This window comes from Somniosus microcephalus, chromosome 13 (assembly GCF_052327205.1).
Source record: "Somniosus microcephalus isolate GS21.2 chromosome 13, FLI_Smic_1.0, whole genome shotgun sequence".
In the NCBI taxonomy this organism is placed as follows: Eukaryota; Metazoa; Chordata; class Chondrichthyes; order Squaliformes; family Somniosidae; genus Somniosus; species Somniosus microcephalus.
Window position 1 is genome coordinate 104,478,677 of NC_140999.1, and position 72,089 is coordinate 104,550,765.

The following is a 72,089-nucleotide window of genomic DNA, read 5'->3' on the forward strand; positions in this document are numbered from 1 at the left end:
CCTCTTTAATGGTTGACCTGCAGTTGATAGTCCGCAATCCAATAGTGCTCCCGCCAGGTTTCACATTCGTGTTTCCCACCAGGCGTGTTTCATGTGGGAAAAGGGTTAAATTCGCAAGGGCCTTTCAAAATAGGATTATAGAGGCCATTTAGTGGTGGTTAAGGGCCTTAAAGACCAGTCCTGCCTGCTGGATGTGGGACGGAGTTGGGACCATCAGACACGCCTGAGTTAAAGTTGTTCGGAGTCGGGAACCAGGCCGGGGGGGGGGTTCTGCCCGCCAGTTTTTGCGATTTTAACCCCCCGCACGCCTCCAAGCCCGACTCCACGGCTCAATGAAAATCGAGCCCGTTAACTCTGTTTCTCGCTCCACATATGCTGCTTGATCTGCTGAGTATTTCCAGCACTTTCTCTCTTTATTTCAGATTTCCAGTATTTTGCTTTTTTTCTAACGTGAATTATAACCTGTCCGGTATATATACCAGCCCTTAAACAGTGAAGGTGAAGAACTCTTCTGGGTGGCCACTGTGGGTGAAGGCACTCGACCAGTGGTGAGCTCGAGTACACGGACCCAAGTTCCATCCCCAGTCTGTGTCGCATTAGCTAGTCTTAGCCAGGGCAGCAAGTGGGGAGCGACAGATGGCCTCGGGACTGGAGAAAAGAATCAATGAGCCCCAGCAGAAAGGGCGTGGGAAATCCGTAAACTTCAGCATATCCAAAACGCTGCTGCCCTTATCCCATCTCGTGCCAAGTCCCGTTCACCCACCACCCACGTGCGCGCTGATTGACATTGGTCCCCGGTTTGGCATCGCCTCGATTTTAAAAATTCTCATCCTTGTTTTCAAATCCCTCCATGGCCTCGCCCCTCATTATCATTGTAACCTCCTCCGGCCCCACTACCCCCCCCCCCCCCCCCCCCCCCCCCGAGATAGATATCTGCGCTCCTCTAATTCTGGCCCCTGTCCATTCCCATTTCTTTCACACCACCGTTGGCGGCCGTGCCTTCAACCATCTCGGCCCTAAGCTCTGGAATTCCCTCCCTAAACCCCTCCGCCTCTCTACCTCTGCTCCTTTAAGACGCTCCTTAAAACCGACCTCTTTGATCAAGCTTTGGCGCAGTGTCAGTTTTTGTTTGATAACACCTCCAGTAAAGAGCCATGGAATGTTTTACTACGTTAAAGCGCTGTATAAATGCAAGACCCCCCTCTGCTAGCTAAGACCTCGTGTGCAGAATGGTCACTTGAGAGCAGCAAGGCTTGGTGTGATTGTACCCCAGCACAAGTTGGGCCCTACAGCAGCGAAGGAGCATGTTTAGAAGAGAAAAAAAGTTGGTGCTGATAATTAGGCATCACATTTACAATGGTTATTCCATTTAATCACACAAATCTTTGATTCTCAGGGAGCGGGTCACATGGTGCCAACAGACAAACCAAAAGCTGCGTTTACGTTCTTCAGCCGTTTCCTACGCAAGGAGCCATATTGAGACCGACTGGCAAGAGTGGCACCAAGAAGTCTGAAGATTGAGCTCACATTGCTGGACCAGTGTGCATCTAAGTAGAGGATAAGAGTTTGAAGTGTGTTCTGAGGCAGTATGTGGAAGGATTGAGTTGATGTGGGCTGTGAACAATTCATGAAACATCACCTCCAATCTGAAGAAGGTTATTGCCTCTTAATGCACTCTAGAGCAGGGCCTTTCTGTGTAAGGGGCCCGTCTGCAAATATTAAACATTCCCAGGGAGCACCTTGCAATTATTGGCACATTCCTGGGACCTCCCTCCCTGCAATTATTGGCACTCTCCTGTGGTCAGGTACCCAAAGGGGAACAATGCTTCTTGTCCTGTACAGCAACAGAAATAAGTAGGGAGTAAATCAAGAAATAGTCAAATTCTTAAACCTGATGAACTCCTGGGTCCTGGTACCCAGTTTGGAAACCTAAATGACTTGTAATTTTAATCTAGAGAAATATAATGATTCCTAACTTGTTTAAGGCTGTTAGTATGAGTGATGCTAGAAATTCAAATGAACTGCAGACTCCCCCATGTTGGAGTGATTAGACAAATTTCTAGCAACAAGTGTTACCACGATGTATGAAACTGAAAACTAAAACTTTCAAGATGGCGAGCTTAATCGGATTTGTGCGACTTTAAATGTTGTGCTTTGCCGCTTCTGACTTTTGCTGCTGTACCACGCAATACATTTGCTGTGGTTCAATTTCTCTTGCAAATCTGGGGCAATAAAGCCCATGGGAAAACTTCAAGTGCTGTATCTGAGCTCCACCATTAGTGTGCTGTTGTAACATTATTTTTATACCTGCTATCTTTTACTGTGAAGGAGGTGCCGATGGATATCGGCTTCTGCTAGCCATTTCTTTTAACCCGAACACACAGCGCGTTATGATGATTTGGAATGCATTGCCTGAAAGGGGTGGTGGAAGCAGATTCAAAAGAGAATTGGAGAAATACTTGCAAAGCAAAAAATGTGCAGGGCTATGGAGAAGGAGTGGAACTAATTGGATAGCTCTTTCAAAGGTACAATGGGTCTGGAATGGCCTCCTGTGCTGTAATATGTAGGACCTTCATCCTGTCTAGTGATTTTGTTTTATTATTTTCTTGGTGTGATTGCCTCTTTTTAAACTGATCCACAAGAAATATGAGGGTGGAAAGGCCTGGAGCTCAGGTACATGAGTAATCTACTCTTCCGTTCACAAGAGAAGAGGAAGACTGTTGCTATTCATCAGCTCCTCCATGGGTAGGATAGGCCACACGCACACCTGCCAGTTCAGCCGATTGAAGGTGCTGATGAAAAGGCAAAGCAGGCACAGCCTTTACCCAAGACTTTCCTTGAAAATTGCACTTCTCAGACTTAAATACCTCTGCTGTAAATACTGCCATCCTGGCTCTGTCTCTTTATATTTTGGCCAGTTATGTACCATAGTGAAGAATCAAATACCAGGGATGCGCAGAGTAAATATTTGGAAGTTAGGAGTATAGGAGTTAGGCAGTCAATCTCTCACCCAAAGGGTAGTTGAGTTGTGGAATAGGTGAGCAGGAAAGGCCATCGGTGCAGACAGTGTAAGTGGGTTAAAGAGCGAGTTGAATACATTTCTGGATTGAGGGATGGTGGATGGACAGGTTGATCTATGTGGTGAAAAAAGGACAGACTTGTTCAATATATTCGTCTTTTCCAGTTTGTAAGTGTTCTTATGAATTAGGCACTGAGAGTGGGGCTTGGGCTATTGGAATGCTTCCTGGGGGCAATCTGCTGTTCCCAGACATTCCCTGCAGGGTAACATGATGTGGCTTTGTACCTTTTCTATAGGAAAACTCAGTGCCTACAGTATCTGTGATCTGGTAGTTCTTGGAATATGCTAGTGTTCTCAAAAAGGATAATCACGATTTCTTCAAACTTGCGGTAATTTTAATAAAATGTTCTTTTGAGCACTTCAGTTGGTTTCTTATTAGAGATGAACGGGACCATCCAGCCTGAGTAACTTGTTGAGATATTTCTCTAAAGATGTTTTCCGCTGATTTATTACATTCCTTTTTCTCTGTTACTCTTGTATTATTGTACAACCTGCTGGTTCATTCTTGTACGGGTGCATATTTTTGATCAGTTCTTTTTATTTGCTCTCCTTTCCTTTTCTTGCTGTCTTCCAATGTAGCCTCTCTTCCCCCCCCCCCCGTCCCCAATTTGCTCCCGGACACCAATTATGTACGCAGCTGCAGGAGGTGGACAAGGGTGGCTTAGGATGACTTTCCTTTGCGTCACTTCCCTATCTCTAGTGCTGGTGGCAGGAACAGCATAGAAGTAACATTAATTGAGTGGCATGTACAGTAAATGGGGGGGGGTTGGAAAATGAATGTAATGACTGGAAATGAGCAGAAAACATCCAATTATTGAAAACCCACACACTCCACCTCAGTGTGCTGATCCAATGCCACGTCTTAACAATGCCCCACTCAGTTCAATGAACTGTAGTTGGTTTATTTTTTGTGAACAACTTTGAATTTCTATAGCGACTTTCATATTCCACCTCTCCTCGCCCCCAATACATCCCAAAGTACTTGCAACCAATGAAGTACTTTTGCAATGTATTCACTGTTGTAATTAAGGTATGCAAATGTATGCACAGAACGGTAGCATAGTGGTTATATTACAGCACTAGTAATCCAGAGGCCTGGACTAATCCTGAGACGCGAGTTCAAATCCCACCATGGCAGCTGGGGAATTTAAATTCAGTTAATTAAATAAATCTGGAATAAAAAAGCTAGCATCAGTAATGGTGAAACTATTGGATTGTCATAAAAACCCATCTGGTTTTAGTAATGCCCTTCAGGGAAGGAAATCTGCCGTCCTTACCTGGTCTGGCCTATATGTGACTCCAGACCCACAGCAATGTGGTTGACTCTTAACTGCCCTCTCAAATGGCCTAGCAAGCCACTCAGTTGTAACAAACCACTATGAAAAACAATAACACCAGACGTGACAATGGCACACCCAGCCCAGTCGACCCTGAAAAGTCATACTCACAGAATCATACCTTTCAGCCAATGTCCCAGTCTCCTCCATCACCATCCCTGGGCATGTTCTGTCCCACTCCCCACTTCAATGTCCATCACCATCCCTGGGCATGTTCTGTCCCACTCCCCACTTCAATGTCCATCACCATCCCTGGGCATGTTCTGTCCCACTCCCCACTTCAATGTCCATCACCAAGAGTGGCTCGGTAGCATCACTACTGACCGAGCTGGCCGAGTCCTGAAGGACACAGTTGCCAGTCTGGGCCTGCAACAGGTGGTGAGTGAACCAACACGAGGGGAAAAACCTACTTGACCTCGTCCTCACCAATCTACCTGTCGCAGATGCAGCTGTCCATGACAGCATTGGTAGCAGTGACCACCGCACAGTCCTTGTGGAGACAAAATCTCGTCTTCACACTGAGGCACTACCACCGTGCTCAATGGGATAGATTCAGAACAGATCTAGCAGCTCAAAACTGGGCATCCATGAGGCGCTGTGGGCCATCAGCACAGCAGAATTGTATTCCTACCACAATCTGTAAACTCATGACCCAGCATATCCCTCACTCTACCATTACCATCAAGCCAGGGGACCAACACTGGTTCAATAAGGAATGTAGAAGAGCATGCCAGGAGCAGCACCAGGCGTACCTAAAAATGCAGTGCCAACCTGGGGAAGCTGCAACACAGGACTACATGCATGCTATAGACAGAGCTAAGCGATCCCACAATCAACAGATCAGACCAAAGTTCTGCAGTCCTGCCACATCCAGTCGTGAATGGTGGTGGACCATTAAACAACTAACTGGAGGAGGAGGCGGCTCCATGAATATCCCCATCCTCAATGATGGTGGAGCCCAGCATAAGTGCAAAAGACAAAGCTGAAGCAACCATCTTCAGCCAGAAGTGCTGAGTGGATGATCCATATCGGCCTCCTTCTGAGGTCCCCACCACCACAGAAGCCAGTCTTCAGCCAATTCGATTCACTCCACGTGACATCAAGAAACGGCTGAGCGCACTGGATACAGCAAAGGCTATGGGCCCCGACAACATCCCGGCTGTCGTGCTGAAAATTTGAGCTCCAGAACTAGTCGCGCCTCTAGCCAAGCTGTTCCAATGCAGCTACAACACTGGCATCTATCTGACAATGTGGAAAACTGCCCAGGTATGTCCTGTCCACAAAAAGCAGGACAAATCCAATCCAGCCAATTACTGCCCCATCAGTCTTCTCTTAATCATCAGCAAAGTGATGGAAAGTGTCAGCGGCAGTGCTATCAAGCGGCAGTTACTCACCAATAACCTGCTCACTGATGCCTAGTTTGGGTTTTGCCAGGACCACTCGGCTCCAGACCTCATTACTGCCTTGGTCCAAACATGGACTAAAGAGCTGAATTCCAGAGGTGAGGTGAGAGTGACTGCCCTTGACATCAAGGCAGCATTTGACCGAGTGTGGCATCAAGGAGCCCAAGTAAAATTTAAGTCAATGGGAATTAGGGGGAAAACTCTGGAGTCATACCTAGCACAAATGAAGATGGCTGTGGTGGTTGTATGTCAATAATCACAGCCCCAGGACATCGCTGCAGAGGTTATTCAGGGCAGTGTCCTAGGCCCAACCATCTTCAGTTGCTTCATCAATGACCTCATCCATCATAAGGTCAGAAGTGGGGATGTTCGCTGATGACTGCACAGTGTTCAGTGCCATTTGCAACTCTTCAGATAATGAAGCAGTCCATGCCCGCATGCTGCAAGACCTGGATGACGTTCAGGCTTGGGCTGATAAGTGGCAGGCAATGACAATCTCCAAAAAGTGAGCATCTAACCACCGCCCCTTAACATTCAATGGCATTACCATCGCCGAATCCCCCATCATTAATATCCTGGGGGTCACCATTGACCAGAAACTTAACTGGACTAGCCACATAAATACTGTGGCAACAAGAGCAGGTCAGAGGCTGGGTATTCTGCGGCGAGTGTCTCACCTCCTGAATCCCCAAAGCCTTTCCAGCATCTACAAGGCACAAGTAAGGAGTGTGATGGAATACTCACTACTTGCCTGGATGAGTGCAGCTCCAACAACACTCAAGAAGCTCGACACCATCCAAGACAAAGCAACCTGCTTGATTGGCACCCCATCCACCACCTTAAACATTCATTCCCTCCACCACCGGCGTACCGTGGTTGCAGTGTGTACCCTCTACAAGATGCACAGCAGCAACTCGCCAAGGCTTCTTCGGCAGCACCTCCCAAACCCGCGCCCTCTTCCACCTAGAAGGATGAGGACAGCAAACGCATGGGAACACCACCACTTCCAAGTTCCCCTCCAAGTCACACACCATCCTGACTCAGAAGTATATCGCTGATCCTTCATCGTCGCTAGGTCAAAGTCCTGGAACACTCTCCCTAACAGCACTGTGGGAGTACCTTCACCACACGGACTGCAGTGGTTCAAGAAGGCGGCTCACCACTACCTTCTCAAGGGCAATTAGGGATGGGCAATAAATGCTGGCCTTGCCAGCGACACCCACATCCCATGAATGAATAAAAAAAAGCTCCTGCAAACAGCAAATGAGATAAATGACCAATTAATCTGTTTGGTGGTGTTGGTTAAGGGAGGAATGTTGGCCTGGACGCCGGGAGAACTCTCCTTCAATAAATGCCATGGAATTCTTTTACATGCAGCTGATGGAACCTTGGTTTAATGCCTTGTGCAAATGACAAAATACTTAGTATAAGTTACCTTGTATACCTTCCTTTCTTTATATATTTGTGATCCCACTCACACACGAGCAACCAAGGTACAGAAGGGTCATTTAGCTCATTGAAGTTGATGCCTCTAATATCCTAACTCACCCAGCACACCAATCAACTGAATTTTAAAAAAAATAATTCTCAGGATATAGGTGTCTCTGGCAAGGCCAGTATTTATTGCTCTTCCTTGGTTGCCCTTGAGAAGTTGGTGGTGAGCCGCCTTCTTGAACCGCTGCAGTCCATGTGGTGAAAGTACTCCCACAGTGCTGTTGGGGAGCTCCAGAATTTTGACCCAATGACGATAAAGGAACAGCGATATACTTCCAAGTCAGGATGGTGTGTGACTTGGTGGTGAACTTTGAGGTGATGATATTCCCATCAACCTGCTGCCCTTGACCTTCAGGAGGCCGTGGATTTGGAAGGAGCTGCCAAAGAAGCCTTTGCGAGTTGCTGCAATGCACCTTTTACATAGTACACACGGCAGCCATGGTGTGCCGATGGTAGTGAATCTCCCACCTCCACAATACTGCCTGTCTCCACCCCTGTCTTAGCTTCACCCCATTTGCTGCTGAAACCCTCATCCATACCTTTGACCATTCTAATGCTCTAGAAACAGGAGTAGGACATTCAGCCCCTCGAGCCTGTTCCACCATTCATTTAGATCATTGCTGATCCATATCTTAATTCTATCTACTCGCCTTGGTTGTGTAACCCTTAGTGCCCTTACCTATCAAAAATCTATCAATCTCATTTTTGAAATTTTACATTGACCTAGCCTCAACTGCATTTTGGGGGAGAGAGTTCAAGAATTCCACCGCCCTTTGTGTGAAGTAGTGTTTCCTGACATCACCCCTGAACGGCCTAGCTCTAATTTTAAGGTTATGCCCCCTTGTTCTGGACTCACTCACCAGAGGAAATAGTTTCTCTCTATCTACCCTAGCAAATCCTTTAATCATCTTAAACACCTCGATTAGATCACCCCTTAATCTTCTATACTCGAGGAAATACATGCCTAGTCTAGGCAACCTGTCATAATTTATCCCTTTTAGCTTTGGTATCATTCTGGTGAATCTGCGGTGCACCCCCTCCAAGGCCAATATATCCTTCCTGAAGTGCGGTGCCCAGAACTGAACACAGTGCTCCAGATGGGGTCGAACTTCCATCCATTTGTATTCCATCCCCCTTGAGATAAAGGCAAACATTCCATTAGCCTTTTCAATTATTTATTGTACCTGTCCACTAGTTTTTAGTGATTTCTGCACTCGGCCCCCTAAATCTCTGCTAAAGTCCATCTGCCATATTTTTACCTTCTTGCCGAATCTATCAACTTTCTGCTCCCATCTACACTACTTACTGTGCCACCTAACTTTGTGACAACAGATACGGCTCTCTATTTCTTCGTCTAAGTCATTTATATAAATATATAGTGAAAAGCTGTGGCCCCAGTACAGATCCCTGGGGGACACCACTAGTCACATCCTGCCAATTTGATTACAAATCCATTATCCCTACTCTCTGTCTCCTACCTCCTAACCAATTTTCTCTCCAAGCCAATCAGTTGCCTCCAATTCCATGCGCTCTAATTTTATTTAACAGTTTCTTACGTGGAACCTTGTTGAATGCCTTCTGGAACATCCATAGACACTCCCTTATCGCCTTCAGCTGCCTAGGCCCAAAGCTCTAGAATTCCCTCCTTAAACTTCTCCGCCTCTCTACCTCTTGCATCTCTTTAAGACATTCCTTAAATCCTACCTATCCTAATATCTCCTTATGTGGCTTAATGCCATATTTTGGAACATTTTACTACGTCTAAATCTTTCTAGAAGCCTTTTAAATTTATGTTTTGCCCACGGGTACCACTTGAGCAGCCATACTGGCTTGTCCTTGGGGCAGACATTCAGTATTGAAAAGTTATTTGCCAAGGCAATGAACTCGGGAGCCTCCTCTCCTACCCTGATGGATGATCACCTGCTTCGAAGTCACATCCTCTCTCTGGCTGTAGGATGACCACCTCTCAGAACATATGTTCCAGAAACCCCCTCTGATTCCTGTATGGGATGGGTTGATTCCAGCTGTTTCTCCAGCTCAAAAACTTTGAGTGAATGTTGGAGATACTTCCTGCAAGTGTGTCTGCATTGAATGCTCAAATTATTCAGGACCTCCTGCTTCCAGCAAGATTGCGTTGCAGCTGTCCTGCTGTTGTAACCCTTTTATACTTTAATGCTATATAAAAAATTAAACTTAAAAGTGCTGTGTTATTACAATCACAGCACACTTTACGCACCAACTGGTCTACCACACACACAAGTACTAATTGTAGAAAAATTAAGTCATTTGGTCTAGGAACAAGAGTAGGCTATTCAGCCCCTTCAGCCCGTTCTGCCATCCAATTAGATCATGGCTGATCTGTACACCATTTACCTGCCTTTGCTCCATCTCCTTACTTGCTCCTGTAACATACCAAATGACTCATCGACACAAAATTCTGAATTCGGCCAAAAAAACACTCCCTTAAAAGTGTCTCATTTTTAGTGGTGAGGCTTGCTCAAGGACAATTCGGTAGGACAGTTGAAAGAGAAATGGTATCTTTAAAAGCCTGAAGCGTACCACTGGACAGCATGGACCGCACACATAGGAGGAGCACAACTGAGAAAGCAGCCACTATTTGTGCCTGCTCCTAATTTGACTCCAAAACCCTTTAGCCTCTTCAGTCCTGGGCCACTGTCCCTCACACTCCTGGTTTCTGGCAGCTTACCATCTGCTCGCACCCCCAGCTGGTCCATTTCCGGACCCTGGCTTCCACTTCCTCTTCTAGCTTCAACAGAAGGTCTCTACTATCTCAGATTAACCAAAAGTGCTGTATTCCCTGGGCTAGCCTCTGTGGTTCTCCCTGGGCTAGCCTCTGTTGTTCTCCCTGAGTTAGCCTCTGTTGTTCTCCCTGAGTTAGCCTCTGTTGTTCTCCCTGGGCTAGCCTCTGTTGTTCTCCCTGGGCTAGCCTCTGTTGTTCTCCCTAGGTTAGCCTCTGTTCTCCCTGGGTTAGCCTCTGTTGTTCTCCCTGAGTTAGCCTCTGTTGTTCTCCCTGGGCTAGCCTCTGTTGTTTTCCCTGGGCTAGCCTCTGTTGTTCTCCCTGGGCTAGCCTCTGTTGTTCTCCCTGGGCTAGCCTCTGTTGTTCTCCCTAGGTTAGCCTCTGTTCTCCCTGGGTTAGCCTCTGTTGTTCTCCCTGGGCTAGCCTCTGTTGTTCTCCCTGAATAACACCACAGGAGATTAACTTTTAGGGTTGAAAGCTGAAAGCCCTAAAAGTTTTCCATGTTTCCTTAGCTGAGATGGTCTTTCAGCAATACACCACACTTAATTCCAGTTTTTACACTTCAGCTAGGCTATTTCCAGTTTATAGAGGGTCGATTGGAATCAGCAATTATTATTCATCGTCGCTGGGTCAAAATCCTGGAACTCCCTACCTAACAGCACTGTGGGGGTACCTTCACCACAGGGACTGCAGCGGTTCAAGAAGGTGGCTCACCACCACCTTCTCAAGGGCAATTAGGGATGGGCAATAAATGCTGGCCTTGCCAGCGACGCCCAGAACCCATAAGCGAATAAAACAAAATTGTCTGTACACAGCTTTTTTACTCATCATATAAAATGTGGCCCTCTTTAAATGCCCTGTGGGTCTGTAGCAAATGCCCACCCTCCACTTGCTTGGCTAGTTCTTTTGTCTTTTGAGACCATTTGTTCAGTCACGACACTCCTGCCCTATGAAATTCTCTCCCTCGTTCCTACAGCACCCAGCCCCCTTTCATAATCCTCATTATAACCCTTCTATTCAACTGTGCCTTCAGTTGGACATCCTCCTCCAGCATCTCTCCTCCATTGTCCAGCTCAGTAAGACTAGCCTTGATTGATTCCACTCTTACCTATTCCATCATGGGAAGAGCATCTCTACAAATGGTTTCTCTTCCCACCCCTGCATTATCACCTCCAGGGATCTCAAAGGTTGATGCTTGGCCTCCTCCTCTACCTCGTCTTCATGCTGCCCCTTGGTGGCGATATCCACGGACATGTGGTCAGCTTCCACATGGTCACCGATAGCATCTGGTTCTGTTTCTCCACCACCTCTCTCACCCCCTCCAGTGCCTCTGTGTTGTCAGACTGACATCCTGCCTTGGATTTGCCACAATTTCCTCCAACTAAATCATTGTCTTCAGCCCCTACCAGAAACTCTGTATCCTGGCCACCAACTCCATCCCACTCCCTGGTCACTGTCTCACATTTGAAATCTTAGCACCCCGTTTGACCCAGAAGCTGAGCTTCCGACTCCATATCCTCTCTATCACAAAGACCACCTAACTCCGCCTCTGTAACATTGCCCGTCTCCGCCCCTGCCTCAGCCCATCTGCTGCTGAAACCCTCATCCACGTCTTTGTCACCGCCAGACCCAACTGTTCCAATGCTCTCCTGGCCAGACTCCCACCCTCCACCATCTGTAAGCTTCAGCTCATCCAAAGCTCTGCTGCCCCAATCCTGACTCGCACCAAGTCCCGTTCACCCATAACTCTGATATTGGGGATCAGCCTTGTTGTCTCATATTAAGAATCAGTTTGGCACAATTTGTAGCACACTCACTTCTGGATCAAAGGGTTGCAAGTTGACTCCAGTGCATAATTGAGGTTGAACTACATTGTCAAAGATGATATCCTTTGGAGACACAGTAAGCTGTGCAGATGGGAGCAGAGTGTTACATAGGGACATAGATTAAGTGATTGGGCTAAACTGTAGCAAATTAAGTGAAATATGGGGAAGTGTGAGGTCATCCACTTTGGATCCAAGAAAGTGGTGAGAAACTAGGAACTGTGGAGGAGCAAAGGGGTTTGGGAGTCCATGTACACAAATCACTAAAAGCTAGTGCACAGGTACAAAAAGTTATCACAAAGGAGTAATGGAATGTTGGCCTTTATCTTAAGGGAATGGAATACAAAGGGATGGAAGTTAGACTTTAGTTATACAGAGCCTTGGTCAGAACCCATCTGGAGTAACTGCGTTCAGTTCTGGACAACACTCCTCAGGAAGGATTTATTGGCCTTGGAGGGAGTGCAGTGCAGAATAACCAGAATGATACTGAGGCTAAAAGGGTTAAGTCATGAGGACAGGTTGCATAAACTTGGCTTGTAATCGCTTATGATCAGACGAATGAGGCTCTGGCTTCTCTTCTTGCCTGGGCACAATTACCTCTGGAGTCCCCTAAGGATCTATCCTTGACTCTCTTCTATTTCTCATCTACATGCTACCCTGTGTCGACATCATCAGAAAACACGTCAGATTCCACATGTACGCTGATGACATCCAGCTTTAATTCTCCACCACCTCTCCACTGCCTCTGTGTTGTCACAGTGCTTGTTCGACATCTAGTCTTGGATGAACTGAAATTTCCTCCAATTAAACACTGGGAAGACTGAAGCCATTGTCTTTGGTCCCTGCCACAAACTCCATTCCCTGACCACTGATTCCATCCCTCTCCCTGTCAACTCACTGAGGGTGAACCCGGCTGTTCACAGTCTCGGCATCCTATTTGACTCTGAGCTGAGCTTCCCATCCATATCCGCTCCATCACCAAGACCACCTGCTTCCAACTCCGTAACATCACCCGTCTCCGCCGCTGCCTCAGCTCATCTTTTTTTATTATTCGTTCATGGGATGTGGGCGTCGCTGGCCAGGCCAGCATTTATCTGCTGCTGAAACCTTCATCCATGCTTTGGTTACCTCCAGACTGGACTGTTCCAATGCTCTCCTGGCCAACCACCCACCTTCCACCCTCCATAAACTTTAGCTAATCCAAAACTGCCCATTTCCTATCTCGTTCCTCCAACATCAACGCTCCTGTTAAGCTGTGCGGACGCGTGGTCCCGCTAAGCTGCGTGGCCGCGTGGTCCCATGCAGGCTGCTCACAGGCCTTTAAATGGACTAAACCGCGCATGGAAAAAAAAATGAGAGGGCACATTGTCCAACACGCTTGTGCTCGCTGACCTACATTGGCTCCCAGTCCACCAACGCACTGATTTTAAAATTCTCATCCTAATGTTCAAATCCATCCATGATCTTGTCCCTCCCTATCTCTGTCACCTCCTCCAGTCCTACAAACCTATGAAATATCTGTGCTCCTCCAACGTCTAGGCCCTAAGCTCTGCAATTGCCTCCCTAAACCTCTCTGCATCTCTCTCCTCCTTCAGAACCTCCTTAAAATCTATTCTTTAACCAAGTTTTTGGTCACCTATCCTAATGTTTCCTTCTTTGGCTCATGATTTCAACCTCCAGCTCAACTCATCATGCTCTCTCCCTCCTCTGAGTTCACTGCCCTCCTATCCTCCCTTAATCTCCCCCTCCATATAAACTCACCTACTCATATTCACAGCCACCCCTCGATCTTGCCATCTCATATGGCCTCTCTACTCCCATCGTGTCAATCACAGATAAGGCCATCTCTGATCACTTCCTTGTATACCCCTCCACTCACATCCCCCTTCCCCCTCCCAACCCCACTTCCTTCTGTGTCCACCCTTGGAAAAAACTTTCCCCCAAGACACTTACAACACTTTCAAAATTCCAACTGTCGATACACAACTTCTCTGCAGCTACCGATCTGCTCAATCACACCCTCACCTCCATGTTTGATGCCCTCATCCCCATTACTCTATCTCACGCTAGTCGTTCCCCCAGTACGGCCCTCATCTCTACTCCCTTAAGTCCAAAGGACGCAGACTTGAACATCTATGACGGACAACTGGTTTAACCATTTACTGCCAGATCTGGCTGGACCATATAAAGCAATATTGGGTCCTGCTCTCCTCGGCCAAAACTGCTCACTGTTCCAGGATCATCCTGGAATGCAAAGATAATCCCCGAATTCTCTTCTCCACTACAAGCTATCCCCTCTCCCCTGCCCCCAACTGTAATGATCAATAACATGTCATTCTATAGTGGACACTAGGTGGAGCCGTAGAGCTGTGTAGAGCTGTATATAGCTGTATGTATAAGACTACACTACCCAGCTGTATATATATTAAGACTACATTACCCATGAGGCACTAGGCTACCCACAAGGCAGCAGTCAAGATGGAAGCCTCTACAGATACTGTACCTAGTCCACATGTGCTCAATAAAAGGTCTAGCAAAAGCTAGCTGTGTTCATAATAAGAATGTCTATTTATTAATGAACATAACATGGTGAAGATCTGCTGAAAATTGTGAAAAGCGAAATGGAGAATTTGAAGCCACCAGAGCGTTTGAAACTCACAGGAAACATCGACTACAATTGGCAGACTCTTAAACAACAATTCGAACTCTACATTGCAGCCATCGGATTCGGTACGAAGCCAGACGCAAGGAAGATAGCGTTGCTGCTTACGGTTGTAGGCCCACAGGCGATAGGGGTATTTAATACATTTGTATTTAATCCAGCGGAGAACAGAGACAAATTAGACGATGTGCTACAGAAATTTGATGCACATTGTTCTCCCAAAAAGAATGAGACGTATGAAAGATACATCTTCCGTTCTCGGACACAGCAACAAAATTAGACTTTTGATAGCTTTATAACTGATCTGAAACTGAAAGCACAGACATGTAATTTCTCTGAGCTCAAAGCATCCATGATTCGTGACCAGATTGTGTTTGGTATTCATGATAAAAAAGTCAGGGAATGTCTGTTGAGAGAAACCGAACTAAATTTGGAAAATGCGGTGAAAAAATGCCAAGCCAGCGAGCTAGCTCGAAAGCACGCGAAGACTTTCAGTGAAATCAATAATGATGCGATTGTAATGAGTGATAATGCTGCTGTCGGTGCTGTGTCCTACAAGGGGAAGAAACGTGGGCAGAACAGAAATGAAAAGTAATCGGAGGATGAAATTTTAAATTGTAAACGCTGTGGTTACAAACACCAGTTAAAACAATGCCCAGCGTTTGGAAAAATGTGCACAAAGTGTAATGGAAAGAATCACTTTGCCAAACAATGCTTTTCAAAAGTAAAAACTAAGAATGGGCAACGAGTTAATGTAATTGAGGACACTGATTTAAGTGAGACATTTTTTGTACGAATGGTGTCATGTGACAATATCAAAAAGGATACAGAAAATGTGCAGCCCTCAGAAATGGACAATGCTGAACATAAAGTTAATGCAGTAAAAGAGGACAAATGGATGATCCCACTGCAGGTAAATGTTGCATTAGTTACCTTGAAACTAGACACTGGGGCAAAAGCAAACTTAATCAGTATGAGTGACATTAACAATATGAAAGAAAAGCCCAAAATACAGAAAAAGTCAGTACTACTGAAAGACTATAATGGACAGAAAATAGATAGCTTAGGTGTATGCAGACTTAAAGTGACAGTCAAAGACAAAGTGCATCATCTCATGTTTTCTGTTGTGGCTGAAAGACTTGATTCTCTACTAGGTGACAAAGCTTGTGAGGACTTAGAACTGGTCAAGAGAGTCTACCGTATAAACAGTGCCATAAGCAGACCAGATGACTCGATGGATTCTGTAGTGAATAATTTCCAGGATGTGTTCAAAGGATTTGGAGTTCTACCATTCACTTACAAGATCCAGCTAAAGCAGGATGCTCAGCCAGTGGTACATGCTCCACAAAGAGTTCCAGCACCCCTGCGTGACCGGCTCAAGAATGAACTGGACAGAATGACCACACTAGGAGTCATCAGGAAAGTCGAAGAGCCAACAGACTGGGTTAACTCCATGGTATGTGTAAAGAAAAAGAACAATGATCTAAGAATATGCATGGATCCAAAGGACTTAAATGCAAACATAAAACGTGAACACTACCAGATTCCCAAGCGAGAAGAAATCACCAGTGAAATGTCAGGTGCCAGATACTTTACAAAGCTCGATGCCTCACAAGGATTTTGGCAACTAAAACTGGATGAAGAGAGCACCAAATACTGTACCTTCAACACACCATTTGGCAGGTATTGTTTCCTCAGAATGCCTTTCGGGATAACATCTGCATCTGAAATCTTTCATAGAGTGATGGAACACATAATTGAAGGTCTGGAAGGAGTTCGGGTCTATGTTGATGACATCATCATCTGGGGCTCCACACTGAAAGAACACAATGAGAGACTGACTAAAGTGCTACAGAGCATACGCTGGAATGGATTGAAGCTCAACAAAGCCAAGTGTCAGTTTGGCGTCCAGGAAGTCACTTTCCTAGGAGACAATCTATCTGGTAAAGGAATAGAGCCAGATATGGAAAAAGTAAACGTCATACTCAAAATGCCCCGACCCACTGACAAAAAAGGAGTGCTACGCATCATGGGGATGATAAACTTCATTGGAAAGTTCATTCCTAACTTGTCAGCCAATACAGCCTGTCTGCGAGACCTGCTACATAAAACAAATGAGTTCGCATGGACAGAAAGACATGAGCAAGAGTGGATAAACCTCAAAACAGTGCTGACAAACACACCTGTACTCACCTTCTTTGACCCAACAAAAAGAATCAAAGTGTCAACGGATGCATCAAAAGATGGCCTAGGTGCGGTCTTGCTACAAGCAGAGGGTGAAGATTGGAAGCCTGTTGCCTATGCCTCCAGGTCTATGACTGATACTGAGTGTCGATACGCCCAGATTGAAAAGGAATGTCTAGGCTTGGTAGTTGGACTAGAAAAGTTTCATGGCTACATATATGGGCTTCCCACCTTCACAGTTGAGACAGACCACAGCCCTCTGGTTGCCATCATAAAAAAAAACCTGAATGAGATGTCTCCAAGGATTCAACGACTCATGATGAAGCTGCAAAGATATGACTTTGAACTGATCTACACACCAGGCAAATACATAGTGTTAGCAGATGCACTATCCCGAGCACCCACAATGAGTCATGTAAGCTCTACTGAAGAAGACGTGGATGTTCATGTGAGTATGGTCACTGCTGCGCTGCCCGTGTCAGACACAAAATCAAAGCAAATAGCAGAAGAAACAGTAAAAGATACAGTATTACAAACAGTAATAGAGAACATTCATCATTGTTGGCCAAAAGGTTCCTGTCCAAAATATTTTCACATAAGGTCAGAATTGAGTGTCGCAAGTGGACTATTACTACGTCAAGACATGCTCAAAAGGATTCATGAGGGACACCTCAGAATTGAAAAATGCAAAAGGAGGGCAAGAGACACTGTTTATTGGCCTGGCATAAATAAGGACATTGAGAACATGATAGGCAAATGTGAGACATGTCAGAAACACCAAAACAAACAAGCAAAGGAACCAATGATAGTAGCTGACATACCAACAGCACCATGGCAAAAGGTTGGTATGGACCTTTTTCATTTAAATGGTAAAGACTATCTAATAGTGATTGACTACTATTCTAACTATCCTGAGGTGGCACTGCTCTCAAGCACCACAGCAAGCAGTGTCATAATGCATGTGAAATCCATCTTCACCAGGCATGGAATTCCCAGGATTGCCATTAGCGACAATGGTCCGTGCTTCAACTGTAAGGAGTGGCAACAGTTTGCAGCACAGTATGACTTTCAGCACATCACATCCAGTCCTTTGTATGCTCAGTCAAATGGTAAGGCAGAGAAAGGTGTTCAAGTTCTCAAGCAGCTACTGAAGAAAGCAACAGAAAGCAAGTCTGATCCTTATCTCGTCCTGCTGAGCTACCGAGCCTCATCTTTAGACTGTGGTTCTTCACCTGCTGAACTACTAATGGGTCGCAAGTTGCGCACCACGCTACCCTGCTGTGCAAAAGAACAGCAAAGTGAGGAACTGAGACAGAGACTTCAACTGTTAAAGCTGAAACAGAAATCATACTATGACAAGTCATCCAAAACTCTAAAACCATTGACAAGGGATGATGTTGTCAGGATTGAGGATCCAGATGCATGGAACAGGAAAGCTACAGTTCTTGAGGAAGTAGGACCAAGGTCATACACTGTTAGAACTGAGGAAGGACAGATTCTCAGGAGGAACCGCCGTTCCCTCCTAAAAACACAAGAGACTATTCAAGAGCAGATTGATGACAATGCCGCAACTGCATCTTGTCATTCACTGCCAGAACAATCTCATGAAGACACATCAGACTTACCCGTGTTGAGAAGATCCACATGTGAAGTAAAAGAACCTGATAGACTTAATCTTTGAGTACAATGTAAAGCTTTGAAAATGTGTTGACTGTTTTGAAAATGTTTATGTTTATAGAGCACTAACAAAATTGTTACTGATACTATCTTTATTGTTTTCTTGAAAGTTGATTGCTATTGATTTTGTTAAACCTCAAAGGAAGGGGGATGTAATGATCAATAACATGTCATTCTATAGTGGACACTAGGTGGAGCCGTAGAGCTGTATATAGCTGTATGTATAAGACTACACTACCCAGCTGTATATATATTAAGACTACATTACCCATGAGGCACTAGGCTACCCACAAGGCAGCAGTCAAGATGGAAGCCTCTACAGATACTGTACCTAGTCCACATGTGCTCAATAAAAGTAGCTAGCAAAAGCTAGCTGTGTTCATAATAAGAATGTCTATTTATTAATGAACATAACACCAACCCCACTCCCTCCCCAACAACAAGTGTGAGGAGCTCATGGACTTCTTTGTTCAGCTGCCTCTGCCAATTCCCTCCCTTGCCCTAGCCCACTAAGCCAAACCTCCCCTAAGGTTCACTCCTGCCCTAGCCCTGAACTCGCATCTTTCTCTAGTTTCTCTCCTATCTCCCCTCATGCCCTTTTGAGCTCATCACTTCCTGTTCCCTCGACCCTATTTCCACCAAACTGCTGACCACCCAACTGCCCTTCCTGGCCCCCATGTTAGCTGATATTGTTAATGGTTCCCTCACCTCAGGTACTGTCCTCCTTCCCTTCAAATCTGCTGTCATCACCCTCCTCTTCAAAAAATCCACCCTTAACCCTTCCATCCTTGCAAACTACTGCCCCATCTCCAACCTCCCTTTCCTCTCCAAAGTCCTTGAACGTGTTGTTGCCGCCTAATTCCATGCCCATCTTTCCAGCAGCTCCATGTTTGAACCCCTTCCATCAGGTTTCTGCCCCACCACAGTACTAAACTATCTCTCATCCTTAACCTGTCTGCAGCCTTTGTCACAGTTAACCACACATTCCTCCTCCAACGCCTCTCCTCTGTTGTCCAGCTGGGTGGGACTGCCCTCACCTGGTTCCATTCCTATCTATCCAGTCGTAGCCAGAGAATCACGGCAATGGCTTCTCCTCCCGCTCCTGCACCGTTACCTCTGGAGTCCCCCAAGGATATATCCTTGTCCCCCTCTTTCTCATCTACATGCTGCCCCTCAGCGACATCATCCGAAAACACAATGTCAGGTTCTGAATGTACGCTGACGATACCCAGCTCTACCTCACCACCATCTCTCTCGACCCCTCTACTGCCTTTGATTTGTCACGCTGCTTGCCCAACATCCAGCGCTGAATGATCAGAAATTTCCTCCAATTTAATATTGGGATGAACGAAGCCATTGTCTTCAGTCCCCACCACAAACTCCGTTTCCTGGCCACTGACTCCATTCCTTTCCCTGGCCACTATCTGAGGCTGTACCAGACCATTTGCAACCTTGGCATCCTATTTGAACCTGAGATGTGCTTCCAATGCCATATCCTCTCCATCACCAAGACTGCCTGCTTCCAACTCCATAACATCGCCTGTATCTGCCCCTGTATCCGGTGCTGAAACTCTCAGCCATGCCTTTGTTACCTCCAGACTCAACTATTCCAAAGCTCTCCTGGCCGGCCTGCCACCTTGCACCCTCCGTAAACTTGAGCTCATCCAAAACTCGGCTGCCCATGTCCTAACTCGCACCAAGTCCCGTTCACCCATCACTCCCCTGCTCACTCACCTATATGGGCTCCCGGTCCAGCAACGCCTTGATTTTAAATTCTCATCCTGCTTTTCAAATTACTTTATGGCCACGCCCCTCCCTATCCATTGTAACCTCCTCCTGCCCTACAACCCTCTGAGATATCTGCGCTCCTCCAATTCTAGTTTCATCTGCATACCCTATTTTGATCGTTCCGCCATTGGCGGCCGTGCCTTCAGCTGCCTAGGCCCTAAGCTCTGGAATTCCCTCCATAAACCTCTCCATCTCTCTACCTCTCTCTCCTCCTTTAAGATGTTCCATATAGAATCATAGAATCATAGAATGATTACAGCATGGAAGGCCATTCAGCCCATCGAGCCCCTGCCAGCTCCTTGCAAGAGCACTTCAGCTAGTCCCACTCCCCCGCCCTTTCCCCGTAGCCCTGCAAATTGTTTTCTTTCAGGTACTTATCCAATTCCCTTTTGAAAGCCGTGATTGAGTCTGCCTCCACCACCCTTTCAGGCAGTGCATTCCAGATCCTAACCACTCGCTGCATTAAAAAGTTTTTTCTTATGTTGCCTTTGGTTCTTTTGCCAATCACCTTTAATATGTGTCCTCTGGTTCTCGACCCATTTGCCAATGGGAACAGTTTCCCTCTATCTACTCTGTACAGACCCCTCATGATATTTAACACCTCTATCAAATCTCCGCGCAATCTTCTCTGCTCCAAAGAGAACAACCCCAGCTTCTCCAGTCTATCCATATAACTGAAGTCGCTCATCCCTGCAATCATTCTTGTAAATCTTTTCTGCACCCTCTCTAAGGCCTTCACATCCTTCCTAAAGTGCGGTGCCCAGAATTGGACACAATACTCCAGTTGAGGCCAAACCAGTGTTTTATACAGGTTCATCATAATTTCCATGCTTTTGTACTCGATACCTCTATTCATGAAGCCCAGGATCCCATAAGCTTTTTTAACTGCTTTCTCAACCTGCCCTGCCACCTTCAATGATTTGTGCACATGTAGCCCCAGGTCTCTCTGTTCATGCATCCCCTTTAGGATTGTACCCTTTAGTTTATATTTCCTCTTCTCATTCTTCCTACCAAAATGTACCACATCACACTTTATTGCGTTAAACTTCATCTGCCACGTGTCCGCCCATTCCACCAGCCTGTTTATGTCTTCTTGAAGTCTATCACTCTCCTCCTCAATGTTCACTATACTTCCAAGTTTTGTGTCATCTGCAAATTTTGAAATTGTGCCCTGTGCACCCACATCCAAGTCATTAATATATATCAAGAAAAGCTGTGGTCCTAGAACCGACCCCTTGGGAACACCACTGTATACCTTCCTCCAGTCCAAAAAACAACCATTCACCACTATAACAACAGAAAATGCTGGAAAAACTCAGCAGACCAGGCAACATCCATGGAGAGACAATAGAGTCAACGTTTTGGGTGAAAACCCTTTGTCAAGACTAAAGAAGCACAGGAAATTAAATAGATTAAGGGGCCAGGCTGGGAGAGAACAAAAGAGAAGAGACATTAAGAGGTATTCAAAACAAGACGAGATGGTGATAGGACTAGTGGAGACAAAAGACGGTGCTAGATTAGGTGTGAAATGCGCTGGCAGAATGGGAGACAGCTGCCACGTGGGAGAGAGAAAAAAAAGAAGGGGGGGGGGGAAAGGCCAAAACAAAGGTGTGGATAAAAAATATAAGTAAAAATGTAATAGGGGCCGAGGTTATGATCTGAAATTGTTGAACTCGATATTGAGTCTGGAAGCCTGTAAAGTGCCTAATCGGAAGATGAGGTGCTGTTCCTCGAGTTTACAGTGAGCTTCCGTGGAACAATGCAAGAGGCCAAGGATGGTTGTTATGTTCATTAATAATTAGACATTCTTATTATGAACACAGCTAGCTTTTGCTAGTTACTTTTATTGAGCACATGTGGACTTGTACAGCATCTTGTAGAGGCTTCCATCTTGACTGCTGCCTTGTGGGTAGCCTAGCCTCATGGGTAATGTAGTCTTAATATAATATATAGCTGGGTAGTGTAGTCTTATACATACAGCTATATACAGCTCTCCGGCTCCACCTAGTGTCCACTATAGAATGACATGTTATTGATTACTACATCCCCCTTTCTTTGAGGTTTAACAAAATCAATGTCAATCAACTTTCAAGAAAACAATAAAGATGATATCAGTAACACTTTTGTTAGTGCTCTATAAACATAAACATTTTCAAAACAGTCAACACATTTTCAAAGCTTTACATTGTACTCAAAGATTAAGTCTATCAGGCTTTTTTACTTCACGTGTGGATCTTCTCAACACGGGTAAGTCTGATGTGTCTTCATGAGATTGTTCTGGCAGTGAATGACAAGATGCAGTTGCGGCATTGTCATCAATCTGCTCTTGTATAGATCGAGGTCTCCTTGTGATCTTTGCTTGGAGAGGGTTTCAGTGTTTCCTTCACTCTTCATGCCATAACTCTCAATGTAGTCAATGCACTCTCGAAAAACTGCTGGCAGCTGGATCCCATCATACAGCGTAGTCCTCTCAGCAGCCTCGGCTAATGGAACACCAAAGATTGGCCTGAGGGAAGAAGGAGTATCCACCGGAACTGCTTAACAACATCTGCTGCGGTTATATCTTTGGACTTTTTCTCCTTGTGTTTTTCTTCTTTGTGCTTTTCTTCCTTTGGCTTCTCTTTGACCTTAAAGTCTTTTTCTTTCTTCTTGGAGAAACTAGGCTTTTTGAAGACATGGATACCCTTTGGCCCTTTCATCCTTGATGGGCTCTCTGCTTCATCACCTGAGTCATCTGGTCTGCTTATGGCACAGTTTATACGGTAAACTCTTTTGACCAGTTCTAAGTCTTCACAAGCTTTGTCACCCAGTAGTGAATCAAGCCTTTCAGCCACAACAGAAAACATGAGATGATGCACTTTGTCTTTGACTGTCACTTTAAGTCTGCATACACCTAAGCTATCTATTTTCTGTCCATTATAGTCCTTCAGTAGTACTGACTTTTTCTGTATTTTGGGCTTTTCTTTCAGATTGTTAATGTCACTCATACTGATTAAGTTTGCTTTTGCCCCAGTGTCCAGTTTCAATGTAACTAATGCTCCATTTATCTGCAGTGGGATCATCCATTTGTCCTCTTTTACTGCATTAACTTTATGTTCAGCATTTTCTTTTTCTGAGGGCTGCACATTTTCTGTATCTTTTCTGATATCGTCACATGACACCATTCCTACAAAAAATGTCTCACTTAAATCAGTGTCCTCAATCACATTAACTCGTTGCCATTTCGTCGTTTTTACTTTTGAAAAGCATTGTTTGGCAAAGTGATTCTTTCCATTACACTTTGTGCACATTTTTCCAAACGCTGGGCATTGTCTTAACTGGTGTTTGTAACCACAGCGTTTACAATTAAAAATTTCATCCTCCAATTGCTTTTCATTTCTGTTCTGCCCACGTTTCTTCCCCTTGTAGGACACAGCACCGACAGCAGCATTATCACTCATTACATGCGCATCATTATTGATTTCACTGAAAGTCTTCGCGTGATTTCGAGCTAGCTCGCTGGCTTTGCATATTTTCACTGCATTTTCCAAATTTAGTTTGGTTTCTCTCAACAGACGTTCCCTGACTTTTTTATCATGAATACCAAACACAATCTGGTCATGAATCATGGATGCTTTGAGCTCAGAGAAATTACATGTCTGTGCTTTCAGTTTCAGATCAGTTATAAAGCTAACAAAAGTCTCATTTTGTTGCTGTGTCCGGGAACGGAAGATGTATCTTTCATACGTCTCATTCTTTTTGGGAGAGCAATGTGCATCAATTTTTTTTAGCACATCTTCTAATTTTTCTCTGTTCTACGCTGGATTAAATACAAATGTATTAAATACCTCTATCGCCTGTGGGCCTGCAACTGTAAGCAGCAACGCTATTTTCCTTGCATCTGGCTTCGTACCGAATCCGATGGCTGCAATGTAGAGTTCGAATTGTTGTTTAAAAGTCTACCAATTGTAGTCGATTTTTTCTGTGAGATTCAAACGCTCTGGTGGCTTCAAATTCTCCATGTTGCTTTTCACAATTTTCAGCAGATCTTCACCACCCTGGTACCATGTTATGTTCATTAATAACTAGACATTCTTATTATGAACACAGCTAGCTTTTGCTAGTTACTTTTATTGAGCACATGTGAACTTGTACAGCATCTTGTAGAGGCTTCCATCTTGACTGCTGCCTTGTGGGTAGCCTAGCCTCATGGGTAATGTAGTCTTAATATAATATATAGCTGGGTAGTGTAGTCTTATACATACAGCTATATACAGCTCTCCGGCTCCACCTAGTGTCCACTATAGAATGACATGTTATTGATCACTACAACGGTGAGGTCCGAGTGGGAATGGGGTGGTGAATTAAAATGACAGGCGACTGGAAGCTCGGGGTTACCCTTACGGACTGAACGGAGGTGTTTCGCAAAGCGGTCACCCAATCTGCGTTTGGTCTCCCCAATGTAGAGGAGACCACATCGTGAGCAGCGAATACAGTATACTAGATTGCAAGAAGTACAAGTAAATCGCTGTTTCACCTGGAAGGGGTGTTTGGGGCCCTGGACAGTGGGCAGGGGGGAGGTATAAGGGCAGGTGTTACATCTCCTGCGCTTGCACGGGAAGGTGCCAGGTGAAGGGGAAGGGGTGCTGGGGGTGATAGAGGAGTGGACTAGGGTGTCTCGGAGGGAGCGGTCCCTACGGAATGCTGAAAGGGGAGGGGAAGATGCGTTTGGTGGTGGGATCACTTTGGAGGTGGCGGAAATGGCAGAGGATGATCCGTTGAATGTGGAGGCTGGTGGGGTGAAAGGTGAGGACAAGGGGAACCCTATTGTGGTTCCAGGAGGGAGGGGCAGGGATGAGGGCAGAAGTGCGGGAGATAGAACGGACATGGTCGAGGGCCGTGTCAACCACGGTAGAGGGGAATCCTCAGTTGAGGAAATAGGAAGACATGTCGGAAGCACTGGTGTGGAAGGTGGCACCGTCGGAGCAGATGCGGCAGAGACAGAGAAACTGGGAGAATGGAATAGAGTCCTTACAGGAGGCAGGGTGGGAGGAAGTGTAGTCCAGGTAGCTGTGGGAGTCAGTGGACTTGTAGTGAATGTTGGTCAATAACCTATCCCTAGGGATGGAGATGGAGAAGTCGAGGAAGGGAAGGGAAGAGTCAGATATGGACCATGTGAAGGTGAGGGAAGGGTGGAAATTGGAGGCAAAGTGAATGAAATTGTCTAGTTCAGGGCGAGAGCAGGAAACGGCACCGATACAGTCATCAATGTATTGGAAATAGAGGTGAGGGAGGGGACCCGAGTAGGACTGGAACAAAGAGTGTTCTACATATCCCACAAAAAGGCAGGCATAGCTAGGACCCATGCGGGTACCCATAGCAACACCTTTGATTTGGAGGAAATGAGTGGAGTCAAAGGAGAAGTTGTTCAATGTGAGAACAAATTCAGTCAGGCAGAGGAGGGTAGTGGTGGATGGGGACTGGTCGGGCCTCTGTTCAAGGAAGAAGCGGAGCGCCCTCAGGCCATCCTGGTGGGGGATGGAGGTGTAGAGGGATTGTACATCCATGGTGAAAATGAAGCGGTTGGGGCCAGGAAACTGGAACTGTTACTTTTTCTGGCAAATTTATATGACTCCTCTTTGGATCTAATACTATCCTTAATTTCTTTTGTTAGCTATGGTTGGGCCGCTTTTCCTTTTGTGTTTTTGCACCAGAAAGTAATGTGTAACTGTTGCAATTCATGCATTAGTTCCTTAAATGTTAACCATTGCCTATCCACGTCATGCCTTTTAATGAAGCTCCCCAATCTATCATAGCCAACTCCCTCGTCATACCTTTGTAGTTTCCTTTGTTTAGATTTAGGACCCTAGTTTTGGATTGGACTACTTCACTTTCCATCTTAATGAAGAATTCTATCATGTTATGGTCACTCTTCCCTAAAGGACCCCGCACAACAAGATTATTAATTAACCCCTTCTCATTGCACAATACCCAATCTAGGATAGCCTGTTCCCTAGTTGGCTCCTCAACGTACTGGTCTAAAAAACCATCTCGTACACACTCCAGGAATTCATCCTCCACAGTATTATTGCTAATTTGGTTTGGTCAGTCTATATGTAGATTAAAGTCACCCATGATTACTGTAGTACCCTTGGTGCTTCTTAGCTCCACCCAGACTGATTCTACATCTTGATTTTCTGAGCCAATATCCTTTCTCACTATTGCTCTGATTTCATCGTTTACTAACAACGCCACCCCACCTCCTTTTCCTTTTTGCCTGTCCTTCCTAAATATTGAATATCCTTGGATATTCAGCTCCCAGCCTTGGTCACCCTGCAGCCATGTCTCTGTAATCGCAATCATATCGTATCCGTTTTCATCTATTTGCGCTGTTAATTCGTCTACCTTATTACGAATGCTTCGTGCATTCAGATACAGTGCCTTTAGATTTGTCTTTTTAACATTTTTAGACATCTTAACATTTTTTTGTACTATGGCCCTATTTGTCTTACCATTTTTTTTTACCCGGACCCTATTTGTTAGTGCACTCTTTTGTTTGTACGCTCTGTCCCTTCCTGACACAATCTGGTTATCCTTACCCCAATCACTTTCCTGCACTGCTTCCTTGTCTTTTCTCTTTAGCATTCTAGATTTCTCTCCACCAGGACCCCCTCCCTCCCCTTATTTAGTTTAAAGCCCTATCTACCTCCCTAGTTATTCGATTCACTAGGACCCTGGTCCAGGTGTAGTCTGTCCCAACGGAACAGCTCTCTCGTTCCCCAGTACTGGTGCCAGTGCCCCACGAATCAAAACCCACTTCTCCCACACCAATCTTTGAGCCACTCGTTCATCTCCCTGATCCTATTGACCCTATGCCAATTTGCTCATGGCCCCGGTAATAATCCAGAGATTATGACCTTTGTGGTTCTGCTTTTTAATTTAGTCCCTAGCTTCTCAAACACTCTCAGCAGAACCTCTTTCTTAGTCCTACCTATGCCGTTGGTACCTACGTAGACCACGACAACTGGATCCTCCCCCTCCCATTCCAAGCTCTTCTCCAGCTCGGAGGAGATGTTCTTTACCCTGGCATCAGGTAGGCAACATAGCCTTCGGGACTCACGCTCCTGGCTGTAGAGAACAGTATCTATCCCCCTAACTATACTGTCGCCTACTACAACCACCTTCCTTTTTATTCCCCCCACTTGAACGGCTTCCTGTACCACGGTGCCGTGGTCAGTTTGCACATCCTCCCCGCAGTCCCCGCACTTGTCCACAAGGGTTGCAAGAACCTCGAATCTATCGGACAAGTGCAGAGACTGAGGCTCCTGCAATACTACCTCCTGGATCCCTGTATCTGCCTCACTCGCAATCACACCCTCTTGTCCCTGACCATGTGTCAATTCTAAAGTATTTAATCTAAGGGATGTGGCTGCCTCCCGGAGCAAAAAGTCCAGGTAACTTTCTCCCTCCCTGATGTCTCGCAATGTCTGCAGTTCAGACTCCAGCTCCTCAACTCGGAGCCGAAGTTCCTCAAGCCGCAGACACTTACCGCAGGTGTAGTCACCCTGGACAAAAATGTTCACAAGCTCCCACATATTGCAGCATCTCCTGTTCTCCCATTAATTAATTAATTAATTCAATTAATTCGTTTAGTGTTAATCAAATTATTTACCTTGTTTAATTTATTAAATTAATTAAAGTTTAGTTTTATATGTTAACTTAAAACTTAGCCCACAGTCACTACCAATCACTTACCTGCCTTACCTGTGACATCACACTGTAGTTTTCTCTTGTAGTTGCAGGTCTGCTGCTGCCTTTATCCCCGCTCTCAGGCCTCGGTCTGCTCCCAATCAGGTCCACCGCCGCTCTGCGGGAGAAGTTAGGAAAAGCAAGCAACTCCTGCCCCCACTTCACCGAACTCCCACACTTACCAAACTCCCAAGTTGTTCACTCTGTTCCAGCTGCTTCCCCACTACTGAGGTTAAACTGACCGGCCTATAGTTGCTGAGTTTATCTTTACACCCTTTTTTGAACAAGGGTGTAACATTTGCAATTCTCCAGTCCTCTGGCACCACCCCCATTTCTAAGGAGGATTGGAAGATTATGGCCAGTACCTCTGCAATTTTTCCTTCACTTCCCTCAGCGTCCTAGGATGCATCCCATCCGGTCCTGGTGACTTATCTACTTTAAGTACAGCCAGCCTTTCTAGTACCTCATCTTTATCAATTCTTATCCCATCCAGTATCTCCTCTACCTCCTCCTTCACTATGTCTATGGCAGCATCTTCTTCCTTGGTGAAGACAGATGCAAAGTACTCATTTAGTACCTCAGCCATACCCTCTGCCTCCATGCGTAGGTCTCCTTTCTGGTCCCGAATCGACCCCAACCCTTCTCTTACTACCTGTTTATTATTATATGCCTATAGAAGACTTCTGAATTACCTTTTATGTTAGCTGCCATTCTATTCTCATACACTCTCTTTGCCCCACTTATTTTCTTTTTCACTTCTCCTCTGAACTTTCTATATTTAGCCTGATTACCAAAAGTATTCTCAACCTGATTTCTGTCATACGTGCCCTTTCTCTGCTTCATCTTACTCTCTATCTCTTTCGTCATCCAGGGAGCTCCGACTTTAGTTGCCCTACCTTTCCCCCTAGTGGGAATGTACCTTGACTGTACCCGAACTACCCTCTTTAAAGGCAGCCCATTGTTCCACTACAGTTTTCCCTGCCAATCTTTGATTCCAATTTACCTGGGCCAGATCTGTTCTCATCCCACTGAAATTTCCCTTCCTCCAATGAAGTATTTTTTACTCTAGATTGCTCCCTGTCCCTTTCCATAGCTAATCCAAGCCTTATGATAGTATGATCACTGTTCCTTAAATGTTCACCTACTGACACTTGCTCCACTTGACCCACCTCATTCCCCAGAACCAGATCCAGCAACGCCTCCTTCCTCGTCGGGCCAGAAACATACTGATCAAGAAAGTTCTCCTGAACACACTTCAGAAATTCTTTCCCCTCCCTGCCCTTTACACTATTACTATCCCAGTCTATATTACGATAGTTGAAGTCCCCCATTGTCACTACTCTATAGTTCTTGCATCTCTCTGTAATTTCCCTGCAAATTTGCTCCTCCATATTTTCCCCACTAGTTGGTGATCTATAGACTACACCCAGTAGTGTAATGGCACCTCTATTATGTCTTAACTCTAACGAAATAGATTCAGTCCTTGACCCCTCCAGGAATCCTCTCTCTCCAGCACTGTAATATTCTCCTTAATCAATACTGCCACACCACCTCCTCTCATTCTTTCCCTATCTTTCCTGAACACCCTATATCCAGAAATATTTGTCCTATTATCTCCTTATGTGGCTCGGTGTCCAATTTTATTTGATAATGCTTCTGTGAAGCGCCTTAGGACAGTTACTATGTTAAAGGTGCTATATAAATGCAAGCAGTGTTCTGACGAAGTCATCGACCTGAAACGTTAACACTTCTTTCTCTCTCCTGACCTGCTGAGTATTTCCAGCATTTTCTGATTTTGTCAGATTTCCAACTTCCGCAGCGTTTTGCTTTTATATAATTGCAAGTTGTTGTTGTTGTTGACCATTTATCAGGATGCTAAGACTCTGGGTAGCTGCACAGAACCCTGACCAGCTGTCTCCCACGTCATTGCACCAGATTGCGTCATTCAAACAAGTCAGCGGCAAGGGAGGGGCGGTGTGCGCGCTGACGTCAGCGGCAAAGGGTGAGGCGGTGTGCGCGCTGACGTCAGCGGCAAAGGGAGGGGCGGTGTGCGCGCTAACGTCAGCGTCAAAGGGTGGTGTGCGCGCTGACGTCAGTCGCTGCGGGTGGGCGCGATCGGTGTGCGCGCTGACGTCAGTCGCTGCGGGTGGGCGGGACGGTGCGCGCGCTGACGTCAGCGGCAGAGGCGGGACGGTGTGCGCGCTGACGTTTGTCGCGGCGGTGCTATGTGGACGTTTCTGGCGCGGCAGAACCGGCGGAGCGGTTGCGAGGCCGTGAATAAAATGAAGATCTGGACCTCGGAGCATGTGTTTAAGTGAGTGAGAGAGAGAGAGGGCAACGCGGCCGGCATCACCCACCTCAGGCGCCCGGTCATAGGTTTGGTCAGGCCCCGGCGTCGGAGTGAGGAGCCGGCCTCGAGACGCAGGCCGCAGACTTCATTGTGCAGCAGGCCCGCAGCGGTGTTGAGCCGTCACTGGGTGTGTTGGGGGGAGGTGGCAGCCCGCCGCCGCGGGTCGGGTCGGTGAGAGGGCAGTGGGCCTGGGCTTGGGCTGGACGCGGCTCCGCTCCCCTGGCGGTGCTCACTCACCCCGTGGCTCCAGTCAAGGTGACAGCAGCCGGCGAGTGCCTCAGCTTGCTGACCTCTGGAGAGCGCGGGCCGTGAGTCAATGCTGCAAACAAGATGCAGGACAGGACTGTTGGGGGTAAGCGAGCCAGTTTATTGGGATTGACTATATTATTTTTCTTGTTTTGAGTCGTCACTAAAATCCCTCGGGATCCGGAATTTGTGGCTGCAAGATCTCAGCCCCATTTAGGTAAAGTGCAAGGAGTTTCCTGCAAGGAGCAAAAATTTACTTTTCCACTCTTTTAAATCTTTCGTGGACTATCTCATCTGACTCTTAACAGCTAGCTCATATTTTTGTTTGCTCAGCCTGATGGGCGACATGCACAGAAACCCATCACATTTTTCTAAGGCAGCATTAATACAAGGTTGTCTTCGTGTCTATGTGGCACTGCTATCATAGTATAGCATTTCTGGTATCATCATTGTAAATCTTCTCTGCACCCTCTCCAGTGCCTCTATATCCTTTTTATAATATGATGATCAGAACTGTATGCAGTACATTGTGTGGTGTAACCAAGGTCCGATACAGGTTTAGCATAACTTCCCTACTTTTCAATTCAGTCCCTCTAGAAATAAACCCTAGTGCTTGTTTTGCCTTTTTTATGGCCTTGTTAACCTGTGTCGCTACTTATAGTGATTTGTGTATTTGTACTCCGAGATCCCTTTGTTCCTCTACCCCACCCAGACTCTCACCCTCCAAGTGATGTGACCTCCCTATTCTTCCTACCAAAATGTAATACCTCACATTTATCTGTGTTGAACTTCATTTGCCAATTATGTGCCCATTCTGCAAGTTTATTAATGTCCTCCTGTAATTTGTTGCAGTCCTCCTCAGTATTGACTATTCCCCCCCCCCAAAAAAATTTGGTGTCATCCACAAATTTAGAAATTGTTTCTGATTCTAAAGTCTAAATCATTAATGTAAATTGTGAACAGCAGTGGTCCCAGCACTGATCCTTGTGGAACACCACAACCCACTTTCTGCCACTGTGAATAGCTACCCTTTACTCCTACTCTCTGCTTTCTGTCCTGAAGCCAGCCAGCCATCCATTCTGCTACTTGTCCCCTGACTCCGCATTCTCTGACCTTGTTCATCAGTCTATTATGGGGTAGCTTATCGAAGGCCTTTTGAAAATCCAGATAAATTACATCTACTGCATTACCATTGTCTCTCTGTTACCTCTTCAAAAAATTCAATAAGGGTGGTCAAGCAAGACTTTCCCTTTTGAAATCCATGTTGACTATTCATTATTATATTTTTGGTTTCTAGATGTTCTTCTATTTTCTCCTTTAGTAGGGATTCCATTATATTTCCTACAACTGATAAGCTGACTGGTCTATAATTCCCTGGACATGTTCTATCCCCCTTAAATATCGGTATTACGTTAGCTATCCGACAGTCCTCTGGCACTACACCTTTTTCTAAAGAATTATTAAATTTGCATAGTAATGCCTCTGCTATCTCTTCCCTAGATTCTTTTAAATTGCGTGGATGCAATCCATCCGGATCAGGGGGTTTTATCCTCTTGAGTTTGATTAGTTTATTTAATGTATCCCCTTTTTAATTTTAAATGCACTTATCTCATTACTAATCTCATCATCCAATGTCATGTCCACCTGTTCATCTCCCTGGTAAATACTGAAGCAAAATAATTATTTAATATTTCTGCCATCTCTCTATCGTTACCTGGGTATTATCTTGTCTATCTCTTAATGGCCCTGACCCCAGCCCAACCTTCCTTTTTTTTATTGATGTGCCTGTAAAATATTTAGCTATTTTGTATTAGGATTAGGCTGTGCTTTGATGCTTTCCACAGTCGTAACTCTCTGATGCTTGCTGTTGGGTCTCGCATATGATGAATAGCCATCAAGGAACCTGATGCCTGTGACTCCTACCCCAGCAAGAGTTCATGCCATTGGGACAGGAGAGGAGAATTTGACAGGACAAATCCTGTGTTTTTTTAATAAGAATTTTCTGTTTAAATCTGTTCAATACCTCACATAGTAAATCGCAGCCCAGATTGCTTGGACTGTGCTTTACAATCAGCACAAAGGTAATAACGGTCCTTCTCAATACTTAAAATATGTTTCGCGTTGTTGCAGCAACAAAGCCAGCTAACTTGTGTGTACAAGTTGTAGTGAGTTTAGAGCTGTAATTCGATCTTCTAATTTCCCATACCTACTTGCTCCAAGCAGTTTGTGGCAATTTTTGTGTTGACTTTATACAAGCTAGTGGACCTGGTGTTGCTCCTGGTAATTCAGATGATGTGCAGTGTTGTACTGAAAGATTATACCATTCAATATACAATATATTATTCTGCTGTTAATGTGGAACTGTTTTAAGTCTGCAAAGCATCTTTGCTGTAAATATCTTCAGTTTAGTTGCAAGCTAATGTGGGTGAGGGAGGTTTGCAGATTACTATTATGCCTGTAAGTTTCCAGCTTCAGGTTAATTTTCAGATTTCCTCACCAAAACACAATTTTCCCACGACTGACATTAGTATGGAATTATCCCTTTTATTTATACTTTTGCAGAGTAGGAACAAATGGCTTTCTAAATGTTGTACATTTATTATTTAATACCCATTTAACTGCAACTAGATAAACATTGTCCTAAAAATACACTTCATCACCAGGTGACTTGGACAGGTGTATCTGAGTCTTCGATATGTGTGCACTGTACAAGAAAGAGGATTTAAACACTTGAAGGACTAGGAAATTGTGAGAGTGGATAATTTCAATATGAAATACTGCGCCGTGTCTGCTGTGACTCGGTGGGCAGCACCCTCACCTCGGAGTCAGAAGGTGTGGGTTCAAGTCCCACTCCAGGGACTCGAGCAGACAAATCCAGGCTGACACTCCAGTGCAGTGCTGAGGGAGTGCCACATTGTCGGAGGTGCCATCTTTCAGAAGAGACTTTAAACCGAGGCCCTGTCTGCGCTCTCAGGTGGACGTAAAAGGTCCCACGGCACTATTTTGAAGAAGAGCAGGGGAGTTCTCCCCAGTGTCCTGGCCAATATTTATCCCTCAATCAATATAGCAAAAAACAGATTATCTGGTCATTATCACATTGCTGTTTGTGGGAGCTTACTATATGCAAATTGGCTGCTGCATTTCCCACATTACAACAGTGACTCCACTTCAAAAGTACTTCATTGGCTGTAAAGTGCTTTGAGATGTCCGGTGGTCATGAAAGGTGCTATATAAATGCAGGTCTTTCTTTCCTCTGAATTAAAGTTTATTTTTTAAATCATCTTGTATTATAGATGATATTTATATTCTTTCCTCATGGAGACCTGCCGTTGCCACTTACCAAAGTATCAGCTTGGCTAACGCTTTGCCGCTTTGTATGCTGTGATCAGTAAGCTTCTGAACTGGTCTGATGTGGAGCCCAGTTAGCATTCAATGCTGAAAAAATGCTTATTTGGAGGGTTTCCAATGGAATTTCTTAGTGACGCCATAACTATTGAAGACTGAAAGTCTCCCTTCAGATACCCGAAGTAGTGGGTCTCCATGATTAAGAGGGAAGGGAAGACTAAAGATTTTCCATATTTTTACCGTGCCATATCCTGGCTGGGAACCTTGGCCAGCAATGCCAAATCAGCTGTGATAAGATCTTTCTGTTCGTGATTACAGCATATGTCAGAGGTTGGGACAATAAATCTCACTGGTGTTTGGAGCCGCACTGTTAAATATCAGAAGAAAAGCTGCTATAATTACTGAGAGGCCATTCTGATTGTTAAAGGGATGATAGAATATTACAGAACCAGATCTATCAAATCTACATCAGGGTTTTTCCTATGTCGACTATCTCGACCAGTCCCACTCTCCTGCTTACCCTCCACACCCTTTTTTTCAAACAGCATCTAGCTCCCTTTGAAAGAATTTATGCATACTGCTTCAGCAACACTTTGGCAGAGAATTTCACATTCTAATCACTGTGTGTGTGTGACTACAAATACTAACCTTTTATGAAGATGAATTTGAGCCTGATCGTGAGTCTGACCGACCAATGGAAACAATCTACTGTTTACTTTATCATAACTCTTCAAAATCTTCGGTCATCCTTTAGCCTTCTCGACTTAAGTGAGAGCAGCCTCCAGTCTCTGTTAGTAACAAACTCCTCATGTCTGGTGCGTTCTTAGTGGATGTGCACTGCACCGTTTCATTGCTTTTATATCATTCCTATAATGAGATGCTCCAAACTGTACACCATACTCCAACTGTAGCTTCACTATGGTCTTGTACAAGCTCAGCATTGCATCCCTGTTTTTGTATTTAACATCTCTAAGTATAAAACCAAGGATTCTATTTCCTTTTTTGTGGTCTTGGGCTGACTCTTGCCTATGTATCTGCACACTAAGTCCCTCCGCTCCATTTCAAATCTTTACAATTAAGGTGTTATTTCATTTCCCTATTATTTCTAACGGTATTTGCAATTTTGTAAATTGAACTATATCCACAGCCTATATACCCATCCTGCTGGTTTATCTGTGTCCTCTAACTGCGTCATTTATGTATGGAGTAACTAAGAGTGGCCCCAGTATCAGCCACCACACCTTTTACCTACACCCTTTGCTTTCTGCCCTTTAACCACCTCTGTCCAAGTGGCCACGTTCCCCTTGATTTCATGTGCCATTAACTTTGCAGAAGTCTCTTTATTACTGTAAATCTTTTTTTTAAAGATCTATAAGACAATTTTGCTGCATTTCTCCTCTACATCCTCTGTTATTTCTTCAAAGAATTCCAGAAGGTTGGTCGAGCACAACCTGCTTTTAAGAAAGTCCTGTTCCTCCAATCTCTTAATAATTTCATCTCGCACTATGGACTCCAGTGTCTCGCCAATCTCTGAAATAAGACTAACTGGTCCATCATTTCCTGGCTTATTTCTTTGTTTTTTTTTTAAAGACGAGTGTCATATTTGCCACCCCTCATTCCTTTGACACAGTTTTCCTTTCCAAAGAATTTTGTGAAGTTGTAGCCCAGGCCATTGCTATTTTTCTTCTAGCTTCCCCCAGTATGTTGGGGTGTAAGCCTTCAGGTCCCGTTGATTCGTCCACCTTCTGTTGGAGTAATTTTTTTTTAGTACCATCTCTGATAATTTCCACTAAATGTTCTACATCCACCCCTTAGTGGTTCTATAATCTCAATATCCATTTCTGTAAAAACGGAGGCAGATTACTTGCTTGGTATCTCTGCCATTTCTTCATCCTCTACTGAGGGCTTTGTCATTTCTTGGGCCCTACCCATATCTTGGCTATCATCTGCTCATGTCTCTATAGAAAGTCGTTATTGCCCATCCTGCTTTTTTTGCACTTTACTTTTCTTTCATACACCCTCTTGGCATTTCTCTTTATAGTTCCCTAAATTTCTTACAGCTTCCCTTTTATTATCTGCCCTGTTGGTGCTCATTTTTTTAGTTTTAAATTCACAACAAACGCCTGAATGTGTTGGGGACAGCTATTTTTTTTTTAGAATGGTAATGGATTAATGATGTTGGTCAGGTACTGACCAACAGCATCCTTACTGAGCCCCATAGTTTAAAGGACTTTCTGTCCTCTATTAGTCAAAGGGCATACCACTGGTAATACAATACCTTGCATTCTAGAGCCAATGTTCAAATCGGTATCCAGTATTCTGCACTATGGAATTGATAGAATCTTCTCATTGTGCAATGCTATGTTCGTATACCCCAACTTCTGAGAGCCATCCGTTCAACTAGGAATTAAGAACAGAATATAATGTGTTTTTGAGTGAGACTAATGCTTGAACTAGGAAGTGCTGACCTGATTTGGAGTTTGTAACGTGTCAGAATTATTCTTTATCCCCTTTGTGTACTCCCTTAAAAGGCAAAATTTCCCCCGCAGTGTTGCAGCCTGTCATTTTTTTATGAAGTATTCTGTTGCTGAGATATTTGTATTTCTTTCTGCAGCCACCCATGGGAAACTGTGTTTAAAGCTGCCATGCAGAAGTACCCCAATCCCATGAACCCATGCGTTGTAGGAGTAGATGTATTAGATCGCCGTGTTGATGACCAAGGCAAGCTGCATAGCCAGCGGCTGCTCAGCACAGAATGGGGGCTACCGTCTGTTGTCAAATCAGTAAGTATTGTACTTCTACTAGAAACTCTTGGAAGTATTAAGGAGCAGAATCTACACATTTTCTTTTTCATGAATTCTATATATCTTGGGTTTTATACAATTTTTCTTTTTGAGAGCACAAAAATCCTTCAATATTCTTAAGGCCATTGCCCCCTCCTCCTCAAATCCTGTAGGGACAAGACCATCTGCAGCTGAAAGATCAGATGAGCTGTTCCCCATCCTGCACCAATGCTGCTCTTCGGCTAGCAGGAGATACGCAAGAGCGACCTGGCGATTATTGTCCCTCTGACTCCCCCCTCCCCGCCCCAGCCTTCTATGGGTAGATGACTGGCCTCTGTTTCAGTTGGTCCCCATGTTTGTACGGCTGAGTTTAGGAACTTATGTGCGTGGGGGATGAAACCTGCCTCGCTTCACTCAGTGGTGCCAAGAATTTGAATATTAAATCTATTAATGTTTAGAAGCAGTAACAAGGGGGGGAAATAGGGAACTGGTCTCTATCACTTAAGATAAAGTTTTCGATGAGTGAGGTTCAGGTACATTAAGCTGCTTGTTGTCCTGAAGGAAAAGTTTGATCTGTGGGATACCAGTTGTGGATTTTTTTTTGTTTGCAGTTCAATGTGTCCTCATCAACTTTTTTTTTTAAGTACCAATTGCAAATTGCTGTTTGGCTCCTAATGTGCCATGTTGGCATAACCCAGAGTATCGGCAGACTTCCTCCGAGAAATACTGAAAGTTGTAGTTTGCATTCCCACTTTCCCTCCCTGACCCCGGAAAAGAATTTTCCCGATAAATACGAATATTTTGGAAGAGCTGCGGTCATCTTCAGCCACAAATTCCTGCACGTACCCTTCCCTCCCCTCCATCAGCCATCTCCACTGTACCATTGCGGCCATTGTTTCAGCCACTGTGTACCTGCTCCCTGAAGCACCCTCTCTAAACAACTTCATCTTATCATTGCCCTCCCTGCTTTCAACAATATTTTAAAACCCTTCTCTTCCACCATATCTTCTCCCACCACCACCAGCTATTCTGTTACCTTCTCCTTACTGTTCAGCATTCAACGCCCTCTATAATGCTCTGAGCTGTCACTTTCTGTACGTAAGGGGTACAGTGCAAATGTACATTTTAATAGCTTGACACCAATTCTGGGGAGGGGGGTAGCAGTGTTGCATTGTACTGCAGTGCTTGTCCGACAAGTCAGCGTCCTTTGGTTGTGCTACCATGAACTATGTGTTGAGGGGTTTGGATTAATGACATTCTAACCTACATCATACCATTGATGGCTGTATATATAGGATACTGAAGGGGCTTGACAAGGTAGATGCAGAGAGGATGTTTCCCCTCATGGGGAAATCTAGAACTCGGGGGGCATAGTTTCAGAATAAAGGGTCGCACTTTTAGAACTGCGATGAGGAGGAATTTCTTCTCTGAGGGTTGTAAATCTGTGGAATTCTCTGCCCCAGAGAGCCCTGGAGGCTGGGTCATTAAATACATTTAAGGTGGCGATAGACAGATTTTTGCAAGATAAGGGAGTGAAGGGTTATGGGGAGCGGGCAGGGAAGTGGCTTTGAGCCCAAGATCAGCCATGATCTTATTGAATGGCGGAGCAGGCTCGAGGGGCCAAGTGGCCTATTCCTGCTCCTATTTCTTATGTTCTTATACTGTGCTCTGTAAACAGGGAAACACTATATATAATGGCTGGATGAGGGAAGATGAATTTGTAAACGAGCTGAATCCTATATTCATTTTATCCAGCGATTGTCTTAGCGAGCCTGGAGGAAAAATATGAATTGCATAATACTTTCGTTTTAGTAAATCATCCTGACGAGTAAAGTTCAGTAAGTTGGAGCAAAAACATTGATGGACTTTGATTCTATTGTGGATTGTGTTAAAGGTTAGATCACTGGATTGTGTTAAAGGTTAGATCACTGACGCATGAGTGGTTGTGTATGACTTCAGTTGTGTAATTCAGCGCCAGGCCCCTTGCTAGTGAACAACTCTTAACATATGGAAAAACAGGCCAGAAATAACCCAAGGTCACCTTTCAGTGCCTTCACTGCGACTGCTGCTCAGTGACTGGGAGGATCAGCTGGTTACCACGTAGAGTCATTCAAAAAGTTGGGAACATGATGTGCGCAGCAGAAAAGCTGGGGAAGTGCACTGGCTTTAGTTGGTACGGGTTTCCTATTCACCGCTTATAGCATGTGATTCCTTGCTGGTGACTTTTAACACATTTCTTTCCAAGTTAGATCCAGGGGTCAGAGTCTAGAATTGAACCCAGTTGGAAGTGCTATCTTTCAAAATTCAGAGTGACTGGAAGTTGCGCAGAAGTGTACTGCGCATTTATCTGGAACCGGATGCATTTTGTTTCTGTTGTTTTTTTCCCCGGAGCCCACTCCCTCCCCGGCACTTTCCCCCGGAGCCCGCTCCCTCCCCGGCACTTTCCCCCGGAGCCCGCTCCCTCCCCGGCACTTTCCCCCGGAGCCCGCTCCCTCCCCGGCACTTTCCCCCGGAGCCCGCTCCCTCCCCGGCACTTTCCCCCGGAGCCCGCTCCCTCCCCGGCACTTTCCCCCGGAGCCCGCTCCCTCCCCGGCACTTTCCCCCGGAGCCCGCTCCCTCCCCGGCACTTTCCCCCGGAGCCCGCTCCCTCCCCGGCACTTTCCCCCGGAGCCCGCTCCCTCCCCGGCACTTTCCCCCGGAGCCCGCTCCCTCCCCGGCACTTTCCCCCGGAGCCCGCTCCCTCCCCGGCACTTTCCCCCGGAGCCCGCTCCCTCCCCGGCACTTTCCCCCGGAGCCCGCTCCCTCCCCGGCACTTTCCCCCGGAGCCCGCTCCCTCTCTGGCATTTTTTTCCCCCGGAGCCCGCTCCCTCCCTGGCATTTAAAAAGCACTTTTTTAACGAGCCCTCTCCCGCAACAAGCCGGAAGTGCACATGCGCAGAATGCTTGTACGCAGCTTCCAGATCGTTGGCAGCATTCAAGTCCATTTTAATTATGTGATATAAATTTACTGCTCAGACACAATCCGTTCAAATGTTGTGCTTGTGAGATTTGTGTTTCTGTTAAATGAAATTGTATTTTAAAAAACAAAATTACTTGTTCTTGAGATTAAATTGAAGCAGAGGTTTATTCAACTTCCCCCCCCCCCCCCCCCCCACCACCAGAAAGCACCAGTACCCCCCTCTAACCAACCTACTGGCAGTGTGCCACTTTGCAACAGTGCATGTGGCACTGCTTGCCTGTAGGTGAAGTCATCGTGTCCATTTTCTACAGGTTGTAAAATAAAAATCATTTTGTAGAAGATGTAGTTGGAATGGTATCACGGATTGAGAGTGAAACAAGAGCGTCTCGTGAACACCATCTCGACTCCTCAGATTTAAAAACATCACCTGCAACTTCCATTATTTCTTGTACAGCTCATCCTAATACCTTGAGTCTGGTATTTACTGGGGAGCAAGAGGGTTTCTGGTGCTGATCGAAGTGGATCACTGTGTTGGTGCATCAGTTTGACACCTGTATGTTTAAATATTATAAATGAAGGGTTGGGAGTAGGGAGGAAAGAGTTTGACAACTGAACAATTATTAGAAATGACTCCCTCCCATTCTGGCTCCTCACCCCCCAAACAAAAGAAATGGCTGTCTCTGCTTTGGCAAGCTACCAGTCAACTAGGGCATCTCAGTTGTGTCCATGAGTTGTAGCATCGGGAATGTTGAGTGTCTCGTTTAGAACAGTGTGGTTGGGGAGTGGTCATAGTCATAACAGCACAGAAGGAGGCCATTCGGTCCATCGAGTCCGTGCCGTCTCTCTGTAGAGCAATCCAGTCAGTCCCATTCCCCCGCTCTATCCCCGTAGCCCTGCAAGTTTATTTCCCACAAGTGCCTATTCAGTCTCCCCTTGAAAACATTGAGTGTCTCCACTTCCACCACTTCCGTCGGCAGCGAGTTCCAGGTTCTTACCACTCGCTGCGTAAAAAAGTTTTTCCTCACATCCCTCCTGTATCTGTTGCCCAAAACCTTAAATCTGTGTCCCCTAGTCCTTGTACCATTAACTAGTGGGAACGGCCTTTCCCTGTCTAGCCTATCTAAACCTGTCATAATCTTGTACACCTCGATCAAATCACCCCTCAACCTCCTTTGCTCTAATGAAAACAAATCCAGCTTCTCCAACCTGTCCTTGTAGCTAAGATCCCCCATCCCCAGAACCATTCTGGTAAATCCACTCTGCACCCTCTCAAGGGCCTTCACATCCTTCCTAAAGTGTGGTGACCAGAACTGGATGCAATACTCCAGTTGTGGCCTAACCAGTGCTTTATAAAGGTTCAGCATAACTTCTCTACTTTTGTACTCAATACCTCTATTTATGAAACCCAAGATCCCATATGCTTTGCTAACCACTCTCTCAATATGTCCTGTCACTTTCAGGGACCTATGCACATTAATTCCCAGGTCCCTCTGTCCCTGCACACTTTTAAAACTGTGCCATTAAGTGTATGTGTATAGGTCATGGGGCTAGTTTTGCTGTACTGTACAATGTTATTCTTGTCAAATGCTAGATCATTGCCAAAGGTTACAGGAGTTGAATGTATTCACTGTGATTAATGCCATGTGAAAGAATTAATAGTATATTTACCAAAAACATTGACTAACGTTTCTTCCAATTTTCCAGCTTATTGGTGCATCGCGGACACGGACATATGTACAGGAACACTCTGTCGTGGATCCCGTGAAACGGACCATGGAGCTTAGATCCGCAAATGTTAGTAAAGTAACGTGACTGTAGAAACAGGACATAATTTCCCACTGTGTGTAATGCATGAGGGGATAATTGGAGCCCTGATATCTGACCAGAAATATTGTATGGTTTCAGGAGCTCCATGTTTAGCCGGCAATCAGCTCCACAACAACCCTGTCATTCTGAAATGACAAGATCCTGTTTCACATAACAGGCTGCGTTCGGTGTATGAGGTTCAGTTTTTCTGGAACTGCATTTCTTTCTACAGGCTCAACAGAACACGTTGAATATGTAAACTCTTGAGCGCTGTAATCTGCGGGCGAGGGGAGAAATCTCTCACTAAACAAATGAACCCGTAGCAACCAGTTTGTACCAGTGAGCACAAGGCGTTAACAAACTAATTAAAATGGTTTCTTTCATCACTGGCATGATGAGAGCCAAAGTTTATTTATGTAGAACATGTCTTCTGTAATGACTTTGCAACTACATCGTCTTAATCAACAGTTGGCCTATCTCATTTATTACTTTTACCGACTTATTCTAAAATGTATTGCATTTATGGTATAATGGGAAGGTTATTGCAGACCCCTTTCAGGTGTTTTACTCCCAAATGGTTGCTGTGCTATGGGTCCACGTTGGCAGCAGTACCCTAGTCCACGTGTCAGCCGGCTATTTGATTTGAGGGCATCATAGCTGAGCCCAACTGATTCTCATCAAGTGCACATTTTCACAGGGTCTTTGGATAGTGAGCAGGAGCTTGAATCGGCACTTTTGTCCCCCTTCTCTAGCCCAGGGATAATGAGGCCAATTGTGGTAATGTTGCCCCAACTGTGATCAGCCAGCTTGACACAGACTGTTTCTGTGCTGTAAATTGTATGTAATTCAGTATCGTTCTTCCCATATCCGTATGTCACAGTGTGCTATAGTATAAAGCTCACTTTACCATAACAATGTACCTCAGTCCCAACCTCAGAACAGCAACCCCTGTTGCACCAGTGGTGCTTTTCCATTTACTGAAGCCGCCAGCATGTGGCCCCTCTGAGATTGGGTGTAGTTTTATGCTGTGGTCCATACCCATCAGGGACTGGGTTGAGACTACCCAAGCTGACGTCTCTTATGGCCGTAGACAAACCATTAGTTTGGGTTTGATTTGAACCCAAATCCCAAGATGAAGCCAGGTGTCTTCCCAACTGCATCACCCAGTTCCGTATCCATTTTGATAGGATTTTATTAATGGCCAGGTAATCTGTCACTAATGGTCTTTTATTATATAGTTATATTTGAGTGTCTTGATTCTAGAGCCCACAAATGTATGTGCTGCTTAATGTTTCATTCTTGTTTCTTAATTATTTTACAGATAACGCTAACAAATCTAGTGTCGGTGGATGAACGGTTGGAGTATAAACCCCACCCACAGGACCCAGAAAAGTAGGTACAAGCACACTAGTGTTGGCCAAGTGCAAATATTCTACACGCTGCACATACTTGAACCCACTGAAGAAATGTATTTTTATTGCTCGTCCGTGTGGAAGATGTGAAATCCTTCTATTTCTTCGGTTCTGGTAGATGGATGACGTTCAAGATTTCCTCTTGGGTGGCCATTGTCTGCTGTTCCTTGCAGGCACCAAATTGAGAGCGAGCACCTTTTGCATCAACTCGGCTGAGAGCAGGAATTTGTAGTGAAATGATTGAACTGCGGTGTCGGCCAGTAGTGATCCAGCTCACACACTGGTTGCTGCTCTTTTTCTGTCATTTTCGAAACCTAGATATCTAATAGTATAACTAGGCAATGAGGCTGGATAAGTCAGTTTGCAAACCCATGGGAATTCATTAACTTGTTGCATCGGCTCCTTTGTTTGCCACATTACTCTGCCTTCTTGCTGTGTCTGATCCTTTCTGTGCAGATGTTTACCACATGGCTTGTTCCTGTTGGCTTGCCCTCCGTGGAAAGGCAGGTTGCTTTGGTGTGTGAAGGGAAAGTTGCTTTCTAACATACGTCTTTGCAGCGGTATCAAGCGGAACGTGAGCCAGGAAATTGTATAATATGAATTGAGGGCAAGGAGGTACAGACTATACCTCTATTGTAGTGCTCCTCCTCTTCCAATAGGACCTCTAATGTATGATCTGGTTTTGTTGTTCCAGGACCATTCTTACCCAAGAAGCTATAATCAGTGTAAAAGGGGTCAGTCTAAGCAGCTACATGGAAGGAATAATGGCGAACAGCATCTCTGCTAATGCAAATAAAGTGAGTGCAAGTAAATGACTCGACGGGGAGAGACCATTTTCTAATCTTAGCAGCGGCCTTGGAATCTCCTATTTTCCTCTTGAATTAGCTATGCAGCATAATAGTTTACCCCGTGTGCTGTCCTCCCCAGCATTTTTTCACTACCTTTTAAGTGAAGTCTGATTCTAAGGATGCTGGTAGCTCTTCAGTATCTCGCTTCCTCTTCCTCCCCATGACCATTCTGCATGGATGAACCCACATATTTGAGCTTCATAGCCAAGCCTGATCCTGTACTCATTCACGAGGCGATGAGGACTGCTTTGTGATCGAGAGGAGATTCTGCCTAATCTTTAGTTCTGTTTCCCCCCCCCCCAACCAACCTTCCTCTTCCTGGCTCTTGGGCACTGAGGACAATTGCAGCACCCCTAATGCGCCCCCTGAAATCGGCTAACTAAGCAGAGATCAGGGATGAACCTGAGACCACCTTGGTTTATATGGCTCGATTGACTTGGTGCATTGGCTGCTCAGGGAGTCTCAAAGCAGTCTTACTGCATTGTTTTATACTTGTCTCATCCTTGCTATGCACCTGCAGCTACATTTAATGAACCACTTGCACTGTCTGTAGCCACTGTGCTAACGCTTGTCTGTGTTTCTCAATGCAGGGACGGGAAGCAATGGAGTGGGTAATTCACAAGTTAAACGCTGAAATTGAAGAGTTGGCAGCATCTGCACGAGGGAGTATCAAAATGCCAATGGCTGCAACATCAGTGGAGTAACAGCTGAGACTTGTACAGAAATTCATTGCCTGCCTCTGGGCTATTTAGCCTACTGCTTCCCACTGTGCATTTCATGTCCCTCGTTCACCAGGGCCCCAGATCTAAGCAGCTTAGACTCGACTGATTCTTCTTCTGTTTCAGTGGGACACTCCGTGCAGCTGCGTGCTGATTGTGATCCTGCTGTGTGGTGCTGGTGTTCACCTGGAGGTTTTAAAAAAAAAAAGTGTATTAGAACAGGTGCACAGAGGGAAGTACTAGGTTTTAATATTAATAGGTATAGTGTAATGTTGGCGGAAGAATTGAGAGATGGAAAAGACCAGTAAGTTGGCAGTGGAGGAGCTTGTGATCTCAGTATCTCAGATTTTGTGGCCCATGTACTTGCAGAGGTTAAGGACAAAACTGTTGTGCCACTTACCTGAATAGATCAGAAAGCAGTACCCTCCCTGGTGGATCAATTGGCAAAGACCCTGTATAACTCAGCCAAATAGACCAAGTTCACTCTCTCTCATATTGACTCTGTTAACTTGTCTTAGCCAGTTGGCCAGTAGGGTTGCTGCAGTTAGCCTCCGCAATGCTAGGCAAGAAAAATCAGCCAGGATTCCCATTCCTGATCACTATCTAGAAAACACTGTGTATATGTTTGTGTATGTGTTTGTGTGCATATGTTGGGTGAAGACAGGATTGGGCTCAGCTGTGATGCCCACCAACCTACTGACGCTCAATGTCTAGGCTCACAACTTGTGAATCGCCACGTGGATGAGGCACTGGAGGGTAGCAAGCACCTGCTTAGCTGAAACCCAGCATGAGTCAGCACCTAGCAGCTTCGGGCAGGGGTGGAGGTACAGGACATGCGCAAACATTTCACCTGCAATTTGGACGAGCACTTGGGATTTAGGCTTGGTGGAAGTCACGGACTAACTTGGGATTTGCTGGCAGAATTGTGCTGTTTAGTTCAACGTGATCAAAACTTTGGGAAAAGAGTTGTTTTGACCTCCCATACCTAACAGCCCAATTGTTAGTTCCAAACAGCAAGTATTGCAGCATGAGTGTTTTAAATTTCAGTATTAAAATTGTTAACTTTTGGAACTTGTATCCAGTTCTCAGTCACTCAATGGAATGTGTTTCAATAAATGGGCCTCTGTCGTCGTAAGAGATACAATATTGTACAGAAGGGTTATGGAGCTGGTGCATTTTATAGAAAGTCTTCAGGCCAAGAGCAAGTCTGTGTTGGAAGCCAAGGGTGTTGCCAAAATCCTCCAAAAAACTTTACAGTCATGGTTTTTGCAGAGTCTCAAAATTCCTGCGAATCTCTATGTCACTAGGTTTCGGTGGTAATCTTTATTTCATCAGCGTTTACAATTTACCCTGGAGAGAACTAAACCATGTCGTTGCCATAGATTTTCCACATTGAGGTGTTGACATTCCTAAAACACTGAAACGTTACTAAAGGTTTTCTGTATGTTGAGATTTTTTGGATCTAGCACTTTTTAAAAGGGAAGCCATGGGACACTTCCCCTTGAATTATTTTTGGTCTTCACTGGAACATCCTACGATCCAACAGTAAATTCGCTTCTCTCCCCTCCCACAGCCACTTTTAAAATTGTCAGAATTACAGTGGAGCCTTGTGATAACTCTTGCATATCGTAGCTACCTCAGTGACCAGGCTTGGGCCCCTGTGTTCTGACCCTAAGGAGCAGTATTACTTTTGGCTACTGGCCAAATATCTAGGATGCTTCTGTAGCCACTTACTGACTACAGGGAAACATGTTTTTGTTGTACCACAACAATATCACACAGTTAAACGGGAGAGTTCACCATGTGAGAATTCCTGGGCCAAGCTGTGGAGAGGAGAACCTTTTGTAGTGGTAAAAGGCTAAAGCTGGCGCTTGACAAATTCTGGAACTGAGCTGTGCTCTTTGTGATCTATATCACTTCAAACACATGCTTAGAATTTTTAAAAGCAGTTGAAAGTGTATAGAACCTGAATTTCATTTTGTGTTTGCAGGGTTCTAGTAACAAAACAGGTTCTAGTTCTAAATGTAAAGCGATTACTGTAGCTTGCAGAGTTCTTACAATGAAGTGTCAGCTTGGTTCAGTTGGTAGGAATCTTGCCTCGGGATCAGAAGGTCACTGGTTCGAGCCCCACTCCAGCATTGAACACCAGCATAATAGCTACACAGCAATCAGAAATACCATCCTTTTGATGAGACTTGATCAAGGCAAATGGACATTAAGAACCCTAAGGTAGTATTTGATCGAGATGGGGAGTTTTCCCACTGACTTGGCTAACATTCCTCCCTCAATCAATACCATCAAATACATAATAACTGATCACTTATCTCATTGCTATTTGTGGGACCTTGCTGTATGCAAAATGTACATTTCCCTACATAAGTCACTCCACAGTAATTCATTGAATGTGAAGTGCATGAGAAGTGCTTTACAAATGCAACCCTTTAATATTAAATAGACTTTTTAACTTAACTCCAGAACAGTTTTGAGTTTGAGAATCCCATTTGTGTTGTCCTTCCTGAGGGCTCCTTATTCTCTTTGAGCTTTCCTCTTTCTGGAACATTTTTGTTGGAGAGTTGAGAGCTTTTGGCTTCTGAAGTGATGCTGCTGAGCTGCTCCCTCTATAACCACTGATACTGCACAGAGAAGTCTTAGTACCAACTGATCCACTGACTGGTAAAGACACGTTTGGTTTACTCACAGGGACTGTGCTCTACTCGGTCTCCATTATATTTACAGGGAGTGCAAACTCAGCTGTGCTACTGTGTAGGTGGTCTATGTCAGTGGAACAAGCAGAGAATGGCAGCAACAAGTTGGTACACCTGCAATCTCCTGCACATTCTGTTCCAATACACTGATGAAAACATCACTATCTGATGCAGAGACCTATGTGCAGCATGATGGGTGCAGGGTACTCCTGGTGTTTGCTATTCCACATCCCACACAGCATATCTTCTAATAAGGAAACTCTTCACTGGTTAGTTCCAAACTTTGAATTTTCTTTAAACAATTCTCTAGTGACACTTTTCTTAATATAAGTCTGGAATTTTGCCACTGTCTGGGCAAAGCATAAAAGTAAGTTGTGCCAAAACACATGCAGTAGTGTTACACAGATGGTGAATATAAATACTGTAAATGTTTAATAAATTAGGTTTTTAAATTAGCAATATATGGAAAATGTCACTTTGCACATGGTGAGTTTGTTACTCTGCCTCAGAGTTTGTATCATTTTACAGCTGGGGAATGGGATTAAAGTAGCTTAGTGAAGAGAGGAAGGTACAGTTAACATTTCAGGTTGATTAACTTTTTCTGACGAATGGTCATCGAACCGAAACATTGACCCTACCTTCCACTCGCCACAGATGCTGAGTGTTTCCAGCATTTTTTATTTCTGACTCCCAGCATCCATGGTGTTTTTTATAGTAAATAGCTCCAGTTGAAGAGTTGAACACCAGCACAGATAGCTTCCTGTGCTGTAGTTTCTGTGATTCTCTAGGGATACTAAGGCTGGTACGATTCTGTAAAACTAAATAGGGATTAGAACTGGAACCCAGGATTTCAGCATCTGGTACTTGCAGGCCTAACAGCTCGTACTTTGAAAGGTAGGTTTCAGAAGGGAGTAGATTTAATTAGACAGCCTAACTCAATATTGTGATGAGAGTAAAAAGTCTTGATTGGTGAGGGGGCAGTTCTCCACTGAACTCTGCATTTTGAGTATGTTAAATTGGCTTGGAGGGATTCTTCCAGGCTCTACCCTTTCACCTATTTTTCTTGATTGTTTTGCTGTGGTACAGTGGGCCAGTCTGTATCTGCTTGTGTTTGCTGGGTTCCATCTTTATATAAAATGACCTGTGAGCTGGAACCTTTTACAACTATGAAAAGACGCAAATGGATTTTATATGCTGCTGGTAACATTTATTATTTAATGTTTTGGTAGGTGATGATTTTTGTTAACTTCATGTGACCAACAGAAAAAAAGTGAGCAATGGATTAGGCTTGTTCAATTGAAACATAACACAGTATTCTGTTAGTTGTTTTAACTTTGTTTTCCTGTGTAATATCTCCGTTAACTTCCATTTCCATGAAGGATTTTTTGTATGGAATAGTATTTATTTTACTAGCACTGAATTGTACTTCAAACTTCAGCCAAGTTGTTTATCATTTTTAACAAAACTGCTGTCAATAAAATTTAGTGTTTTTAAAGTAGAATGTATTGTCTGAATTTCTTTGCATTCGAAGGTTTGTCTAGGCCCATTATTAAGTATTAAGCCAGATGTTGAGTAATAGGCGAGAGCATCCAGTAGTCCAGACTTGGAAGAGTGGACAGTGCTAGAAACGGGACTGGGGGAGGCCATCAGCCCCTCTAGGCTGTCCCGCCATTCAATCAGATCATGGCTGATCTGCACCTCAACCCCATTTACCTGCCTTTGCTCCAAATCCCTCGATACCCTTGCCCAACAAAAAATCGATCTCAGTCTTAAGTTTCAATTGTGCAGCATGCACAACATTTGGCGGAAGAGAGTTCCAGATTTCTACTACCCTTTGTGTGAAGAAGTGCTTCCTGATTTCACTCCTGCAAGGCCTGGCTCTAATTTTAAGATTATGTCTCCTTTGTACTGGATTTCCCCACCAGAGGAAATAGTTTCTCTTCACCCATACAAATCCTTTTATTTTAAACACATGGATTAGATCAGTGGTTCTCAAACTGGGGTCCGCAGAGACTTTCCAGGGGGTCTGAAATAATGTGAAAGTGATTACCGAGCACAGCCAGCCTTACACCTAACCTCTAACATTGTTAAGAGGGAGGATAGTTTGGCCCACCTTGCTTCCTTCACGCAAAGGATTGCACAGAAAGAAAAAATACTCTAGTTTGACTAATACGGAGAGATCGCTCTTGTCTTTTGTAGCTGCATACATCATTGAATGACGTTAGAGAGCTGAAATGAAGTATTATCGGAAAGCGGCCAACATTAAAACATCGCTGAATGATGATTAGGTGACAGTTTATGAAATTAAATGCTTATACTGACCGCACATATGATGTTTGCAAATTCAAATCCTGGAAACAGGACTAAAAACGTTTTAAACTCAAAAATGCCTCCCGTGGGTGTCAACATTAAGTTTGTAATCACAGAAACAGAAACCCCACAGTGCAGATAGAGGCCATTTCGGCCCATCGAGCCTGCACCGACACACATCCCACCCGATCCCTGTAACCCCTACACCAACACATATCCCACCCTATCCCCGTAACCCCACGTATTTAATCCCCCCTAACACTAAGGGTCAATTTATCATAGCCAATCATCCTAACCCGCACATCTTTGGACTGGGAGGAAACCGGAGCACCCGGAGGAAACCCACGCAAACACGGAGAATGTGCAAACTCCACACAGACAGTCACCCGAGGCTGGATTCGAACCCGGGTCCCTGGCGCTGTGAGGCAACAGTGCTAACCCGCTACTCACCTGTTGTGCTGAACTGCACCTAGGAATTGCTCATTTAAATTGATGTATAAACTGTAGATGAGCATTGATGTAGATTTCACTGCTCCTGCAGGGTGCTGGAATTCCTATACAGTGACACAACCCATTCCTCAAATAGGCAGTGGCTGCCCGATACAAAACCAGCAACTAGCACTAACCTGTCCAAGACAGGGTATTGGGGATGTTTGGCGTACTAGAAGTCACATCTGCTGTGTTAAATAAGCAAGCATGATTATGATTTTACAAGTTTTGTGATATAGCAATACATATTAATTTTAAAGCAATATGTGCACCGCATCCTACCTCAAATAACCCATGATAAAAACACGGGCAAGCTACATACTTCAATGATGACCTAATCTCACTAAGAGAAATTGTTAGCAAGACAGTCCTTAAATCAGTAATAGAATTTCTTTCTTGTTACTTATACATGTTAAATCTTTTTTGCAGTGGTATATAAAAACTCCATAAAATGAGCTAAAATGCAATAACCTAGAACGATACAGCTTCCTAAAGTGTAGTGGCCAGCATTGGACAAAATACTCCAGCTAGGGCCAAACCAGTGATGTTTACCCTAACTTCCTTTCTTTTGCACTCTGCCTCTATGAGAAAAATGTTTCACAAGCTTTTCAGTAGAATAGGCCTGTTATTGTCAGCAGTTTGTATAACTGTCCTCCACCTACGTCAGAAGACAGTTTGTCTACTGTGGTTATCTTATGTTGTAGGATCATAGCACAGGAACTGTTGGTTGACTGTATCTGCCTATCTTGGAATGTACGGCAGTGGTTAGGAGGCTGCTTGACTTGGGAAACATTGCAATCTACTGACATACAGGCACCAAAGCAGGCTCAAGTTCCCATAATATGAGTGATTTCATGCATTTATATAGTGCCTTTTGTTGTGTATGTAACCTGTTCCACCTTAAGAGAGCTTAAGCCTGTTCCACCTTAAGAGATGTACTACTTTCTCAGGCTGCTGTAGACGTAATACCGGGGGTGAACACACCGGTATATAAGCACTGTGCAGTAATCTTGTATTCAGTATAGTCCCTAACTCCAACCAGTAAAGACCTGTTTTTATTGTTACTCATTAGTCTGTGTCTTAATTAACTAAATAATTCACAGACTTAACACTGGCGACGAGTCAGGTTCTTACCCTGCGGCAGTTATTCCACGGCGGTTGAAGAGAGGTTTCAAACCACACCACCCCACTGGAAGCGACAGGCATTAGGACCCTGAAGCCTCCATCAGCTTGTGAACCGGAGTAGAAGACAGGGCTGGGGAAGACAGAGGTACAGGGCGATAGCGATCGGCAGATAAGGGCCGGGCCGCTTTGAAGTGAGGGGCGCAGCCGGGCCATCGATCGCAACCACCGATAAGGGCCGCACTCGGGCTGAAAGGGCAGCGGCTGCAGAAATTGAAGGCGCGAGAGCCGCGGTGAAAAGCGCGGGCCATCGATCGCGATCGGGAGATAAGGGCTTTGGAGTGCGAGGCGCAGCCGGGCCATCGATCGCAAGCACTGATAAGGGCCGGGCCGCTTTCAAGTGCGAGGCGCAGCCGGGCCATTGATCGCATCCGCTGATAAGGGCCGCACTCGGGCGATCGCGGCGAAGATAAGGGCCGCACTCGGGGGCTGAAGGGAGACGGCGTCGGGGGACGGGTGAAGACCGCCAAGTGCGGGAAAACCGCCATTTTGTGGGCGGAGGACGACGGCAAGAGCGGGAAGCCGCCATCTTTGATAACAAGTAAAGAAAATAAAATCTGAGAAATTGCAAATCTACAATGCCTAAACTCGGGAATATTAGCACCTTTGATAGTGACCTCGAAGATTGGGCCATATATGTTGAAAGAGTAAAAAATTATTGTAAGGCCAATAAAATTCGTGACCAAGATAAAGCTGTAACATTATTAAATTTAATGGGTGCGAAGACATACGGGCAATTGAAACACCTGTTATCACCAGATAAACCGGCGGATAAGACGTTCGATGAGATTGTTACTGTCCTGAAAGATCATCTAAACCCCACGCCGCTGATGCTAGCGGAACGATTTAAATTTTACGACAGAAGGCAGCTACAGCATGAAAGCAATGCTGAATATTTGCTGGAATTGCGTAAATTAGCGAAATATTGCCAGTTTGGAACGGGACTGACAGATGCACTACGAGACAAATTTGTGTGTGGTTTATTTAAACAGGATACACAAAAGCGACTGCTCGAGGAGAATGAGCTGACGCTTGAGAAGGCGGTCACTATGGCAGCAGCACACGAAGCCGCAGCGAGAGGCACGGCAGTAATGCAGCTACGGTCACCGGAGCTCAGTGCACACAAATTGGGTGTGAGTTCTGGCAAATGTTATCGTTGTGGAAAGACAACGCATGATCAGAACCAGTGTTGGTTTAAAAACCAAGAATGTAGAACTTGTGGTAGGCTTGGACACATAGCTAGAGTATGCAGGTCAGGGAAGAAGACCAGCAACAAGAAGTCACCGCAAGGAAAATACGCAAAAGTACACAAGGTGGCCGAACAGGAGTCCGATTCAGACGCTAGCAGTAATGAACTGGCTGGCTTAAGCAGTATTGAACTGGCTAGCTTAAGGGTACTCAACGTTGGTAAGGGTGCAGACCTCCAGACAATTTGGGTTACTCTTCAGATAGAAGGAGTCCAAGTAAAAATGGAATTGGACACTGGATCGGCATTGTCGGTCATGAATAAGAAAGATTACAGAAGGTTATTCCAACATATTCCCCTACAGGATACGGAGATTATATTGACAACCTACACGGGGCAGAGAGTGTACCCCATCGGGACAATAAAGGTTGCAGTGGCCAACAAGGGCGAAGGAAGTCAAATAATGGACTTATATGTGCTACCGGAGGGAGGTCCACCACTACTAGGCCGGGAGTGGTTTAGAAACATAAATATGGACTGGCATTCGCTAAAAGCCATAAAGAGTGAGAACTCGGTGCAGATAATCAGCCCAGACTCTAGAACTGATGATGGTAAGACCAACCCATGTGCAAAAGACAAAGTTTCAGCACAGAATTCCACTGAACAACAACAACATAGTTTAACAGAGAATTCTGAGTCTGTCAAGTCTACTGATATGCACATTTTTGAGGGACACTGGGCTCGAACTCAACTCCATTTCAAACTACAACAGCAATTAGAACAAATGATTCGCCGTTTTGAGCAAGAGATGAATGAAATAAAAAAGTTCTTTGTTACAGAGTGGGAGAATCTGGAAAGGCAACAGAAGCAACTGATGGAGAAAATGGAGCAGGAGCACACCAACCATCTGCGCGAGGAGGCCGAACGAATCAAAGCTGATTCAGGTTCTGAAGGTGCGTGCCATAATCTGGTGTCAGAAGAGTTAACGGTCAGCCAACTCCTTCATATGCTGAGGGACAAGACTCTGAAATGGGAAAAACTTGAACACGAGCTGCGATCTTCAAAGGAAAAGGGTTCGGAGCTCTCAAAAGTCATTGAGATGGCTGATGTGACGACACAGACTGAAACGACTGCAACAGAGCAGCCATTGGATGCCAAAAGTACGCTGACTCACGTCAATGTAGAACAACAGACCGCTGAAACAGCTGCTCCGGTAGAGGGATTGCATAGTCCGATCAATCAATCTCCAAAGGAAGTTGAAGTATTAAAATCACAAATGAGGTCACTAGTAAACGACTTGCTGAAAGCCCAGAAAAAGCTGGATGCAGAGGTACACATGAAGAAGTCTCTTCAGGAAAGATGTCTGGATTTGGAACAAGAGCTGGCTAACGTCCAGCTGGGTATGGAGGAAATAGACGACCCTCTCACTGGTCTAGCTCAGGACGACACCGAATATTACCATGACCTGGTGGACGACACCGAATATTACGATGTCCTGTCCTGCCCAGCTTGTAACTTCGACTCCCAAAGTGCAGAAATCATGGAGGAGCACCAAAAGTCTACGGAACATCGGGAGAAGCTGGCTCTACGACGGAAACAGGAGGAAGAGAAGGAGGAACTGCGCATGCAGCTGGCAGCTGTGGCAGCTGACAATGGAGCCCAGAGAGTCTCCAAGAAGCAGAAAAGGAAAAGTAAAAACAGAAGATGACCCATCTGAACCATTATCACCTCTACCAGATCACACACGTGGTCCCTCCGAACGGAGCCAAATCAGTTCGGAAGTTCAAGCTGTTAAATCCATGAAAGGACTATTGAATGAGTAACGTGAACCGACTACACCACAGAGATTGAATCTGTGAACTGTTTTCCGCAGAGACTGAATCTGTGATATGTTACGTTAAACATGAAGTTATATATGTTATTACGTTATGTTAAATGGGGGGATGACTATAAAGCTAAGAAGGGAGGAGTGTTGTGTATGTAACCTGTTCCACCTTAAGAGAGCTTAAGCCTGTTCCACCTTAAGAGATGTACTACTTTCTCAGGCTGCTGTAGACGTAATACCGGGGGTGAACACACCGGTATATAAGCACTGTGCAGTAATCTTGTATTCAGTATAGTCCCTACCTCCAACCAGTAAAGACCTGTTTTTATTGTTACTCATTAGTCTGTGTCTTAATTAACTAAATAATTCACAGACTTAACACCTTTAATGTAGTAAAACCTCCCAAGGTGCTTCACAGGAGCATTATCAGACAAAATTTGACACTCAGACACACAAGGAGATATTAGAGCAGGTGACCAAAAGCTTTGTAAAGAGGTAGGTTATAAGGGAAGTCTTAAAGGGGAAAGAGAGGCGTAGAGTTTTAGGGAGGGAATTCTGGTGATTGGGGCCTCGGCAGCTGAAGTCACGGCCGCTGATGGTGAAGCAATTAAAATTGGGGATGCGCAAGAGGTCAGAATTGGAGGAGTACAGATATCTCGGAGGATTGTAGGGCTGGAGGAAGTTAGAGATAGGGAGGGGCGATGCCATGGATGGATTTGAAAACAAGGATTCTAAATCAGGTCGGAGTATAAATCAGGAAATAGTTGGGGCTTGTAATAAGGGAACAGCTATAATCATGGGGGATTTTAACTTTCATATTGACTGGACAAATCAAATTGGGCAGGGCAGCCTTGAGGAAGAGTTCATAGAGTGCATTAGGGATGGGTTCCTTGAGCAGTATGTTACTGAACCAACCAGGGGGCAGGCAATCTTGGATCTGGTCCTGTGTAATGAGACAGGATTAACAAAAAATGCCCTAGTAAAAGATCCCCTTGGAATGAGTGACCATAACATGGTTGAATTCCAAATTCAGTTGGAGGGTGAGAGAGTTGGATCTCAAACCAGCGTACTAAGCTTAAATAAAGGAGACTATGAAGGTATGAGAGCAGAGTTGACTAAAGTGGACTGGGAAAATAGATTAAAGTGTAAGACGGTACATGAGCAGTGGTGTACATTCAAGGAGATATTTCACAACTTTCAAGAAAAATATATTCCAGTGAGGAAAAAGGGGCGTAAAAGAAAAGACAGCCATCCGTGGCTAAGTAAAGTAATAAAGGATAGTATCCGACTGAAAACAAGGGCATGTAAAGTAGCCAAATCTAGTGGGAGGATAGAAGATTGGGAAGCATTTAAAAGCCAGCAAAGAATAACTAAAAGATTAATTAAGAAAGGGACGATAGATTATGAAAGTAAACTAGCAAAAAATATAAAAACAGATAGCAAGAGTTTCTACAGTTATATAAAAAGAAAAAGGGTGGCTAAAGTGAATGTTGGTCCCTTAGAGGACGAGACCGGGAAATTAGTGGTGGGGAACATGGAGATGGCAAAAACACTGAACAAATATTTTGTATCAGTCTTTACAGTAGAGGACACTAAAAATATCCCAACACTGGACAAACAGGGGGCTATGGGGGGGGAGGAGCTAAACACGATTAAAATCACTAAGGAGGTGGTACTCGGTAAGATAATAGGACTAAAGGCGGACAAATCCCCTGGACCTGATGGCTTACATCCTAGGATCTTGAGAGAAATGGCGGTAGGGATTGTGGATGCATTGGTGGTAATTTTCCAAAACTCCCTGGATTCAGGAAAGGTCCCAGCAGATTGGAAAACTGCTAATGTAACGCCCTTATTTAAAAAGGGAGGCAGACAAAAGGCTGGAAACTATAGACCAGTTAGCCTAACATCTTTGGTTGGTAAAATGTTGGAGTCCATTATTAAGGAAGCAGTAACAGGACATTTGCATAAGCATAATTTAATCGGACAGAGTCAGCATGGTTTTACGAAGGGGAAGTCATGTTTGACAAATTTGCTCGAATTCTTTGAGGACGTAACAAACAGGGTGGATAAAGGGGAACCAGTGGATGTGGTGTATTTGGACTTCCAAAAGGCATTTGACAAGGTGCCACACAAAAATTACTGCACCAGATAAAAAATTACGGGATTGGGGGCAATATACTGGCATGGGTGGAAGATTGGCTATCTAACAGAAAACAGAGAGTTGGGATAAATGGTTCATTCTCGGGTTGGCAATCAGTAACTAGTGGTGTTCCGCAGGGGTCAGTGCTGGGACCCCAACTCTTTACAATCTATATTAATGATTTGGAGGAAGGGACCGAGTGCGACGTATCCAAGTTTGCCGATGATACAAAGATGGGAGGGAAAGCAGTGAGTGAGAAGGACATAAAAAACCTGCAAAAGGACATAGACAGGCTAAGTGAGTGGGCAAAAATTTGGCAGATGGAATATAATGTTGGAAAGTGTGAGGTTATGCACTTTGGCAGAAAAAATCAAAGAGCAAGTTTTTATCTAAATGGAGAGAAACTGCAAAGTGCTACAGTACAAAGGGATCTGGGGGTCCTGGTGCATGAAACACAGAAGGTTAGTATGCAGGTGCAGCAGGTGATCAGGAAGGCCAATGGAATCTTGGCTTTTATTGCAAGGGGGATGGAGTATAAAAGCAGGGAAGTCTTGCTGCAGTTATACAGGGTACTGGTGAGGCCACACCTGGAATACTGCGTACAGTTTTGGTTTCCATATTTAAGAAAAGATATACTTGCTCTCGAGGCAGTTCAGAGAAGGTTCACTCGGTTGATTCCAGAGATGAGGGGGTTGACTTATGAAGAAAGGTTGAGTAGGTTGGGCCTCTACTCATTGGAATTCAGAAGAATGAGAGGCGATCTCATTGAAACATATAAGATTGTGAGGGGGCTTGATCGGGTGGATGCGGTGAGGGTGTTTCCACTGATGGGTGAGACTAGAACTAGGGGGCATAATCTTAGAATAAGGGGCTGCCCTTTCAAAACTGAGATGAGGAGAAACTTCTTCACTCAGAGGGTAGTAAATCTATAGAATTTGCTACCTCAGAGAGCTGTGGAAGCTGCGACATTAAATAAATTTAGAATGGAGATAGTTTCCTAGCTGATAAGGGAATAAGGGGTTACGGGGAGAGGGCAGGGAAGTGGACGTGAGTCTAAGTTCGGATCAGCCATGATCCTATTGAATGGCAGAGCAGGCCCGAGGGGCCGTATGGCCTACTCCTGCTCCTACTTCTTATGTTCTTATGTAAGGATGAGAATTTTAAAATCAAGGCATTGTTCAACCGGGAGCTAATTTCAGCTGGGTGAACGGGACTTGGTGCGAGTTTGGATACGGGCAGGAGAGTTTTGGATGAGCTCAAGTTTATGGTGGATGGAAGATGGGAGGCTGGCCAGGAGTGCATTGGAATAGTCAAGTCTAGAGGTAAAAATAAGGCATGGATGAGGGTTTCAGCAACGGATGAACTGAGGCAGGGATGGAGTCGGGCAGTGTTACGGAAGTAGAAATAGGCGGTCTTGGTGATGGCGTGGATATGTAGTTGGAAGCTCATCTCGGGGTCAAATATGACACGAAGGTTGCGAACCGTCTGGTTCAGCCTCAGTCAGTTGTCAGGGAGCGGGATGGAGTCGATGGCTAGGGAACGGAGTTTGTGGCGGGGACTGAAGACAATGGCTTCGGTCTTCCCAATATTTAGTTGGAGGAAACTTCTGCTCATCCAGAACTGGATGTTGGACAAGCAGTCTGACAATTTAGAGACAGTGGAGGGATCGAGAGTGATGGTTGTGAGATAGAGCTGGGCGTCATGTACATGTGGAAACTGACGCTGTGTTTTCAGATGATGTCTCCAAGGGGCAGCATGTAGATGGGAAATATGAGACATAAAGCATAGAGTATTATAACATTCTTGGAGTGAGACTGGACACGCTCACGTGTTACCACAAGGCTATTCACGATCGATCACCTCGAATCCTTCAAGTTCTTGACAGGTTGTATCTCCCTTATTTTACTATTTTATAAGTATAATAATCTTTGTATTTTAACTCCTTACTTTTATTGTAGCTTCTTTTATAACTGTAATAAACATATTTACTTTGTACAAGGCACCCTCTAGTCTTGGAGTACCAAAGATCAAATCTAATTTAAATTACTCACACCTTTGTTTATAAAGCCAAGGATCCCATATGCTTTTTTAACAGCATTCTTAACTGGTCCTGCCACCTTCAAAGATTTGTGTATGTGAATCCCCAGGTCTCTCCGTTCCTGCAACCCCTTTAAAATTGTACCATTTAGTTTATATTGCCTCTCCTCATTCTTCCAACCAAAATGCATCACCTCACACTTCTCTGCGTTAAATTTCACCTGCCATGTATGTGTCTGCCCATTTCACCGGTCTGTCTATGTCCTCCTGAAGTCTGTTACTATCCTCCTCACTGTTTACTACATTTCTGAGTTTTGTGTCATCTGAAAACTTTGACATTAAGCCCCCTCTATTCAAGTCCAGGTCATTAATATGCATCAGGAAGAGCAGTGGTCCTATTACTGACTCCTGGGGACTTCACTCCAGTCTGCAAAACAACCGTTCACTACAACTCTCTGTTTTCTGTCTCTTAACCAATTTTCTATCCATGCTGCCACTGCGTCTTTAACCCCATGGGCTTCAATTTTGCTAACAAGTGTATTACTTTATCAAATGCCTTTTGAAAGTCCATATATACATCAACCCTCTCTGTTACTTTATCAAAGAACTCAATCAATCGTTAGTCAAACACGATTTGTCTTTAACAAATCCGTGCTGGCTGTCATTTAGTGACCCATATTTTATCAAGTGAAAATTAATTTTGGGTCTCGGATTATTGTCTCTAAAGGTTTGCCCACCACCGATGTTAGGTTTGTAGTGTATGTAACCGTCTACCTTTAAGAGACTATTGTATGTAACCGTTCACCTTTAAGAGAACTATTTTAGGTGTGGCACTACTTGTTTGGCTTCTGTATACGGTAATACCGACGGTGACCACACCGGTATATAAGTGCTGTGGCATGATTTATAGGGCAGATTCGCCCTGACCTTCGAATAGTAAAGTCCTGTTGTATGTTACTCCTAAAGTCTGTGTCGTAATTAACTGCACAACCCACAGACTTTACAGTGGCGACGAGTCCGATCGTACCCTGCGGCAACAATATTTTCAAGCAACGAAAGAGCGTCGAAAAGAGGCAACCGCCCTCGTCATTTGGTTGGGAGAAAACTCAAGGCTGCAGCAATAGAAAGGAGGAAGACTTTAGCGACAAAAACTTCCATCAGCAACAGGCACTGACTGTCCCTTCTGCCACAGTGACTGTGAGTAAGGGAAAGTGAAAAGAATAGCCGGAGGATAAGGGCTGGGCACTCGACCATGGTCGAGGGGGAAAAGGAGCCGGACAAAAAGTCGGGTCCAACGGCGTCGTGAGAGACCGCGACCGGCGGGAAAAGCCGGGCGGTGACCAAAGCCACGAAGCGCTGCGACCGGGAGCGTAGGCGCGGGAAGAGAGAAACTCAGCCGCAGCCGGGGAGAGAAGCACCGGACTGCGAGAGGGCTGGGAGGCGCGATTGGGGTCCGAGCGAGCGGGAGAGGCAGAGCCGACCAAGAGAGACTGCGCGAGAGCCAGTCCAGCGGCTGAACTGTCCTCCGTCAACGGGGTGTAACCAGCGCCGGTAGAGCCGAGCGAGCGGGAGAGAGGCAGAGCCGAGCAAGGGGAACTGTGCGAGAGCCAGTCCAGCGGCTGAACTGTCCTCCATCAACGGGGTGTACCCAGCGCCGGTAGAGCCGAGCGAGCGGGAGAGAGACAGAGCCGAGCAAGGGGAACTGTGCGAGAGCCAGCCCAGCGGCTGAACCTGTTCGCCGTCAACGGGGTACCCAGAGCCGGTCGCCCTGCCATAAAATTTAAAAAAAAGGGAAAGCCTTGAAGCCGACGCGCAGGCTGTGAACCTGAAAGCCAGCGGCCGTCGCCCGTGGGGAAAGTGTACCCCTCCCGCCAGGGAAGAAACGCGGGAAGCCGCCATTAGGCGGGGAAGAAGACAGAAGCGGGAAACCGCCATTGAAGTGGGCGGGGAGAGAAGAGCGGGAAACCGCCATTTTCGCGGGAAAACCGCCATCTTAGGAAAAAAAAAGAAATAATAATTTAAAGAAATACTTGTGTTGTTCCCAAAGAGAGGAAGATGCCTAAGCGTGGTAACATCAACGATTTTAATTCCGAGGTAGAAGACTGGGCCACGTACGTGGAACGCATTGAGATCTATTGTGAGGCCAATAAAATAGAAGAAGATGACAAAGCTATAACCTTGCTGAACTCGATGGGCGCAAAGACATACGGGCTCTTGAAGCATCTACTAGCACCAGCTAAACCGGCGGATCAGACTTTCGATGATATTGTGGCTGTCCTGAAGGACCACTTGAACCCTACACCATTGATGTTGGCGGAACGATTCAAATTCTATGCGAGAACGCAACGGAAAGACGAAAGCAACGCAGAATACTTGGTCGAACTGCGTAGACTAGCGAAATACTGCCAGTTTGGAGGGAATCTGACAGAGGCATTGCGAGACAAGTTCGTGTGCGGGTTGGCAAAGGAAGGAACGCAAAAGCGACTACTCGAAGAGAACGACCTTACACTTGACAGGGCTGTCCTTATTGCAGCATCGCACGAAGCCGCAGCGAAGGGAACTGCGGAAATGCAGCTAAAGACAGCAGCACTAAGTGTGGATCAAATTACCTCGACAACAACAAAATGCTATCGTTGTGGGAAGACAACACACGACCAGAACCAATGCTGGTTTAAGAACCAGGAATGTAGGAAATGTGGCAAACTGGGTCACATAGCTAAGGTATGCCGGTCAGGGAAGAAGACCAACAACCAAAGGACCAACAACCAAAGGAAGCCATCACAGGAAAAGTACAACAAGGTACACAAGGTGGCTGAGAAGAGTTCAGACGAACAGAATTCAGACTCAGACCCAAACGGCCAGGAGCTGGGTAGTCTGAGAATTCACAATGTGAGTAAGGAAGCTGACCTACAAACTATCTGGGTCATGCTAAAAATAGCTGGAATCCAAGTGAAAATGGAGTTGGACACTGGATCAGCTCTATCAATCATAAATCGAAGGGATTACCACCGGCTATTCTCACATATACCCTTAAGAGATACCAAGTTCGTATTGCAGACATACACGGGGCATAAAGTATACCCCATGGGAAAGATAAGAGTCAAAGTGAGAGATAGGGGTAAAGAACACCCAAGAATGAACTTATACGTACTACATGAGGGAGGACCACCACTTCTAGGATGGGAGTGGATCAAGAAAATAGACATGGAATGGCACTATCTAAAAGCCATAACGAGTGAGGACTCGGTGCAGACAATCAGCTCAGATTCTGAAACGGATGATGATAAGACCAACCCAAATATGAAAGACAAGGCTGAAATGGACTTGCCGACGAAGGTTGGAAAAACGAAGGCATGCATAAAGGCTTATGCTCCAGAGAAGAACAAAGTTTCAGAACAGAACTCCACCGATCAACGACAACCTAGTTCGACAGAAAATTCTGAGCCTGTTCAAGTTACGGACATATCCATGACGGAAGAACACCGAGCTCGGACTCAAACTTATTTCAAATTACGACAACAATTAGAACAATTGAGTTACCGTCTCGTACAAGAGATGAAAACAATGAAAAAGTTCTATGACACCGAATGGGAGAATCAGGAAAGACAACAGAAGCAGCTAGCTCAAGCAGAGAGCGACCATAGAGCCATCGTGACCAATTACCGATCACATCTCCCTTATGCTGTTCAGGAGTTAGAATATTTGCAGGAAGAAGCAAATGAAGAGGAATCTTCAGGAAGCCAGGATTTTATTCCAGTTCTTCTCTACGACTCCTTACAAGCAGAGTGTGAGAAGTTGAAAGAACAGTATGAACAGGCCCAGGCTACAATTCTGGAAGGGGTTAACTCGGCAACCTCCGAAAAGCTAGTTTCAGTGGAAGCATATGAGCAACTGAAGGTTGAACATGAGCAAGAAGTCCAAAGGCTGCAGGAAATTCTTGATGAGCTCAAGGCCAAGACAGACTCATCGGTAGAAGTTCCATCCATAGATGAGAAATTAGAGGTGAAAGACATGGCAGAACCTGAAAGACAAGATGTACAAGAACTCATAAAAATATTAAAGGAAACCCAAGACAAATATGGGGCGGCAATGACCGAGATTCAACAACTTGAAGAACAGATTCAACTGGGAATCCGTTCAGTGGAAGAAAAGGGAACTGTAAGAAACACAGAGACTGTAAGAATGGCCTCTGAACATGAGCTAGAGAGCATCAAGGCGCAACTTCTCCGAGCGCTGGAAGCCAAAGTACAAGAGGAAAAGAAGGTGAAAGCATTGGTGGATGAAATGGAGAAGACTCTGACCCACAGTGTTCCCGTGGAAGAGTTAACGGTCAGCCAACTCCTTCATATGCTGAAGGACAAGACTCTACAATGGGAACAATCTGAACACGAGCTTCAATCTTCAAAGGGAAGGAGTTCGGAGCTCTCAAAAGTTATGGAAATAGCTGAGGTTGCAACACAGATTTTACAGGGATGCCAAAGGTACGCTGAATCACGTCAATGTGAACAGCAGAATGTTGAAACAGCTGCTCCAGTAGAAGGATTGAATAGCCTGATCAATCAATCCCCGAGGGAAGGGGAAGTGTTGAAATCACAAACGAGGTCATTAGTGAAGGATTTGCAGGAAACCCAGGAAGAGCGGGATGAATATGAACGCATGAAGAAGTCTCTTCAGGAAAGATGTCTAGGGAGGGAACAACAGTCGGCTAACGTCCAGTTGGGTACGGAAGAAGTAGCAGGCCCTCTCGCTAGACTAGCTCAGGACGACACCGAATATTACCATGACCTGTTGAGTGACACTGAATATTACGAGGATCTGGTCTGCCCAGCTTGTGATGAAAACTCCCAAAGTGCAGAAATCAGGATGAAGCACTTAAAGTCTAAGGAACATAGAGAGATGGTGGCGCTACAGCTGGCAGCTGATAAGGGAGCCCCGAGAGTCTCCAAGAAGCAGAAAAGAAAAAGAAGAAGCAGAAGATGATAACCATCAAAATCATTATCACTCCTACCAGATCATGCACGTGGGCCCTACAAAGGGAGATAAATCAGTTGGAAAGTAAGGAAAATTACCAAGGCAATACAGCTGTTTGTAAAAGTCAGCATTGCTGGTTCAGCAGGACGGGAGTTCAAGCTGTTACGTCAAGGGGAAGACTAGTGGAGGAGTCACGCTAGCAATGTGAACCGGCTACACCACAGCGATGTTGTTCGGACCGAGTCAAGACTAGAGACTGAATCTATACACTGTTCCCACAGAGACTGAACCTGTGAACTGTTTCCCACAGAGACTATATCTGTAAATTGTTTACCTGAAGTTGAATATATGTATGTTAATGAGAAATAGTATGTTGTAAGCTAAAAAGGGAGGATTGTAGTGTATGTAACCGTCTACCTTTAAGAGACTATTGTATGTAACCGTTCACCTTTAAGAGAACTATTTTAGGTGTGGCACTACTTGTTTGGCTTCTGTATACGGTAATACCGACGGTGACCACACCAGTATATAAGTGCTGTGGCATGATTTATAGGGCAGATTCGCCCTGACCTTCGAATAGTAAAGTCCTGTTGTATGTTACTCCTGAAGTCTGTGTCGTAATTAACTGCACAACCCACAGACTTTACAAGGTTGACTGGCCTGCAGTTGCTGGATTTATCCCTCTTCTCTTTTTTGAACAGGGATGTAACATTTGCAACCCCTCAGCCCTCTGGCACCGTTCCCATATCTAAGGAGGATTGGAGGTTTGTGGCCAGAGTCTCCACAATTTCCACCCTTACTTCCATCAATAACCTTGGATCTCTGGGCCGATATGGTCCTGGGGTGACATTACCCTGGGCTGACAGTGTTTGGTTCTACTCATTTGTCAGCTTTTCTGGTTTCTAGCTAGCAGCAGCTGCTTCACTTGCTGTCCAGTGACTCATTCTATCAGTTTTCAGCTTTGCTGGTCGATGGCTTGTGGTTTTACTTTTTCTCCAACGCTTCTGGACTTCACTCACCTGCTTTGGACAGCGGTTCATCGATGTTCCGTACGGGCTCCATCCTGCTTACGTCGGCTTGTCCTTCCATGGGACCTCTGACTTTGACCCTGGTCTTCCTACTATTGTCCCCAGCCTATTCCCTGCTACCAGGAAATATGTATCCGATTAACTACTACATTTAAACAGGCCTATGTAACTTGAGCTTTTCCCCTGTATCCATGCGCGTGCGCACTTTGGCTGCCGCTCCAGACCTGAGCCATTAAATACTTTTCCACTTTTTCCCCCTCTTTTCCTTTTCTCTCTATCCCTCCCTGACCGCTCTCTCTTTTATATTAAGTTTGAGAGTGATGTAGTCCAATCTGAAACTAAGGTCTTCAATCTAAACAGAGGAAACTACAAAGATATGAGGGACAAGTTGGCCATGGTAGATTGAGACACTACACTAAAAGGTATGAAGGTCGATATACAATGGCTAACATTCAAGGAAATAATGCATAATTTGCAACAAACATATATTCCTCTTGGGCATAAAAACCCAAAAGGAAAAGTGATCCAACTATGGCTAACAAAAGAAATTAAAGCTAGTATTAAGTGAAAGGAGGAAACTTATAAAGTTGCCAGAAAAAGCGGTCAGCCTGAGGATTGGGATCTTTTTAGAAATCAGCAAAGGGGGACCAAGAAATTGATAAAGAAAGGGAAAATGGAATATGAGCACAAACTAGCAAAAAATATAAAAAGATTGTAAAAGCTTCTATAGGTATGTGAAAAGGAAAAGACTGGCGAAGGTAAATGTAGGTCCTTTACAGTCAGAGATGGGAGAATTTATAATGGGGAATGAGGAAATGGCAGAGAAATTAAATAAATACTTTGTTTCTGTCTTCACGGAGGAAGACACAAAAAACCTCCCAGAAATACGAGAAAACCAAGGGTGTGGCGAGAATGAGGAACTTAAAGAAATTATTATTAGTAAAAAAACAGTACTAGCAAAATTAATGGGATTAAAAGTCAAGAAATCTCAAGGACCGGATGACCTACATCCTAGGGTTTTGAAAGAGGTGGCCATTGGGATAGTGGACGCATTGGTTGTCATCTTCCAAAATTCTATAGATTCTGGAACGGTTCCTGCAGATTGGAGGATAGCAAATGTAACCCCGCTGTTTAAGAAAGGAGGGAGAGAGAAAACGGGGAACTACAGACCTGTTAGCCTTACATCAGTAGTTGGGAAAATGCTGGAATCTATTATAAAGGATGCAGTAACTGGGCACTTAGAAACTAATATTAAGATTGGGCAGAGTCAACATGGATTTATGAAAGGGAAATCCTGTTTGACAAACCTATTGGAGATTTTTAAGGATGTAACTAGTGGAGTAGACAAAGGGGAACCGGTAGATGTGGTGTATTTGGATTTTCAGAAGGCCTTCGATAAGGTCCCACACAAGAGGTTGGTGAACAAAATTAGGGCACGTGGAATTGGGGGTAATATACTAGCATGGATTGAGAATTGGTTAACAGACAGAAAACAAAGAGTAGGGATAAACGGGTCTTTTTCAGGATGGCAGGCTGTGACTAGTGGGGTACTGCGAGGATCGGTGCTTGGTCCCCAGCTATTCATAATCTATATCAATGATTTGGATAAGGGGACTAAATGTAACATTTCCAAATTTTCTGATGACACAAAGCTAGGTGGCAGTGTCAGTTGCGAAGAGGATGTGAAGAGGCTTCAAGGGGATCGCGACAGACTCAGTGAGTGGGCGAGAACATGGCAGATGGATTATAATGTGGATAAATGTGAAGTTATCCACTTTGGTAGAAAAAACATAAAGGCAGAGTATTTCCTAAATGGTGAAAGATTGGGGAATGCAGATGCTCAAAGGGACCTAGATGTCCTTGTACATGAGTCACAAGGTGAATGTGCAGGTGCAGCAAGCAGTTAGGAAGGCAAATGGTATGCTGGCCTTCATTACAAGAGGATTTGAGTACAGGAGTAAAGAAGTCTTACTCCAATTATATAGGGCCTTGGTGAGACCACACCTGGAGTACTGTGTACAATTTTGGTCTCCTTACCTAAGGAAGGATATACTTGCCATAGAGGAAGTGCAACGAAGGTTAACGAGATAGATTCCTGGGATGGCAGGACTGTTGTATGAGAAGAGATTGAGTAAACTAGGCCTGTATTCTCTTGAATTCAGAAGAATGAGAGGGGATCTCATTGAAGGATACAAAATTATTACAGGGCTTAACAGGGTAGATGCTGGGAGAATGTTTCCCTTGGCTGGGGAGTCTAGAACCAAGGGGTGATGACACCTTACCCTTAAATGAAGCCTCCCCGGCTGGCTATACCTTCCACCACTTGCCCCGTTCAGACTGCCGTGGTGGCGGTGTGGCTTTCATCACCAAATCACACCCTACTCCTCCAGCACTTTCTCCTCCTTTGAGCATTTCACCTTATCCCACCCCTCTCACCTCTCATTTAAAATTCTCGTTCTCTACCGCCCACCCAAGTAGCACCATTAAAATTTTGTCACCGAGATATTTTCACTGCTTTCCTCCCTCAGCCTCTGCACCGAACGACTTCGGTGATTTCAACCTCCATCTCAATTCATCATGCTCTCTCTCCTCTGAGTTCACTAGCCTCCTATCCTCCCTTAATCTCTCCCTCCATGCAAACTCCCCAACCCATATTCATGGCCACCCCGTTGACCTTGCCATCTCTCGTGGCTTTGCTACACCTGTCATGTCAATCGCAGATAAGGCCATCTCTGACCACTTCCTCGTATCTCTCTCCACTCACATCCCCCTTCCACCACCCCCCAACCCTACTTCCTTCTGTGTCCGCCCCTGGAAAAAGTTCTCTCCCAACTCTCTTACAACTGCACTTATGAAATCCCAACTGTCCAGCCTTTGGCCCTCCATTCACCATGACATTTCTGCAGCTACATAGAAACATAGAAGATAGGAGCAGGAGTAGGCCATTCGGCCCCTCGAGCCTGCTCCGCCATTCAATGAGATCATGGCTGATCATCCAAATTCAGTACCCTGTCCCTGCCTTCTCCCCATATCCCTTGATCCCTTTAGCCTTAAGAAATATATCCAACTCCTTCTTGAATATATTTAATGACCTGGCCTCCACCGCCCTCTGTGGCAGAGAATTCTACAGGTTCACCACTCTCTGGGTGAAGAAATTCCTCCTCATCTCAGTCCTAAATGGCTTACCCCTTATCCTTATACTATGACCCCTGGTTCTGGAATCCCCGGCCATCGGAAACATCCTTCCTGCATCTAGTCTGTCCAGGCCTGACAGAATTTTATAGGTTTCGATGAGATCCCCTCTCAATCTTCTAAACTCCAGTGAGTATAAGCCCAATCGACACAATCTCTCCTCATACGTCATTCCTGCCATCCCAGGTATCAGCCTGGTGAATCTTCGCTGAACTCCCTCCATGGCAAGAATATCATTCCTCAGATAAGGCGACCAAAACTGCACACAATACTCAAGGTGCGGTCTCACCAAGGCCCTGTACAACTGTAGCAAGACATCCTTGTTCCTGTACTCGAACCCTCTTGCTACGAAGGCCAATATACCATTTGCCTTCTTAACCGCCTGCTGCACCTGCATGCTTACCTTCAGCGACTGGTGCACAAGAACACCCAGGTCTCTTTGCACTTCCCCTTCTCCCAATCGATTGCCATTCAAATAATAATCTGCCTTCCTGTTTTTGCCACCGAAGTGGATAACCTCACATTTATCCACATTATAGTGCATTTGCCATGTTTCTGCCCAATCACCCAACCTGTCCAAATCGTACTGGAGTTTCACGACATCCTCCTCACAGCATACCCTCCCACCCAGCTTTGTGTCATCTGCAAATTTGGAGATATTACATCCAATTCCCTCGTCCAGATCATTAATATATATTGTGAACAGCTGGGGGCCTAGGACCGATCCTTGCGGTATCCCACTAGTCACTGCCTGCCACTCGGAAAACGACCCGTTTATTCCAACTCTTTGCTTTCTATCCGCCAACCAGTTCTCTATCCAAGTCAATACCTTGCCCCCAATCCCATGTGCCTTAATTTTGCATGCTAATCTCTTATGCGGGACCTTATCGAAAGCCTTCTGAAAGTCCAAATACACCACATCCACTGGTTCTCCCTTATCTATTTTACCAGTTACATCCTCAAAAAATTCCAGTAGATTAGTCAAGCACGATTTACCTTTTGTAAATCCATGTTGACTTTGTCCGATCCTGTCACTGCTTTCCAAGTGCTCTGCTATTACATCTTTTATAATGGACTCTAGCATTTTCCCCACTACCGATGTCAGGCTTACCGGTCTATAATTCCCCGCTTTTTCTCTACCACCTTTATTGAATAGTGGGGTAACATTAGCTACCCTCCAATCCATGGGTACTGTTCCAGAGTCTATCGAGTTTTGGAAGATGACCAGCAATGCATCTACTATTTCTAGGGCCACTTCCTTAAGTACCCTAGGATGTAGATTATCAGGCCCTGGGGATTTATCGGCCTTCAGTCCCATCAATTTTCCTAACACCATTTCCCTACAAATACTGATTTCTTTCAGTTCCACCCTTTCATCAGACCCTATGTTCCCCGGCATCTCTGGGAGGTTATTTGTGTCCTCTTTTGTGAAGACAGAACCAAAATATGTATTTAGTTGTTCTGCCATTTCTTTGTTCCCCATTATAAATTCCCCTGATTCTGACTGCAAGGGACCTACGCTTGACTTCACCAATCTTTTTCTCTTCACATATCTATAAAAGCTTTTACAGTCAGTTTTTATGTTCCCTGCAAGCTTACTCGCATATTCTATTTTCCCCTTCTTAATTAATCCCTTTGTCCTCCTTTGTTGAATCCTAAACTGCTCCCAATCCTCAGGATTATTGCTTTTTCTGGCCAATTTATATGTCCTCTCCTTGGATCTTATGCTATCCCTAATTTCCCTTGTTAGCCACAGTTGAGTCACCTTTTTTGTTTTATTTTTATGCCAAACTGGGATGAAGAAATTCTGTAGTTCATCCATTCGGTCTTTGAATGTTTGCCATTGCCTATCCACCATCAACCCTTTGAGTGACATTCCCCAATCAGTCCTACCCAACTCGCGCCTCAGACCATTGTAGTTTCCTTTATTTAAATTTAGGACCCTAGTCTCTGAGTCAACTGCTTCATTCTCCATCTTAATGAAGAATTCGATCTGCTCAACCACAAACTCACCACTACCTTTGATGCCCTAGTCCCTATTAAAATAATTACTCTTTCTCACCCTGGCCATTCCCCCTGGTACAGCCCTCATCGTCGCTCCCATAAGTCCAAGGGACGCAGACTTGAACGGATATGGCGGACAACTGGTTTAGCCATTCACCGCCAGATCTGGCTGGACTACATAAAGCATGATCGGGTCTGCTCTCGCCTGCCAAAATTTCTCACTATTCCAGAATCATTCTGGAATGCAAAGATAAACTCCAGCTGCTATTCTCCACTGCTAACCGTCTTCATAAACCCCTCTCCGCTGTCTCCTCCGCCTACACCTCCGACAACAAGTTTGAGGAGCTCATGGACTTCTTTGTCTTTAAGATTGAGACCATCCGTTCAGCTGCCTCCGCCACGTCTCTTCCTTCCCCTAGCCCACCGGGCCAAACTTCCTCTAAGGTTCCCCCCTGCCCTAGCCCTCAACTCACATCTTTCTCCAGTTTCTCTCCGATCACAGAATCACAGAAACCCCACAGTGCAGATAGAGGCCATTTCGGCCCATCGAGCCTGCACCGACACATATCCCACCCAATCCCCGTAACCCCTACACCAACACATATCCCACCCTATCCCCGTAACCCCACGTATTTAATCCCCCTAACACTAAGGGTCAATTTATCATAGCCAATCAACCTAACTCGCACATCTTTGGACTGTGGGAGGAAACCGGAGCACCCGGAGGAAACCCACGCAAACACGGGGAGAATGTGCAAACTCCACACAGGCAGTCGCCCGAGGCCGGATCTCCCCTCATGACCTCTCCGCGCTCATCTTGTCCATGAAGCCCACTTCCTGCTCCCTCGACCCTATTCCCACCAAACTGCTGACCACCCAATTTCCTTTTTTGGCTCCCATCTTAGCTGACATTGTTAACGGTTCTTTCTCCTCAGGTACTGACCCCTCTCCCTCAAATCTGCCATCATCACCCCTCTCAAAAAACCAACCCTTGACCCAGCTGTCCTTGCAAACTACTGCCCCATCTCCATCCTCCCTTTCCTCTCCAAAGTCGTTAAACGTGTTGTCGACTCCCAAATCCGTGCCCATCTTTCCCACAATTCCATGTTTGAATCCCTCAAATCAGGTTTCCGCCCTTGCCACAGTACCGAAACGGCTCTCATCAAAGTCACAAATGACATCCTTAACCTCTTTCCTCCTTTAAGACGATTCTTAAAGCCAAAAACCTGCCCAAATTTCTCCTTATGTGGCTCGGTGTCAATTTTTTTGTCCTATAATACTCCTGTGGGACGTTTTACTACGTTAAAGGCACTATATACATATAAGTTGTTGTTGTGTCCTGGGCTGACATTCCCTGGGGCTGACATTACCCTACCTTATCCTGTGCTGACATTGTCCTTCTCTCAGGGTTAAAGTCTGGTTTTCGGTTTCAAAAGGTAAATACATGATTGGACCATATCTTCAACATGCTTCTAATACTGCACTATGATTGGATTATATTCTGCGTGCTGTGAATGGTCAGCAGTTGCCTGATAACTGATTGGTCATAACTGCGCCAATGCTACACTATGATTGGTCATTTGGATTATTGATTAGTTCGTTGATTGGTGAAGATTTCCAACCTGTCGGTGATTGGCTGCTCGTTCTCGGCTCACCAGCTGCAGGGCGCCATCTTTCCTGCGAGACCGAGGCGCAGGAAGGAGCGGAGCGAAAATGGTGGCGTTTTGGAGACAGGCCGGGCTGAGGTACAACTCGAGACCGGGGTTAGGGCCTATGCACCGAGGTGTGTAGCCCGGGGCCGGCCGTCCCTCTCATTCCCCCAGGTGCAGGCCTGAAGGGCGGAGAGCCGGCTGGCCACCTTGAAGCCTGGGCTGGAGGTTATTGCGGGCGGGCTGGCCGGAATTCACCGGGAGCCCGGCCCGTGCACAGCGACCTTGAGAGTCAACGCCCGGCCCAGCGTGAGGTACGATTGGCCCTGGAGTGCAGCACCTTTGTACCTGGAGGTCGAGGGGTGCCAGTGGAAGAAGCTGCAGAAAATTGTAGTTAACCTGGTCAGATTTTATAATCTAGGCTCCAGGTAGTTATTTCTACGGAAGAAGTACAGTGAGATCTTGTGTGACAGACTCCCTTTTACAATGGTGTGTTGGTCCCCACTAATTAACTGATTAAAATAGGTGATCTCAAACAATTAGCAATGGGGAGACTTAATGGTGAAGGTAATGCAGCGTACAGGGTTAAAGCGTGGCATAGCTGAGGGGTTCTATCTTGGTAACTGTAAGGTGGCTCAGTGGAGAGCACTCTGCCTCTGAGTCAGAAGTTTGTGGGTTCAAGCCCCACTCCAGAGACTTGAGCACAAAAATCCAGGCTGACACTCGAGTGCTGCACTGTTGGAGGTGCCGTCTTTCGGATGGGACATCAAAGATCCTATAGCACTATTTGTAAGATGAACGGTACTTCATTGACTGACTGTAACGTGCTTTAGGGCAACCTGAGGTTGTGAAACTCTTTTGAAGGGAAACAGAAACCTGACCATGAGATACTGGAAGCATCCTCACTGGTCCCACCCCACGATAAAAGAACGAGTATTCTTGCCGGTGGTCAGTAATTATTTGGCAATTT

General features: G+C 45.2%; 3 protein-coding genes across 6 annotated transcripts in view; all 3 read left to right on the forward strand.

Moving 5' to 3' along the window:
- The window catches only part of ctsa (cathepsin A), an 84,386-nt gene extending 80,949 nt beyond the window's left edge, over positions 1 to 3,437 (forward strand). For both annotated transcript variants that reach the window (XM_086005163.1, XM_086005164.1), the window contains one exon: positions 1,397 to 3,437. In XM_086005163.1, coding sequence (XP_085861289.1) covers positions 1,397 to 1,480 — 84 coding nt within the window. In that variant the 3' untranslated portion in view covers positions 1,481 to 3,437. The remainder of the gene's footprint in view (positions 1 to 1,396) is intronic.
- Positions 3,438 to 30,104: 26,667 nt separating this feature from the next.
- LOC147108515 (PRELI domain containing protein 3B) lies at positions 30,105 to 48,607 on the forward strand. 3 transcript variants are annotated; one of them, XM_086005165.1, is made up of 6 exons: positions 30,105 to 30,247; positions 36,489 to 36,657; positions 41,321 to 41,410; positions 42,744 to 42,814; positions 43,529 to 43,631; positions 44,273 to 48,607. In XM_086005165.1, the coding sequence occupies exons 1-6, from the start codon at positions 30,159 to 30,161 to the stop codon at positions 44,384 to 44,386; spliced, it is 636 nt and encodes a 211-aa protein (XP_085861291.1). In that variant the 5' UTR covers positions 30,105 to 30,158; the 3' UTR covers positions 44,387 to 48,607. The 3 variants fall into 3 exon arrangements, with proteins under 3 accessions (XP_085861291.1, XP_085861294.1, XP_085861293.1); XM_086005168.1 differs by lacking the exon at positions 30,105 to 30,247 and adding an exon at positions 30,445 to 30,635; XM_086005167.1 differs by lacking the exon at positions 30,105 to 30,247 and adding an exon at positions 30,664 to 30,746.
- A 22,498-nt stretch (positions 48,608 to 71,105) lies between these two features.
- Positions 71,106 to 72,089, forward strand: part of atp5f1e (ATP synthase F1 subunit epsilon) — an 8,859-nt gene continuing 7,875 nt past the window's right edge. Inside the window, exon 1 of the mRNA XM_086005169.1 lies at positions 71,106 to 71,215. Coding sequence (XP_085861295.1) covers positions 71,184 to 71,215 — 32 coding nt within the window. The 5' untranslated portion in view covers positions 71,106 to 71,183. The remainder of the gene's footprint in view (positions 71,216 to 72,089) is intronic.

Excerpts from the sequence above, each read along its gene's own strand:
- LOC147108515 (XM_086005165.1), top strand. The coding sequence starts at position 30,159 with ATGTGGACGTTTCTGGCGCGGCAGAACCGGCGGAGCGGTTGCGAGGCC. Across the intron at positions 30,248-36,488 it reads ACCTCGGAGCATGTGTTTAA|CCACCCATGGGAAACTGTGT; the intron begins GTGAGTGAGAGA and ends TTCTTTCTGCAG. Across the intron at positions 41,411-42,743 it reads TGGAGCTTAGATCCGCAAAT|ATAACGCTAACAAATCTAGT; the intron begins GTTAGTAAAGTA and ends ATTATTTTACAG.